This window comes from Hylobates moloch, unplaced genomic scaffold, assembly GCF_009828535.3.
Source record: "Hylobates moloch isolate HMO894 unplaced genomic scaffold, HMol_V3 SCAFFOLD_21, whole genome shotgun sequence".
Classification (NCBI taxonomy): Eukaryota; Metazoa; Chordata; class Mammalia; order Primates; family Hylobatidae; genus Hylobates; species Hylobates moloch.
The window spans coordinates 32,246,429-32,315,450 of NW_026652296.1; the positions used below are offsets into that span (position 1 = coordinate 32,246,429).

The 69,022-nt window shown below is 47.8% G+C and overlaps 5 protein-coding genes and 1 pseudogene across 13 annotated transcripts in view; 4 read left to right on the plus strand and 2 right to left on the minus strand.

Moving 5' to 3' along the window:
• Positions 1–7,013: 7,013 nt before the first annotated feature.
• On the plus strand, positions 7,014–13,264 carry LOC116460978 (large ribosomal subunit protein eL19-like; annotated as a pseudogene).
• Positions 13,265–20,483: 7,219 nt separating this feature from the next.
• CPXM1 (carboxypeptidase X, M14 family member 1) lies at positions 20,484–41,276 on the minus strand. 2 transcript variants are annotated; one of them, XM_058432950.1, is made up of 15 exons: positions 40,989–41,276; positions 40,256–40,309; positions 25,129–25,290; positions 24,831–24,940; positions 24,555–24,694; positions 24,374–24,464; positions 23,599–23,749; positions 23,413–23,501; positions 22,943–23,066; positions 22,663–22,859; positions 22,398–22,577; positions 22,008–22,305; positions 21,686–21,825; positions 20,947–21,049; positions 20,484–20,841 (listed from the first exon to the last, which is right to left on the minus strand). In XM_058432950.1, exons 3-15 carry the CDS (start codon positions 25,235–25,237, stop codon positions 20,600–20,602), a joined length of 1,974 nt encoding a protein of 657 aa, XP_058288933.1. In that variant the 5' UTR covers positions 25,238–25,290; positions 40,256–40,309; positions 40,989–41,276; the 3' UTR covers positions 20,484–20,599. The 2 variants fall into 2 exon arrangements, with proteins under 2 accessions (XP_058288933.1, XP_031998517.1); XM_032142626.2 differs by lacking the exons at positions 40,256–40,309; positions 40,989–41,276 and adding an exon at positions 26,827–26,998 and having other exon boundaries at positions 20,534–20,841.
• On the plus strand, positions 40,066–40,881 carry CUNH20orf141 (chromosome unknown C20orf141 homolog). Its single transcript, XM_032142630.1, has 2 exons — positions 40,066–40,496; positions 40,590–40,881. Exons 1-2 carry the CDS (start codon positions 40,237–40,239, stop codon positions 40,825–40,827), a joined length of 498 nt encoding a protein of 165 aa, XP_031998521.1. The 5' UTR covers positions 40,066–40,236; the 3' UTR covers positions 40,828–40,881.
• An 86-nt stretch (positions 41,277–41,362) lies between the features above and the next one.
• On the plus strand, positions 41,363–42,220 carry TMEM239 (transmembrane protein 239). 2 transcript variants are annotated; one of them, XM_032142628.2, is made up of 2 exons: positions 41,363–41,476; positions 41,564–42,220. In XM_032142628.2, exons 1-2 carry the CDS (start codon positions 41,396–41,398, stop codon positions 42,068–42,070), a joined length of 588 nt encoding a protein of 195 aa, XP_031998519.1. In that variant the 5' UTR covers positions 41,363–41,395; the 3' UTR covers positions 42,071–42,220. The 2 variants fall into 2 exon arrangements, with proteins under 2 accessions (XP_031998519.1, XP_031998520.1); XM_032142629.2 differs by having other exon boundaries at positions 41,391–41,476; positions 41,601–42,220.
• Positions 42,221–57,315: 15,095 nt separating this feature from the next.
• On the minus strand, positions 57,316–62,696 carry PCED1A (PC-esterase domain containing 1A). 2 transcript variants are annotated; one of them, XM_058433069.1, is made up of 8 exons: positions 62,249–62,696; positions 61,828–61,972; positions 61,224–61,304; positions 60,874–61,111; positions 60,626–60,776; positions 60,262–60,508; positions 58,061–58,336; positions 57,316–57,731 (listed from the first exon to the last, which is right to left on the minus strand). In XM_058433069.1, exons 2-8 carry the CDS (start codon positions 61,949–61,951, stop codon positions 57,484–57,486), a joined length of 1,365 nt encoding a protein of 454 aa, XP_058289052.1. In that variant the 5' UTR covers positions 61,952–61,972; positions 62,249–62,696; the 3' UTR covers positions 57,316–57,483. The 2 variants fall into 2 exon arrangements, with proteins under 2 accessions (XP_058289052.1, XP_031998527.1); XM_032142636.2 differs by having other exon boundaries at positions 57,317–57,731; positions 60,874–60,959; positions 61,225–61,304; positions 62,249–62,695.
• A 28-nt stretch (positions 62,697–62,724) lies between these two features.
• Positions 62,725–69,022, plus strand: part of VPS16 (VPS16 core subunit of CORVET and HOPS complexes) — a 28,835-nt gene continuing 22,537 nt past the window's right edge. For 2 of the 6 annotated variants that reach the window (XM_058433065.1, XM_058433067.1), the window contains exons 1-2: positions 62,784–62,869; positions 66,248–66,315. Coding sequence is in view for 2 of the 6 variants with exons in the window: in XM_032142631.2 (XP_031998522.1) it covers positions 62,817–62,869 (53 nt within the window). In the remaining 4 variants the exon portion in view is untranslated. Of the gene's footprint in view, positions 62,870–66,247; positions 66,316–69,022 lie in introns of all 6 variants that reach the window. The other 4 variants (XM_032142631.2, XM_032142632.2, XM_058433068.1 and 1 more) reach the window with 3 other exon arrangements.

Here is a 69,022-nt window from a genome sequence, read left to right on the forward strand (position 1 = left end):
TTGTTTTGAGTCAGAGTCTCGCTCTATCACCAGGCTGGAGTGCAATGGCATGATCTCAGCTCACCGCAACCTCTGCCTCCCGGGTTCAAGCAATTCTCCTGTCTCAGCCTCCCAGGTAGCTGGGACTACAGGCACCTGCCACCACGCCCAGCTAATTTTTGTATTTTTAGTAGAGACGGGGTTTCACCATGTTGGCCAAGATGGTCTTGATCTCTTGACCTCGTGATCTGCCCACCTCGGCCTCCCAAAGTGCTGGGATTACAGGCCTGAGCCACCCTGCCCGGCCTCTGTTTTTCTGGGTTTTTTTGTTTGTTTGTTTGTTTGTTTTTTAAGAGACATTCTCACTCTGTCTCCCAGGCTGAAGTGTAGTGGCACGACAATAACTTACTGTAACCTTGAACCCCTGGGCTCAAACAACCCTCCTGCTCAGCCTCCTGAGTAGCTGGGACTACAGGCATGTGCCATCACACCCAGCTAATTTTTTAATTTTTTGTAGAGATGCGGTCTCGCTATGCTGCCCAAGCTGATCTTGAATTCCTGGCCTCAAGCAATCCTCCTTCCTTGGCCTCCCAAAGTTTGGGATTACAGACATGAGCCACCGCACCCAGCCCTGAAACACTTTTTGAAGCTTGTATTAGTAACCTAATACAAGCAAGCCATCAGAGATATCTATATTTCATATAGCTGTGTTTCTAATAAAGCTGTAATTGAAAGAACATTTGTAACTTAAAGTTCTAAGTTGTCTCAGGGGTTGGGTCACTATATTGAGCGTACTCCCCCAATTCTTCTTCTCACATGCAGATTTTAGTAAGTGATAGTTTTACATTAAATTTTGAACCTGTGCTTTGTTTTGTTTTGCTTTTTTCTGAGACAGGGTCTCACTCTGTCTTCCAAGCTGGAGTGCAGTGGCGTGATCTCGGCTCACTGCAACCTCTGCCTCCCAGGTTCAAGCAATTCTTGCGCCTCAGCCTCCCGAGTAGCTGGGATTACAGACATGTGCCGCCACGCCTGACTAATTTTTGTACTTTTAGTAGAGAAGGGGTTTCACTATCTTGGCCAGGCTGGTTTCGAACTCCTAACCTCAGGTGATCCACCCGCCTTGGCCTCCCAAAGTGCTGAGAGTACAGGCGTGAGCCACCGCATCCGGCCAAGTCTGTGCTCTTTATTTCCTCCATATTGCTTCACAAACATGGGGGCATTGAGCTTGGGACTTATCTCGCAGAGGCTGAAACCACCTTTGTCTTCCTCTCCATGGAAATTAAATAGGTTTCATGTCAGGCATAGTATATATGATGTCTGTACAAATTAGAAAAAGGTGTCTCTTCCTCAAGCCCCCCCAAAAAAGTGTTATGTTAATATTTATTCCTTAACAACAATAATTAAGATAAACATACAGGAGCACTTGCGCCTCCCCCAAAGCTGACAGCCTTCGTGTCACCTGATGTATTAGCTGAAGCAGTATTCCTAGGTGAGAAATGTGTTGTTTCCAGAATCCAGAGGCCACCAAGTGCTGTGCTTCCTTCTTTGTGGCAGGGAATACAAAATACAGCAATTAGTCTCTAACTTTGGAGGAGATATCCTGGCATGCCCTTGGCCAACAGACCTCGTAAAACTTGACCAAAATGGCAGGTCCCTGAACCCTCCCAGGGTTTATCTCCTACCATCTGGATTGCGTGTGTCTCACCAAGGCCTCCAGTGTGCTAGCCATGTTGTGCTTATCCTGCCTGCCTGCATGACATCAGTAACATAAAGGATCACTGCAGTGTCTGCATGACATATGGATAGTACAGAGACCTTCAAACTATATTATGATACAGACCAGGAAAATTAACATAGCCCTAGGGCAAAACGCTGAGTTAATATTTATGTGAATGAGGACTGTTTCTGATTTTTTTTTCTAATAGGGATGGAACTCTAATATAAAATCCACCACCATAACAAACTAAAAGAGAAAAAATATACGGTCACCTCAACAGATGCAGGAAAAGCATTTGACAAACCTAACATCTGCTATAAAAATTCTCAGCCAGCTAGGATGAGAAAACCTCCACATGATAAAGGGCATCTATGAAAACCTAACAGCTAACCCTAAACTGAATGTTTTTGCCCTAAAATCAGGAACTAGGCAAGGATGCCCAGTCTTATCACTCTTGTTTGTGCTTCTTTGATCTGAAAATATATGGCTTTCACAAAATTTGAGCAGTTTTCAGCCATTGTTTCTTAACTTTCATTTAATATAGTACTAGAAGTCCTAGCAAGTGTGATAAGGCAAGAAAAAGAAACAAAAGTCTTAATATTGAAAGGAAAAAATAAAATTATTCCCACTCACAAATAATATAATCATCTGTGCATAAAATCCTAAGGAATATGTATATATATATATATTTGGAAAAAAACAGCTCCATGGCCAAGCATGGTGGCTCACACATGTAATCCCAGCACTTTGGGAGGCCAAGACAGGAGAATTGCTTGAGGCCAGAAGTTCGAGACCAGCCTGGGCAACACAGGAAGACTCCATCTCTACAAAAAATGTTTAAAGTGGCCAGACATAGTGGTGTGTGCTTGTGGTCCCAGCTACTTGGGAAGCTGAGGCAGGAGGATCACTTGAGCCCAGGAGTCTGAAGCTGCAGTAAGCTGGATTGCGCCACTGCAGCATAGAGCCTGGGGAACAGAGCGAGACAGCTGTCAAAAAAAAATAAAGCTTCTAACTAATACTCAAGTTTATCAAGATCACAAGATTTGAGATAAATATACAAAAATCAACTACATTTCAATATATTAGCAAGGAACAATTAAAAACGAAATTTTAAAAAATAACACCTGCATTTGTTTGCTAGGATTGACATTAAAAAGTACCACAGACCAAGTGGCTAAAATGACAGAGATTTATTTTCTCACAATTGTAGAGCGTGGAGGTCAAAGATCGAAGTATCAGCTGATTTGGTTTCTCTTAAAGCCTCTCTCCTGGCCCTACAGGTGCCTACCTTCTCCCTATGTCTTCACATGGTGGACAGAGAAAACTCTTGTGTCTCTCTCCTCTCCTTTTTTTTTTTTTTTTGAGACAGTCTTGTCGCCCAGGCTGGAATGCAGTAGTGCAATCTTGGCTCACTGAAACCTCCACCTCCCGGGTTCAAGCAATTCTCCTTCCTCAGCCTCCTGAGTAGCTGGAATTACAGACTCGCGCCACCACCCCCACCTAATTTTTGTATTTTTAGTAAAGATGGGGTTTCGCCATGTTAGCCAGGCTGGTCTCAAACTCCTGACCTCAACGACTCCGCCCACCTTGGCCTCCCAAAGTGCTGAGATTACAGGTGTGAGCCACTACGCCAGCCTCTCTCTCTTCTTAAAGGGACACTAGTCATACTGGATTAGGGCCCATGTGAACTTAATTATTTCTTTAAGGTTCTGTCTCTAAATACAGTCACAATCTGAAGTATTGGGGGTTAGGAATTCAGCATATGAATTGGGGTGACATAATTCAGCCCATAAAAATGCCATAGGTAAGAGCTCAAAAAATGAAATACTTCAATATAAATCTAACATAAGATGTGCAGGATTTGTATGCTGGAAACTACAAAACGCCAGTGAAAGAGATAGAAGAAGACCTAATAAGCTAATAAACACACAGTGTTCAAGGATTGGAAAAGATAGTATAGTTTTGTTTTGTTGTTGTTGTTTTTGTTTTTTTTTTTTTTTGAGACAGAGTCTTGCTCTGTGGCCCAAGTTAGAGTACAGTGGCACGATCTCGGCTCACCACAATCTCCACCTCCCAGGCTCAAGCGATTCTCCTGCCTCAGCCTCCCGAGTAGCTGGGATTACAGGTGCGTGCCACCACGCCCAGCTAATTTTTGTATTTTTAGTAGAGACAGGGCTTCACTGTGTTGGCCAGGCTGGTCTCGAACTCCTGACCTCCTGATGTGCCCGCCTCAGCCTCCCAAAGTGCTGGGATTACAGGTGTGAGCCACCACACCCAGCCTCACAGTATAGTTAAGATGCCAATTGTCCCCAAACTGACCCACAGATTTAATGCAATTCCAATCAAAATCCTAGCAAAATTCTTTGGAGATAGACAAGGTAAATCTAAACTGTGTATGGAAAGGTAAGAAGACAGTAATAGCCAAAACAAGTTTGAAAAGAAAAAGGCATAGGATTCACACTACCCATTTGTGTGTGTATGTGTGTGTGTTTCCCAGATTGATGTTTATTTGTTTGTTTTTGAGACGGAGTCTTGCTCTGTTGCCCCGGCTGGAGTGCAATGGCGCAATCTCGGCTCACTACAACTTCTGCCTCCCAGGTTCAAGCGATTCTCCTGCCTCAGCCTCCCAAGTAGCTAGGATTACAGGTGCATGCCACCACACTCAGCTAATTTTTGTATTTTTGGTAGAGACAGGGTTTTGCCATGTTGGCCAGGCCTGTCTCAAACTCCTGACCTCAGGTGATCAAACTGCCTCGGCCTCCCAAAGTGCCGGGATTACAGGCGTAAGGCACTGGACCCAGCCTCCCAGATTGTTTTATTGTGGTAAAATATGGATAAGATGAAATTTACCATTTAGCTTTTTTTTTTTTTTTTTTTAAGAGATGGAGTCTCACTATGTTGCCAAGGCTAGATTGGAACTCCCGGGCTAGACTGATCCTCCTAGCTCAGCCTCCTGAGTAGCCAGGAACACAGGCTTGTGCCACCACACCCAGCCCTCAGCCATTTTTAAGTGTATAATTAAAATTCAGTGGCCTTAAATACATTCACAAGGTTGTGTAGCCAGCATTACTATCTATTTCCGGAACTTGTTCATCATTCCAAACAGAAACCCTGTACCCACTGGACATTAACTCCTCACTCCCACCCCCAAGTCCCTGGTAACCTCTATTCTACTTTCTGTGTCTATGAATTTGCCTATTCCAGTTACCTCATATAAGCAGAATCATGTATTTGTCCTTTTGTATCTAGCTTATTTCTCTTAGCATAATATTTGCAAAGTTCATCCTTCCTGTAGCTGCTTGTATCAGAATTTTATTCCTTTTTAAGGCTGAGTAATATTCTATTTCATGTGTATACCACATTTTGTGTATTCATTCATCCATTTGAACACGTGGGTTGTTTTCACCTTTTGGATATTGTGAATAATGCTGCTATGAACATTTGGTGTACGAGTATCTCTTTGAGTTACTGCTTTCAATTCTTTGGAAGAATGTTGAGAAGTGAAATTACTGGGTCATATTGTAATTCTGTGTTTAACTTTTTGAGGAATCACTGAACTGTTTTCCACCGCAGATGCGATGTTTTACATTCTAGCAATGCACAAAGGTTTTGATTTCTCCACATCATCACCAACATCTTTTTGTTTGTTTGTTTTATTTTGTTTTGAGACAGTCTCGCTCTGTTACCCAGGCTGGAGTGCAGTGGTGCCATCTCAGCTCACTGCAACCTCCGCCTCCTGGGTTCAAGTAATTCTCATGCCTCAGCTTCCTGAGTAGCTGAGGCTACAGGCACGCGCCACCACGCCTGGCTAATTTTTGTAGTTTTGGTAGAGACGAGGTTTCACCATGTTGGCCAGGCTGGTCTCAAACTCCTGGCCTCAAGTAGTCCACCTGGCTGGGCCTCCCAAAGTGCTGAAATTACAGGCATGAGCCACCGTGCCCAGCCCACCAATACTTTTTATTGTTAATTTTATTGATAGTAGCTATTCTAATTTAGGGTGTAAAGTGGTATCTCGTTTCAATTTGTATTTCCCTAATGACTACTGATGTTGAGCATTTTTTTCATATGCTTACTGGCCATTCGTGTATCTTCTTTGAAGAAATGTTTATTAAAGTTCCTTGTTCAGGCCAGGCGCGGTGGCTCACACCTGTAATCCCAGCACTTTGGGAGGCCAAGGCAGGCAGATCACGAGGTCAGGAGATCGAGACCATCCTGGCTAACACGGTGAAACCCCGTCTCTACTAAAAATACAAAAAAAAATTAGCCGGGCATGGTGGCAGGTGCCTGTAGTCCCAGGGCTGAGGCAGGAGAATGGCGTGAACCCGGAAGGCAGAGCTTGCAGTGAGCCAAGATCGTGCCACCGCACTCCAGCCTGGGCGACAGAGTGAGACTCTGTCTCAAAAAAAAAAAAAAGTTCCTTGTCCATTTTTGAATTATGTTTTTTGTTTGTTTTGTTTTGTTTTGTTTTGTTTTGTTTTTGATGTTGAGTTGTAGAAGTTCTTTATATATTCTGGATGTTTAAATTTCTGCAAATATTTTCTGCCATTCTGTGGACTGTCGTTTCATTCTCTTTGATGCACAAAAGTTTTTAATGTTGATGAAGTTCACCTTATCTGTTTTTTCTCTTGTTGACTGTACTTTGGTGACATAGCCAAGAAATGATTGACAAATTCAATGTCATGAAGATTTTTCACTGTTTTTTTCTCCTAGGAATTTTATGGTGTTAGCTCTTCAGTGCAGGGTTTGATCCATTGCGAGTTAATTTTTGGATATGGTGCAACAAAAGGATCCAGCTGCATTCTTTTGCATGTGCACACTACCTGGTTCTAAGATGTATCATAAAGCTACCATAGTCAAGGCACTGTGATATTGGCAAAAAGACAAATACCAATGCAACAAACTAAAAATTCTAGAAATAGACCCACATAAATATGGTCAGCTGATTTTTGACAAAGATGTAAAGACAATTCAATGAAGAAAGAACAGCCGTTTCAACAGAAGGTGCTGGAACAACTGGACTTCCACATGCAAAAAATCACCTAGACTTACATTTCATATATGTATATATATATAAATTAACTCAAAATATATGATAAACATAAATTAATACGTAAAACTATAAAACTCTTAGACTTAGGAGAAAATATTCATGATCTTTGGTTAGTCAAAGAGCTTTCAGATAGGACACAAAAAACGCCATCTATAAGAGAAAAAAAGGATAAATTTCACTTTCTCGGAATTTAAAACTTCTGCTCTGCAAAAAACACTATTAAGAGAATAAAAAGTTATTTCCTTTTGTCACTGCAGCAACAGCTGTATGTCCAAGCTTCAGAAGAGACTTGCCTCTAAGATTCTCCACTGTGGCAAAAAGATGGTCTGGCTAGACCCTAACAAGACCAACGAAATCGCCAATGCCAACACCTGCCAGCAGATTCGAAAGCTGATCAAAGATGGGCTGATAATCCCAAGCCCCTGACTGTCCTTTCCTGGGCTTCATGCAGGAAAAACACCTTGACCTGCCAGGAGGGCAGGAATATGGGCATAAGTAAATGAAAGGATACTGTCAATGCTCAAGTGCCAAAGAGATTACCCTGGATGGGGAGGATGCGAATTCTGCATCAGCTGGTCAGAAGATACTGGGAATCTAAGAAGACTGGCGACCACATGTATCACAGCCTATACCTGAAGGTGAAAGAGAACATGTTCAAAAATACACGGATTCTTATGGAACACATCCACAAGTTGAGGTCTAAGACCAAGGAAGCATACAAATATATTCACCTGCAGTCCAAGAAGGTTCATCAAGGCTCTGTCCAAGGAAGAAGAGACAAAGAAAAAAAGCGCCCCCACCCTCCTTGTCTGTACTCAGTGGCCTCAGCAATTACATAGACCAATCACTCAAATAAAACAAGTCTCTTTTTTTCCCTTAAGAAAGTGAAAAAGAGAATGAAAATACAAGCCACAGATTGGCAGAAAATATTTACAAATCATGTATCAGACAAAGCACTTGTATCTAACTCTCAAAACTTAAAAACAAGAAAAGAAACAATGCAATTTTTTAAAACGGGCAGTTAAAAAAAACTCTGCAGTTTAAAAAAAATAAAAACAATCCAATTATAAAATGGGCAAAAGATATAAACAGATATTTTTCCAAAGAGGAGATTTAGGTGACAAATAAGCACGTGAAAAGACTTCCAACATCCTTAGCCATTGGGGAAATGCAAATTAAAGCCACACTATTTCACTATACACCTATTAGAACAGCTAAAATAGGTGCGTAATGAACAGCTAAAATAACAAGTCATGGCAACACCAAGTGGTGACAAGTATGCAGAGAAGCTGGCTCTCTCGTACATTCCTGATGAGAATGTAAATGGTACAGACACTCACATACACTTACTATACGATCCAGCAATCACACCCTTGGGCATTTATCCCAGAAAAATGAAAACTTATGTGCATACAAAAATCTGTTCTTGAATGTTCCTATTAGCTCTATTTATAATAGCAAAATACTGGAAACAACTCAAATGTCCTTTAATGAATGAATGGTTGAACAAGCTCTGGAACACTCATGTAAAGCAATTATCACTCTGCAATAAAAGGATATGAACTATCAAGGCATGCAACAACCTTGATGAATGTCAAGGGCATTATGCTTAGTGAAAAAAAAGTCCATGTCAAAAGGTTACATGCTGTATTATTCCATTCCTATAACATTCTCTAAATGACAAAACTATAGAAATGAGAGAACAAATTAGGAGTAATCAAGGGAAAGAAATGGAGATGGGGGAGGCAGGGGACACAAATACAAAAAAGTAACATAAGGGAGTTCTTTGGTGGTGAGGGAGCAGTTCTATATCTTGATTGTGGTGGTGGTTACACAAATCTATACATAGGATAAAATTGCACAAAACTAAACACAACACACACACCACACACACACACAAATGGATACAGGGTTTTGGGGGGTTTTTTAATGCCAAAAACTGAACAAGGTCTGTAATCGAGTTGACTGTAATGTACCAATGTCAGTTTTCTCATTTGGATGTTTGTATTGGTTTGCTAGGGCTGCCACACCAAGTACCATAGACTGGGTAGCTTAAACCAACAAAATTATTTTCTCTGCCAGGTGCGGTGGCTCACGCCTGTAATCCCAGCACTTTGGGAGGCCGAGGAGGGTGGATCACCTGAGGTCAGGAGTTGGAGACCAGCCTGGCCAACATGGTGAAACCCTGTCTCTACTAAAAACACAAAAATTAGCCAGGCGTGGTAGCAGGCGCCTGTAATTCCAGCTACTTGGGAGGCTGAAGCAGGAGAATTGCTTGGACCTGGGAGGCAGAGGTTTCAGTGAGCCGAAACTGCACCACTGTACTCCACTCTGGGTGACAGAGCAAGACTCTGTCTTGGGGGAAAAAAATTATTTCCTCACAGTATTGGAGTCTGGAAGTCCAAGGTCAGCAGATTTTATTCCTCCTGAAGCCTTTCTTCTTGGCTTGCAGATGGATGTCTTCTCTCTATGTCCTCACGTGGTCTTCCCTCTGTGTGTATCTGTGTCCTAATCTCTTTTTTTTTTTTTTAAACAGGGCCTCTCTTTGTCACCCAGGCTAGAGTGCAGTGGTTCAAGCAATCCTCCCACTTCAGCCTCCCAAAGTGCTGGGATTACAGGCATGAGCTAATGCACCCGAACTCCTCTTCTTATAAGGACACCAGTCATATTGGAGGGACCATCTGTTTGACCTTACTTAACCTTAATTACGTCTTGAAAGACCCTATCACCACATACATTCTGAGGAAGGTGGGGTTAGGACTACAACATATGAATTTGGGAGGAAGACGATTAGGGCCATATGATACTGTACTACAGCTATATGTTACCACTGGGGGAATAGTCAAAAGCGCATGGATCTCTTTGCACTATGTGAACAACTTCCTGTGAACCTATAATTATTTCAAAATAAAAAGTTGGCCAGGCGTGGTGGCTCACCTGTGTAATCCCAGCACTTTAGGAGGCTGAGGCGGGCCAATCACTTGAGGTCAGGAGTTCGAGACCAGCCTGGCCAACATGGTGAAATCCCGTCTCTACCAAAAAACATAAAAATTAGCCGGGTATGGTGGTGCGCACCTGTAGTCCCAGCTATTCAGGAAGCTGAGGTGGGAGGATCTCTTGAACCTGGGAGGGGGAGGTTGCAGTGAGCCGAGATCACACCACTGCACTCCAGCCTGGGCAACAGAGACTCTGTCTCAAATAAAAAAAAAAAAAAAAGTCCGGGCCCAGTGGCTCACACCTGTAATCCCAGCACTTTGGGAGGCCGAGGTGGGCAGATCACCTGAGGTTGGGAGTTCAAGACCAGCCTGACCAACATGAAGAAACCCCATCTCTACTAAAAATACAAAATTAGCCAGGCGTGGTGGTGCATGCCTGTAATCCCAGCTACTTGGGAGGCTGAGGCAGGAGAATCGCTTGAACCTGGGAAGTGGAGGTTGCCGTGAGCCAAGATTGCGCCATTGCACTCCAGCCTGGGCAACAACAGCAAAACTCCATCTCAAAAAAAAAATTTAAACAGTGGGGAAAAGATGTAAAGACATTACATCAAAGAATATATATGAATGGCAAATAAGCACATGAAAAGATGTTTAGCATAATTAGTCATTAAGGGAAATGCAAATTAAAACCAAAATGAGAAATCATTGCATGCCTATTATGATAACTAAAATTAAAAATACTATTAATACCTAATGCTGATGAGAATACAGAGCAACAAGAACTCTCATAATTGCTTGTGGGAATTCAAATTAATACAGTCACTCAGGAACAGTATCTTATAGTTACACATACACTTATCACATGACCCAGCAATCCCACCTCTAGGTATTTATCCTAAAGAAGGAAAAGTATATTCACACAAAAACCTGTACATGTTCACAGCAGCATTATTCATAATGGTCAAAACAACCTAAATGTCCTTCAATGGGTAAATAGATCCACAAGATGGGATACTGCTCAGAGATAAAAGGGACAAATGATTGATACACGCCACAACATGGAGGACTCTGAAATGCATTATGCTAAGTGAAAGAACCTAGACTCAATAGGTTACATACTTTATGATTCCACTTACATCACACTCTGGGAAGGGCAAAACTATAGCCACTTCGGCTTTCTTTTGGTTACTGTTTGCATAGTTTTTTTTCCATCCCACCTTCAACCTATTTGTGTCTTCGAATCTGAAGCATGTCTGGTGAAAACAACAAATAGGTTTTGTTTCTCTTTTTCTTTTTCTTCTTTTTTAGACAGAATCTCACTTTGTCCCCCAGGCTTGAGTGCAGTGGCACGATCTCAGCTCACTGCAGCCTCGAACTCCTGGGTTCCAGCAATCCTCCTGCCTCAGTCCCCCAAGTAGCTGGGACTACTGGCATGCGCCACCACGCCCAGTTAATTTTTGTATCTTTAGTAGAGATGGAGTTTCACCATGTTGCCCATGCTGGTCTCGAACTCCTGAGCTCAAGTGATCTGGCCGCCTTGGCCTCCCAAAGTGCTAGGATTACAGGTGTGAGCCACTGTGCCTGGCCAACAAATAGTTGAGTCATATTTTTTAGCCCATTATGTCAGTCTCTGCTGTATAATTAGAGAGTTTGTTTGTTTGTTTGTTGCTTGTTTGTTTTTGAGATGGAGTCTCGCTCTGTTGCCAGGCTGGATGGAGTACAGTGGTGCCATCTTGGCTCACTGCAACCTCCACCTCCCAGGTTCAAGCGATTCTCCTGCCTCAGACTCCCAAGTAGCTGGGACTACAGGTGCGCACCACCATGCCCAGCTAGTTTTTGTATTTTTAGTGGAGACGGGTTTTCACCATGTTGGCCAGGATAGTCTCAATCTCTTGACCTCATGATTCGCCTGCCTTGGCCTCCCAAAATGCTGGTATTATGGGCGTGATCCACCATGCCCGGCCGAGGGTTTAACCCACTTACATTTAAACTGATGAGGTAAGATGTACATCTGCCATTTTGCTATTTGTTTTCTGTCTTTCTTCTTCTTCTTCCATTGCTACCCTCTTCTGTGTTAAATAAATATTTTCCATTGCATCATTTTAATTCCCCTGTTCTTCCTTTCCTATATATATTTTTTGAGTTATTTTCTTGGTGGTTGTGCTGGGGATTACAATAACATCTTAACTTTTAACATCTAGATTGGATTAATGCCAAATTAATTTCAATTAATACTAACGTAACTTAATTTCAATTTTCTCCCATTTAGTTCCATTTCTCCCCGCCCCTTTGTGCTCTTACTGTAATACAAACTACATTTTTAAACACTGTACACTCATCAATGCAGATTTTTTTGAAAACAGTTTTGAGATAAAATTCACAACCATAGAATTCATCCATTTAATGTGTACAATTCAACTTTTTAAAATATATTCATAGGTATGTATTACCATCAGCACAGTCCATTTTAAAACATTTTTATCACCTAAAATAAAAAATTAAAAAGGCCAGGTGCAGTGGCTCACACTTGCAATCCCAACATTTTGGGAGACCAAAGCAGGACTATCACTTGAGGCCAGGAGTTTGCGAGCAGCCTGAACAACATAGCAAGACTCCACCTAGTCCAGCTACTCAGGAGGCTGAGGCAGGAGGAGCCCAGGAGTTCAAGGCCACAGTAAGCTATGATCATGCCATTGTACTCCAGCCTGGGTGACAGAGCAAGACTCTGTCTCTTAAAAAAATGAAAATAAAAATAAAAAGTGTTCTCTTTAGCTATCATCCCTCTTCCTCAATTATGCCCAGCCCTAAGCAACCACTAATCTGCTGCTTTCTGTCTCTACAGTTTTGCCTAATCTGGATATTTCATACAAATGGACTCATACACTATATGGCCTTTGTCACTGGCGTCTGGCATCTTCTACTTAACATAATGTTCTCAAGGTTTATCCATGTTGTAGTATGTATTTGTACTTCATTCCTTTTTTCTTTCTTTTTTTCTTTATATATATTTTTTCAGACAGAGTCTTACTTTGTCACCTAGGCTGGAGTGCAATGGCACCCTATCAGCTCACTGCAACCTCTGCCTCCCAGGTTCAAGTGATTCTTGTGTCTCAGCCTCCTGAGTAGCTGGGATTACAGACACGCATGACCACGCCCAGCTAATTTTTGTATTTTTAGTAGAGATGGGGTTTCACCACGTTGGCCAAGCTGGTTTTGAACTCCTGATCTCAAGTGATCCACCCCCCTCAACTTCCCAAAGTGCTGGGATTACAGGGGTGAGCCACCACGCCCAGCCTTTACTTCATTTGTGAAGGATGTTTTGCTGGATTTAGAATTCTTAGTTGACAGTCTTTTTCTTTCTTTTGGATATTTCTTCCCACTCCTTTCTCCTCCACCACCCCAGCCACCATGGTTTCCAATAAGAAGTAAGCTGTTAATATTACTGAGGATTCCTTATACATGATGAGTTGCTTCTCTCTTGCTGCTTTCAAGATTTTCTCTTTGTCTTTGGCTTTTGACAGTTTGATTATAATATTTCTAGATGTGGATATATTTGAAATTGTCCTGCTGAGAGTTCGTTGAACTAAAGCAAAAGTATAAAAACAGGAAATAGATCAGTGGTTGCCTAGGGTTGGAGTGGGAGAAGGATCTGAATACAAAGGGACAGCATAAGGGAATTCTTTGGTGTGTTTCTTTTTTTTTTTTTTTTTTTTGAGATGGAGTCTCGCTCCATCGCCCAAGCTGGAGTGCAGTGATGCGATCTCGGCTCAATGCAACTTCTGCCTCCCAGGTTCACGCCATTCTCCTGCCTCAGCTTCCCGAATAGCTGGGACTACAGGCACCCGCTACCATGCCCGGCTAATTTTTTGTATTTTTAGTAGAGACGGGGTTTCACCGTGTTAGCCAGGATGGCCTCCATCTCCTAACCTCGTGATCTGCCCACCTCGGCCTCCCAAAGTGCTGGGATTACAGGCCTGAGCCACGGCGCCCAGCCCTTTGATGTCTGTTTCTATGAGGGTGGTGATAGTCAATATAAGAATCTATGCATGTGACTCATAAAACTGTACATTGAAAAGGTGAATTTTATCATATGCAAATTTTTTAAATGCCAATAAATGAAAATCGATAATTTTTGTTTTTTTTTTAGATGGAGTCTCACTCTGTCACCCAGGCTGGAGTGCAGTGGCATGATGGCAGCTCACTACAACCTCCACCTCCTGGGTTCAAGCAATTCTTCTGCCTCAGCCTCCTGAGTAGCTGGGACTACAGGCACATGCCACCACACCTGACTAATTTTTGTATTTTTAGTAGAGATGGGGTTTCACCATCTTGGCCAGGATGGTTTCAATCTCCTAACCTTGTGATCCGCCTGCCTCGGCATCCCCAAGTGCTAGGATTACAGGTGTGAGCCACCGTGCCCGGCCAAAAATTGATAATTTTTAAAAATACATAGTATGTTCACTCAATGCTGAATATGTATTTTTATTTTATTTTTTTGAGGTGGAGTTTTGTTCTTGTTGCCCAGGCTGGAGTGCAATGGCGTGATCTTGGCTCAAGCAACCTCTGCCTCCTGGGTTCAACTTTGTACCTCAGCCTCCCAAGTAGCTGGTATTACAGGCACCCACCACCAAGCCTAGCTATTTTTTTTTTTTTGTATTTTTAGTAGAGACGGGATTTCTCCATGTTGGTTAGGTTGGTCTCAAACTCCTGACCTCAGGTGATCTGCTCACTTCGGCATCCCAAAGTGCTGGTATTACAGGCGTGAGACACCACACCTGGTGTGAACATATATTTTTAAGTGAACACCCATGTACTCTCACCCAGGTAAGGGAAAAGCATATTGTGAGCATTCCAGAAGCTTCCTATGTTCTTCTCCCTGAATGTTGCTGCATTGCTCCCCCATAGAATCAATCACAATTCTAAATTTTATCATAATCATGTCCTTGTTATTTTTTATCTTTTTTTGTTTGTTTCTTTGTTTTTGAGACAGGATCTCACTTTGTTGGCCAGGCTGGGATGCAGTGGTGCAATTCCTGCTCACTACAGCTTCAACCTCCTGGGTACAAGCGATCCTCCTGCCTCAGCCCCTCAAGTAGCTTGAACCACAGGCACACACCACCACCACCAGCTAATTTTTGAATTTTGTTTTTTAGAGACCAGGTCTCGCTGTGTTGCGCAGGCTGGTCTTGAACTCTTGCGCTCACACAATCTTCTCGCCTTGGCTTCCCTCACTGCTGGGATTACAGATGTGAGCCACTGTGCCCAGCTGTTCTTTATCTTTTTATCATTCATGCATCACTAAAAAATGTAATTCTTTTCCTTTTGCATTTTGCTTATTTACTCAGAATTGTTTTGCAAGAATCATCTATGTTGTGTGTACTAGTTTACTTATTTTCATTCTTGTATAATTCGATTGCACAAATATACCATATTTTATTCTTCATTCTTTTCTCCTTTTTTTTTTTTTTTTTTTTTTTGAGACGGGGCCTCACTCTGTTGCCCAGGCTGGAGTGCAGTGACGTGATCACTGCTCACTGCAGCCTCAACCTCCTGCTGGGCTTATGATCCTCCCAGCTCCTCCTCCCACATAGCTAGGACCACAAGTAGGTGCCTTCATGCCTGGCTAATATTTGTATTTTTTGTAGAGATAGCATTTTTCCATGTTCCCACACTGGTCTTGAACTCCTGAGCTCAAGCAATCCACCCACCTCAGCCTCCTGAAGTGCTGGGATTAAAGGTGTGAGCCACCATACCTGGCCTCTTCATTCTATTTTTAGTGGGCATTTGGATTTGTTCCAATTTGGATCTATTTCAAACAAAACTGCTATGAGCATTCATGTACATGTATCTTTTGTATATTTGCAAGAGTTTCTCTATGGTATATATTATATATCTAGGAATTGGGCATGTGTGCCTTTAATGCTACTAGGTTATGCTGAGGTGTTCTCCATCTTCTCATACCACACATGTCAAATGGAATCCAAGAGCAAATATCTCTAATGACATGTGGTACTGACACAGGTAAGGGTTTACTAGAGGAAACTTCCAGGCAAAGAGTTGAAAAAAATGTATATGATGCCTCAAATTCCCTTTACCCAAAAGGAAGCTTGCTTAGGTCAGGCAGGGCTAAACTCACTGTTGAAAGAGTTCCAGGAGAGTGGACCCCTTTTCATGACACTACATATTTATGAAGGCTAGCGAGGGCTGGGGGCACCTGGAAAACTAGCAACAACAGATGAAGATCTCTGGCCATGGAAATGTCTTAGCTGTAAATCAGGAGAATCCAGAGCTTGGACATCACCTGGGGAGCTCACATGCCAGTTCAGTCTTGTGAAACGCATGTTCACATCTTTTGCCCATTATTATATTGGGTTATTTATTCTTCTTGGGGTTTGTCAGGATTCGTGTACCTGTGAATTAGTGTCTTTCATCAGTTCTGAAAAATTCTGTTAGCATCTCTTCAAAAGTTGCTCTTGGACTGGGCACGGTGGCTCACGCCTGTAATCCCAGCACTTTGGGAGGCCGAGGTGGGAGGATCCCTTGAACTCAGGATTTCAAGACTAGCCTGGGAAACATGGCAAAACCCTGTCTCTACAAAAAATGCAAAAATTACCTGGGCATGGTGGTACATGCCTGCAGTCCCAACTACTTGGGAGGGTGAGGTGGAAGGATTGCTTGAGTCCAGGAGGTTGAGGCTGCATGCAATGGGCAGTGATCACGCCACTGCACTCCACCCTATGTGACAGAGTGAGACCCTGTCTCAAAAATAAAAAATAAAAAATTGCTCTTGACTTTGGTGGTGGCTAATGCCCATAATCTCAACACTTTGAGAGGCTGAGGCAGGAGGACCACTTGAACCCAGGAGTTTGAGACCAGCCTGTGCAACACAGGGAGACCCCGTCTCTATAAAAAATACAAAACTTAGCTGGGCATGGTGGTGCATGCCTGCAGACCCAGCTACTCAGGAGGGTGAGGTGGGAGGATCACTTGAGTCCAGGAGGTCGAGGCTGCAGTGAGCTCGGATGACTGCACTCTGGGTGAGAGTGAGGCCCTGTTTAAAAAAAAAAAAAAAAAAAAAAAAAAAAAAAAAAAGCTGTCTCTCACCATTCTTCTCTCTTCACTTGTCAGTTTTTCTTCCATGTCTTTTAACATCTCTTCAATATTTTCTATCTCTTTCCACATTTTCCTCTATCTCTCTCTGTCCTTTCCCCAGAAAGGATATTCTCTTCTGACCTAACTTCTAGTTCATTAATTCTCTCTTTAACTGTCTAACCCACTATTATACACACCCATTCAGTTTTTAGTTTAGGTTATTGTATTTTTATTTGTAGAAATTGTTAGGTTATATAGATATAGATATATAGATATAAATATATATTTTTTGAGACGGGAGTCTCACTCTGTCGCCCAGGCTGACTGCAAACTCCACCTCCAGGGTTCAAGCAATTCTCCTGCCTCAGCCTCCTGAGTAGCTTAGATTACAGGCACCTGCCACCATACCTGGCTAATTTTTGTATTTTTAGTAGAAACAGTGTTTCACCATGTTAGCCAGGCTGGTCTCAAACTCCTGACCTCAGTTGATCTGCCTGCCTCAACCTCCCAAAGTGCTGAGATTACAGGCGCAAGCCACAGTGCCTGACCCAAATAGCTCATTTTAAAGTTTTTTTTTTCTCTAATCTGAGGAGGCATCTTGTATGACTTTTATTTTACACAATGTGAACATAGTTATTTTATAATCTGTAACTGGTGATTCAAATTTATTAAATCTTTGTAGGTCTAGATCTCCTATTTGTTACTGCTGCCTCATTTCCTTGATTTTTGATGTGATGCTTATTGTACTTAAAAAATTATTTGTATGACAATTGAGTAACAAGTTCACTGATGTAAAATTCTCGGTTCATTTTAAAAATTATGTGTCACATGTAACAGACTGACCGATATAAAATTCTCTGTTCATTTTACAAACAGTATTCCCTAAAATTGTACAACACTGTGATCCTACTCATGGATATTCTACAATATTTCAGATAATATAGGCTGACCAGCCAGGCACGGTGGCTTACGCCTGTAATCCCAGCACTTTGGGGAGCCGATCACCTGAGGTCAGGAGTTTAGCCTGGCCAACATGGTGAAACCCTGTATCCACTAAAAATACAAAAACTAGCTGGGCGTGGTGGCACACGCCTGTAATCCCAGCTACTCTGGAGGCTGAGACAGGAGAATTACTTGAACCTGGGAGGCAGAGGTGGCAGTGAGCTGAGATTGCGCCAGTGCGCTCCAGCCTGGATGACAGAGCTAGACTCTCTTGGAAAAAGAAAAAGAGAAGGAAGGAAGGAAGAAGGAAGGAAGGAAGGAAGGAAAGAAGGAAGGAAGGAAGGAAGGAAAGAAGGAAGGAATATAGAGAGAGACTGGCCCATTTAACTTCATTTTAACCTCTCTTTGGCTTGACTTCCTATAATGTAAAGGCTGGAAAGCTAAAAGCTAAATATCCCAGCTTCTTTTCTATCTGGCATTCCTCGTGTAATCTAGGTCCTGTCAAACAGATGCACTGGCCCTAAACTTGGAGCTAAGAATGGGCAAAAGGAGGTGGCAACCACATTCAGGGAGATCAGATTTTCTGGCAGTCATGGTAGTGGAGCTGTATGGTTTCTTTGGTACAAATATGAAATGTTCTGGCATCTAGTCCCCAGTATCTTAGTTGCCAAATATAAAGCAATGGTGAAAGTGATTATTTCTCTAGGAATATTCCCATGACATACATGGTTGGGGATTCCCTCTTGCCGTTGTTGACACTGACTGTAACGTTTCTGGTTATGAAGCATCCAAGTCCGGTTTCCATCCCTCCTGGAGAGTGTGTGAGCTTCCTAAGACCCTTTAATCAATCCCTTTCTGCTTATTTAGAGTGCTATTTAGAGTGGATTCTATCATCTACACCTAAGAACTCTTATGTCCAGTGAAACCAAAATAGAATCCAAGAAACTGTAGAACAAACTCAAGAATACAATAAGAAATCTTAGACAAAAAAGCAGGCAAAGTTAAACTATGATGTTAGATATGAGGATAGTGGTTACTCTTGACAGACAGGGGTATTGACTGGAAGGATAAACAAAGGGAGAATTTTGGAGTGCTGGTAGTATTGGGGTTTTTTAAACCTGGGTTATGGGTGCCTGAGTGTGCTCTGTCTGTGTACATTTATATGGCTGTGAACTTATATGCACTTTTCATTATATACGATAAACTTCAATGAATTAAAAATCTGTTTTTGAAAAATGACACTATATAAGTGGGAGTGAGGGAAAAAGGTGCAGGGAAATTTGGCATCCTTCATGGTGATTAATGGATATTGACGATGTGTGGGAGAGACAGAGACATCTCAAGAAACAGTGCAAGAGCCAAGTAGTAGGCAGAACTTACATGGCAAAAGGCTGCATGATGTCTTTATGCCTGATTTTACCTATTAGTATTTGCCCCATTCCTGACCTTGGAAGCTCTACTCTGAATGACAAGGGGGTTGGGAGACTACATTTTGTAGGCTTCCTTGCCAGCTGAGTTACCGTTAGATTTTGCCAGTGGACTTCATAGGTCAGGGACTAGAAAGTGGGAGGAAATGAGAAACGATCCTGTTTCTGGCTCTAGCCATGGCAGGTGATTGCTTGTGGTTGCAAGTAGTCACAAGTGATTACAAGCCTCCAGCACCATCAGCAAATACAGGTTATAAGCACCAGACCAAGGGTGCTGTCCTGATTTCGGGGTAAAATTCTCTTCCTTTTTCTCATCCAGCTCTTTTTTGTTTATTTTGTTATGGCCATCCAGGTTGGAGTACAGTGACGCCATCATGGCTCACTGCTGCCTCTGCAGCCTCCACCTCCCAGGCTCCAGTGATCCTCCCACCTCTGCCTCCCTCAGCCATGCGCCACTGCACCTATGTTTCTTATTTCTTATTTTTGTAGAGGCGGGGTCTTGCTGTGTTATCCAGGCTGGTCTCAAACTCCTGGGCTCAAGCAATCCTCCCGCCTCAGCCTCCCAAAGTGCTGGGATTACAGGCATGAGCCACCACACCCGGCCTCGTCCAGCTCTTCCAACACCTTCCTATCCAATTTCCAGCATTAAATTTCCCTCCACTTTAAATGCCTAGAATGGGTTGTTTACCTGGCAAGACACAGACTGATACACAACTTCTCCTTCAGTCTGATAGAAACTCAGCAAAGCCTATCAGTTATCAATACTCTGAGAATGGCTGAAGCAAATTCAAACGTTCTCAGCTGACCCACCTTTGGCTGACCCTCCTCCTTGGAGCCATCCCTGTCCATACTCCACACCCTGCCCACCTCCCGCCTGAACTTCTAGAGCCACTACCTCTATTGCATCCTTGACTGCCCCAGTCCTGTTGATCTGCAGTGCTGTATTTCACGTGTGCAGCTCCTCTGCACTCTCACGGCACCTGGCTTCCACCCTAGCATGCCTCACAATGTACTGAACTGTCCTTTCCCTTGACTAGAAGCCCCAGGAGTTTGAGTGCAGGCACTGCTGATCCTGATTCCTTGCACACCTGGCAATGAGCAGGTGCTTACAGAATGCCTGGCAGCAGTGTAACGGTACCTGTAGCAGAAGCTGATGAGCAGAAATGAGTTGCTCTGCCAGGCCCTTGGTTCAAGAAGAGCCCAGGTGGGATCCTCTTTTCACACAATGTGTCCAGAAGCCAACTGATGAGTGTGCAAGTGTGCAAAATAGGAACTGAGGGGTGGGCTGAGGCCCACCTCAGGGAGAGGACCTGGGGCATAGAGACAACACGAAGATGAGCTAAGGTGCCTGGTAGCTTTAATGAGCACCTTTTCCTCACTTTGTCCCTCCCTCTCTACTCTTCCCCTTCCCATCTTGACAGGTCCAGCCTGCCCTAAGGCTCTTAAACCGCAGGTATCAATCCTTCTGTCCCCTTAGCCGCTCCAGGCGCCTGCGAAGGTCCGGGGGCACCTTGGCCCCAGCTGCCAGCAGCTCGCGCAGTCTCTGTTTGGGAGTCTTGGTGAGCACGAAATTGCAGGGGAAGGGGCCCTCTTCAAAGGTGACCCGACAGTTCCGTGTCACTGAATGGTAGCCCTCGGCACTGGCAGTCACCATGTAGTCCCCTGGGGTCAGCAGACGCCAATAATCCCCGCCCCACGCTGAGGAGAGTGAAGGGCACGATCAGGACCCAATCAATGATCCTCTGCTTCTTCCCAAGCCTCCAGGCCTCCAGCCCCTTCCCTTGCCCTCCCGGTCAAACACACCCGTGGTCACGTCATGGTTAATCCCGTCCACGGCAATGACAGCATCAGCAATCCCAAGCTCCGTGTCCTTGTCCCGCACCACTCCTGCAATGCCCATGCGCACCTGTGTGGGAAGAGGTTATCAGAGCCCTTCCCCTTCTGCAGGATAACATGCCGTTTAGTTAACTTGCTGGCTCTGTTGCCCTGCAAACCTGATCAAAGTGGTAGGTCTACTATGTTCCTAGGTGACACTACTTCTGGAAAAAAAAAAAAAAGAAATCTTGATTGATAAATCACATCTGGACTAAGAAAACGATAAATGCCTGTTAGGAAGGCTTATCTATCCTTGGGCTTTCCCAGGTTATTGGGCTTATCTTTGGTAGACCCTTTGGAAGCTCTGCTTATGGAGCCATTACAAGGGTTATGAGCTCCATGGAACATGAAGTTTCTATGCCAGGACAGCTCCTGCACCTGCCTCACATGAGTCTCTCCTGAGGATAGCTCTGGGGCAGCGCCATGGACCACCACCTAGACTGCAGTGGAGGCTCCTTCCACCGGCTCTAACACGATGCCACGCTGCCAGCAAACTGCACTTCCTGTCCTGTGTGCTTCCAAGACAATCTGATACCAAGCATGGCCCATGGCATCTTGTGAGTCTGAATGCTCAGCTGGACCTTAGAAGAACCCCTGGTAGGAGCTGTAGCCTAAATGGACAGCAGGAGTGATTCAGGCAGGCTCGGGGCTGGGATGCAGATCCGACCTGCTCCAGGTAGGTGAGGAGGGCGTCTTTGTTGTTCTCCCACTCCTGGGGCAATTCATTCTCATGAGGGAACTTGTCACAGGACAACTCTACAGTGACCTCAAAGCAGTTGGTGTGTAGGTAGCTGAAGTCATTCATGCCTAAGGGTACCACAGACACTGGTGCCTAAACAGGCAAGATGCAGTCCCATCCTCCCGCTACCCTCCCTTCTCTGAGGGACACTTCAGGGTGGGAACAGACGCCAGTACTGTACGCAACCGCAGAATGTCTTATCAGGGCAGGGGTTACGGGGCCAGGGCTAACTCCACCCTCAGGCACATACTCCCGGGGACTGTGTGCCAGTCAGCCCCGTTGATGATGTTGCCGTGCACGGAGAAGTCCTGGCTGTGGCAGGGTCGTCGGCTGGTGTCCTGCATGGCCAGATTACTGCCAGCATAGACAGTGCTGAGCCAGCGAAACACAGCATCATCTGGTGTGGGCGTGAGCTCGCGGGCAGCCCACGGGGTGCGAGTCATGTCGAATGGGTAGGACACCACGAGCTCACCCCCGTGGAGGTTGGCACTTAGCACAAAGGGGATCCGCTTCATCCACTTGATTACTGCTCGAGTTTCAGGAGCCACCTGGATGGAGCAGGTCAGGAGGGGCAGGAGACAGAGACAAGGTGCCCCCCCCCCCCGCCACAGCCCTCCACTGCCACCTTCAGAATACTCACGGTGGCATTGGGCAGGGTGTAGTAAGTGGGCAATGGCAGGTGATGATTGGGGACGATGTGGGGCACCTTCCCATCGTCCTGCGCTTCCCACAGTGGTGTGTTGAGGTCAGCAAAATTATGGTTAAGGTCGATGCTCTGGTTGTTCCAGCGGCCCTCGGCCCAGCCCACCAGCTCTGAACCCTGCCAGGTAAGCAGCTTGTTCAAGTCGAGCAGGTCCAGCCACCAGGACAGAAGGACAGAGTGGCCCTCATGTTGGGTGGCCTACCCGGTGGTAGGCGATCTCATAGCCATCAGGGTTCATGGAGGGCAGCAGGTGAATGCGCATCTCAGTGAGCAGCCGGGTCACCCGTGGGTTCCCTCGCAGGAACTCATGGCACAGGAACTGCATCAGGAGCAGAAGCAACTCCCGCCCTAGGGCCTCATTCCCATGCATGCCAGCCACGTAGCGCACCTCAGGCTCCCCTGGGGACACATGGGGGCTTGCAGCGGGCTCATGCCTGGGGCCCTGCCCTGTGCCTACCTCTCCCCACTCCCCTTGCCAGTACCCAGCTCATGCTCCCCAGGCTGGTCCGACATTTCCATCACATACAGCTTCAGGCCCCGGTAGCTCTTCCCGATGCTGTAGATGCGGGTGATGTTGGGGCATTGCTCGTGTACCTGCTTCATCAGCTGGCAGGAAGAGTGTAGCATGGCATGAGGCATGGGAGGGGTACACCCAGGGGCAGATCACATGTGCCATGGAAAGACTTAAAAAGTCAGCGATGGCCCACACAGAGGCGGCATCCCATCATGGTACAAGAGGGCAGAGGCAGCAGAGCTGGGAGGAAGGGGCAAGACGGGGGGGCGCCATAATAAGGGAAAGTGGGATGGAGCTTAGGGGTCCACAGGAGAGAAGGCTGAGACATCAGGAGGCAGCAGGGGCATACAAGCGCAGTCACAGCAGGTTGTGCCCCGGTGGGAAGGGGACCTGAGATGGGTGAGCCCTCCTTCCCAGGTCATAGTGGTTATATCTGACCTTCCTCATGGCTTTGTAATTGTGATGCCGAAAGTCTAGAGGGTCAGAGGATCCCGACGCAGAGGCCTCAAGGAATAGGTCATTGGGGTCTGGTGGAGATTGAGTTTATGGTAAAGGGTATGTCCACAGTGAAGGATGCACCCTGCATCCAGGCCCTGCCCAACCAGCCCTGGCCTGACTGCCCACCTGAGACTGGGCAGGCCAGGATCTCTGCCCGGAGGCAAGGCGCGCCTCCCTGGAGCCAGGTCTGGGGCAGCAGGCGAATGAAGCGGGCCACCTGGGGCTCTGGCAGGAGGTTCAGCACTGGAGTTTCTGGGTCTGAATTGGCAGGAAATACCTGGGGAAAGCAAATTCTCTGTTGTGGCTGCTCAAACCCCAGAAGCCTGGCCCAGGACCCAGGGAAGGAGCTCAGGCCTCGAAGCTCACTGTCTCCTCACCCCAGTGGGCTCAGCTAGAGACTTGTACTGTGCATCAAACACAGACCCCAGCCCACAGCCCCTCCCAATGGACAGCCCTAGGCAGCCTTGCTCTCTGGGTTGGACACAGTTCATTAGACCAGTCTGGCCACATGACTCAGGGGAAGCCAATCCTAGAGCTGGTCAGGACTCCACATTGTAGCCTGGTGTAAAAGAGGTCCATGAGACACGGAAGTCAGAACCACGAGGAGGCAAGAAGTGATGTGGACCAGAGGCCCCAGGCCAGAAGGGGCATGCCAGGAGCAAGCTGTACCGTGAAGCAGCACCCACCCTGTGGTGGCATTATCTGGGGAGGATGTGGGCATGTCCCAAAGCAGCTGGCTCCCAATGGTGCCTGCCGCGTGCCAACCTCCCGACAACAAGCCCCACCCCCCTGAGAAGCCTAAGCTGGCATCTATTCCTTGTCCTCAGAGGAGCCTCAGCCTAGCCTGGACTGGGTGCCCAACTCCCAGCATGGAGGGCCCAGCCACAGTGGGACCACTCACTGCGTCCATCCCACTGCTGTGGTTCCTACTTCCCCACCAGGTCCGACTGTCATTGCTGAACTGGACCTTGTATGATGTGACCCAGTCATACCTGGCAGAGGTGGAGAGAGATCGTCACTGCCCCCAGGACTCCCACCCCAGTCCTTCTGTGACCTCTTGACCTAGGGTTAGTCTGCCTCACCTCCAGACAGAGTTCCTGCCCTGTGTGATAACACCCGAGAAGCGGGTGGGGTGCCCAGCATCCACCTGAAACCATGGATCAGTGTCCTGCTCCTCAGCACACCAGGCTCCATCATATAGATCGCCGTCCTCCAGGCCTGACTGCAGACACAGGACATGGTGGTCAGGCCCAGGTGGACAGAGTGGGGCAGGCCAGGACAGAGAGGAGGCAGCAGAGAAGCTCCCAGGGGCTGCCTTCCCTACCCTGAGACCATAGCTCTGAGCCAGGATTACTGACCTGAATGTTGAGCCGTCCTCGGTGTGGTCCAAGACCAAAGGACTGGCTGCTGGATGCCTCAAGCCGGCTATCTGAAACTCGCAGGGACTCCAGACCCAAAGGAGGACAGCCTGGGGTGGGGATAGAGCAGTGAGACAGGACCAGAGGGAGGGTAGCCAGGGCAGGTGGGAAGCTGAGACTAAGCTTGCTCCTGTGCTAGGCAAGCAAGGGGCATGCTGGTGCCCATGAGGCCAAGAGCTGTGTTGGTAAAGTGCCCCAGGGGCTGCAAGTCTGGGCTCGGCCCCTGGAGAGGAAGTACCTGTTTCTTGTTTCTCAGCAGGGTTGAGGGTCCCTGCCGGAGTGGGGGTCACAAGGGGCCTGGCAGTCACCAGAGGGGTGGGACGAGTTAGCTTCTTCCGCTTCTTCATAATGACCTTTTTCTTCTTGATGACTCGAATCCGGACATGCTGTTCTGAGGTCCCTTGGGGTCCGAGAGGCACAGCATGGGGGAAAGGAAGAATGGTGAAACCCCGGATGGAAAGGTCTGCCAATCCAAGAAGACATGCGAGCCCACAGCAGGCCACACCGCCAGGATCTAACAGCCTTCGCATGACATCAAAGGCCTGCAATCTGACCCCAACCTGCCTCTCCAGCCACTTCCTTGGCTCCTCCTTCTCCTCCCTGATGTGACTACATGCTTGGCCAGCCTCCCCTCTGAACCTCTAATCCAATGGAGAGCTGCACCCAGCCTCTAGAAACTGTTTGGTTGCTCCAAAGAGCTGAGTCTGGCACTTTACCTCCAGGCCTCTGCACTAGCTATCCCCTCCCCTGTAATGCTACCCCTCGCCTCTGATTTTTTCACCTAATTCCCATTCTTCCTTTGCACCTCAGCCCAGATGCCTTTCCAAGGAGGCTTTCTTAGCTCCAGACTCAGCATCATGCCCCAAAACCCCTGTGCCGCTTCCATTGTTGTATCTGCCCTCTGGGCTCAGATGGCCTGTCCTGGAATCCATGTCTGCCTGGGTGTCGAGGCTTTCAGGGCTGGGCCTGCCCGCCTGCCCACCCGCCCACCCTTCAGCACAAGGCTCTGCACAGGGCAGGTGCTGGGGATACCCATCAAAGCTCCACAGCTGCCTCCAGAACAGGCTGCCCATTTCCACATCTGGTGCCCCTGTGCCTTTGCCCGCCGCTTCCTTCTTGGCAGCCCTCTCTCTCTCTCTCTCCAGACTCTCCTGACTCGGGAACATCACCCTTCAAGACCGTCTTCCACTTGCCTCCTCTAGAAGCCCCTGAGTGCCATCCGCTTGCGCTCCTCCTCTCCTATTCCACATCTGGAAAGCTGGGAGGTCGGGCTGCCTTCCTCTCCCGCTCTGCCCCATCCTCCCGGCAGCCTCAGCGAGGGGCTCTCCCTTCTTTCCTTTTGTTCTTTCTCTCCAGCCCTCGCCTTCAAACTCTCTCCTACGCAGTCTTGCTCTGCACCTTGAGAGCTTTTGCCCCTCTGTCTCCCCTCCTGCCAGTTCTGGCCTGTTTCGTCTTTGGTGAAAAGGAAAGGTTTGGGGCTTGGAAGAGGCAGCATCCCACTGGCGCCTGTCCTGGGACTGCTGACTAGGTCTGGCAGGGAACCGGGGCTGCCGAGTCAGCAGCCATTGCTCCCAGCAGGGAGTTGAGGGAGTGTGAGTGTGTATATGTGTGTGTGCACTGTGAGTGTATGTGTGTGTGCACTGTGAGTGTGTGCGCGCGCGTGCGCGTGTGAGTGTGCGCGTGTGAATGTGCATGAGTGTGAATGCGCGCGCGTGTGCGTGCAAGTGTGCGTGAGTGTGAGTGTGTGAATGTGAGTGCGCGCGCGTGTGTGCGCGTGTAAGTGCGAGCGTGCGTGTGGGGTGAGTGTGCGTGAGTGTGAGTGTGCGTGGGTGTGAGTGTGCGTGTGCCCGCGTGTGTTAGGGAGGGGTCGCCCCACGGGGCAGGGGAGCCGAGCAGTCGGCTTGCGGGGGAGCGGACCGTCGGTCGGGGAACTCACCGTTAGCTGTCTCCGCCGGCGGCTGTGCCGGGCTGCTATGCGGGGCCGGGATCGAGCCTGGGACCTTGGTGGTCCCGGGCTGCGCGAGGCCCAGCACCGAGTTCCTAGGCGCCCCCAGAGCCGGGCCGACGGCCGGCGCAAAGGCGGCCAGGGCCAGCAGGAGCCCCCACATGGCGGGGATTCAGTGCCAGGGGCGCGCGGGCCGCGGCGGGTGGTGGGTCGGTCTCTTCCTGCCGAGTGCGCCGAGCCCCCCGCCCCTTCCTGCCCCCCGCCCCTCCGCAGCCTCCTGCCCGCCCACAGCCCGCTGCCCGCCTCGGACCTCGGAGAGGAGGAGAGGGCCGGGAGGAGCGAGCGGGGCTGACCTCCAAGGGGCCGCCCCAGGTCTCGGGACCGCCGACTCTGCCCTTCCTCTCCGCCGTCTGGGGCTAACCCGCCTCATTGGCGCGCTGCGCCTTTATAGTCTGCAAAGCCACACTGAAGAGACCAAAGATCACCTGGTGGCCATCAAGTCGACCAACAGGAGGCAAAGCCCCTTATCTGAGGAATTCAGAATAACACTTCCCTATTGTCTAAAGCCACATCTGGTACCAAGCTTCCTTCCCAATAATTTATAAGTAACTAGAATTTCTGTACATTTCCGGAATGCGTGCACGTTAAGACCCATTGTGCAAACTTTGCTGACATCAAGGCACCAAAATATCGACAAATGTAACCATTTACCATGACCTAAGTGACTAATGTGGTCCAAATTACCCTGCAGTTCCCCGCAGGGAGCTCAGTGCTCTCTTGCTGAAGCGCCTACTGCGCTCTGCTGCAGCGTCCTTTCCATCTAATAAAACTTTCCTTTTCAAACCTATACTGTTGTTAATAAGTTATTTCACCACCCGGGAGCCAACCACTTCCCAGTTCCGGAGCTCTGACACTTCGCCTGGCATCTTGGTGGCCCATACGGGGACTTCACTGGGATTTCCCTCTTCCTTTTTCTCTCTGCTTCCTTCCACGGTCTGGTTCTTTACTCTTTGGGGAACTGACGGTCCTGGTGGAGGCAGCTCTTCTGTGGGATCCTGAAGCCCTAAAGAAGGGATACCTGGCTGTCCTTGCCCTTAGGGGTGAGGTACTGGCCAGGGCTCTTTTATGTTTTCGGACTGCCAGTGAACCGGCTTGAGTTCTCGTTGGCAACTGACAGTTTCTGGCCAAGCGCCATCCCCCAGTGTTACCCCAAGGCCAAGACAAAAGAGCTATAGCCCGTCAGAGTGGCAGGGCACTTTCATTTTAACACTCCGTAAGCCTTGTCTGGAAACGGTGGATCTCAATTCTACACAGGGATGCCTCAGGGATCTTGTAGTTCCTTGTCTAAACCCAACTTCGGTTCAATTAATTCAGTTCCATCCAACTCGCCCTTGGATTGCCTCCTTAAAAATGGTCCCATTGGTCTCATTTTGACCCACAAACTCTTAAAAATAAACATATAAGGCTGAGCACAATGGCTTATGCCTGTAACCCCAGCACTTTGGGAGGCCAAGGCAGGCAGATCACCTGAGGTCCGGAGTTAAAGACCCCGACTCTACTAAAAATACAAAAATTGGCCGGGCACAGTGACTCACACCTGTAATCCTAGCACGTTGGGAGGCCAAGGCGGGTGGGTCACCTGAGGTCAGGAGTTTGAGATCAGCCTGGTCAACATGGCGAAACGCTGTCTCAACTAAAAGTACAAAAAAAAAAATTAGCCAGCGGGCTAATTATATGTGGCGGGCACATATAATCCCAGCTACTAGGGAGGCTGAGGCAGGAGAATCGCTTGAACCCAGGGGCGGAGGTTGCTGTGGGCCAAGATGGCGCCACTTCACTCCAGTCTGGGCAAAAGGGTGAAACAACGTCTCAAAAAAAAAAAAAAAAACAAAAAAACAAAAGTTAGCTGGGCGTGGTGATGCGCGCCTGTAATTCCAGCTACTCCAGAGGCCGAAGCAAGAGAATCACTTGAACCTAGGAGGCGGGGGTTGCAGTGAGCCAAGATGGCGCCACAGCACTCCAGCCTGGGCAACAAAGCAAGACTCTGTCTCAAAAAATAAAAATAAAAAATAAGTAAGATTTTAAAAAGCATATACTTTTTTTGTAATATTGCTTGGGTTCAATACAAGCTCCCTAATCAATCAATTTGGCCACTTAATGAAACTTGGGATTGCAATGTTATTTTACAACTTAAGTGATTTTTTGCCGGAACCTTGGAAAGGATTCAGAAGTCCCATATGTTCAGGTCTTTGTTGCTTTATCCCCAAACCCAAACCCAAAATTACATACAAATTGTCATGTATGCTTCCAAGGAACTTCCTCCCTCCCCGATTCTGATGTCTTAGATGATCCTTCGTTTTGCCTATTACATCCTCCTCAACCTGCTCACTCTTCACCTACACCCTCTCCATCTGCTCCATTCCCTAGTCAATCTCCCACCCACATACCCAAATACTTTCTCCCCTTCACATACTCTCAGGGGAGTCACATATGCTACTAGTACAGAGTCCTCAGAAAAATCCCCAAAATATTTTGCCTCTCCTTAAGGTGGCTAATGAAGATTTGGGAACAAGCCGAGTTCATGTCTCTTTTCTGCTCATGTCTGATCTTTTGCAAATTCAATCCAAGTTGGGTTCATTTAGTCAGGATCCCTCTAAATTCATTCAAGAATTTCGGACTTTAACTGTCACCTTTGATTTAACCTGGCAAGATGTATTTGTGGTGTTAACTACCTGCTGTACCCACACAAAAAAAGTCACACGTGGTCTTTAGTATGGGCAGATGAAGCTCATGCTCCCAATCCTAATAACAGAGCTGGGCAGAAGCTGTCCCCAACATAGAACCTATTGGCAATACCAGGCCACCAATTCTGGCCCAAACAGAGGTAGGGGCAGACAGAATCATATGGTAATTTCTCCGTTGGAAGGATTGAAAAATATATAATAAAACCTGTTAATTTTTCTAAATTATAAGAAATAATAGCTGGGCCCAGTGGCTCACACCTGTAATCCCAGCACTTCGGGAGGCTGAGGCGAGTGGGTCACCTGAGGTCAGGAGTTTGAGACCAGCCTAGCCAACACGGAGAAAACCCGTCTCTACTAAAAATACAAAATTAGCTGGGCGTGGTGGTGCATGCCTGTAATCCCAGTTACTCCGGAGGTTGAGGCAGGAGAATCGTTTGAACCTGGGAGGTGGAAGTTTCGGTGAGTTGAGATGGTGCCATTGCACTCCAGCCTGGGCAACAACAGCGAAATTCCATCTCAAATAAAATAAAAAAGAAATAATAATTTTGTATGTGTGAAACTATCTGAAAGCCCTGCCCTTTTTCAAGCTAGACTGGTGGAGGCCATGCATAAATACACAAATTGAAACCCCAGGGGCCAGGCGTGGTGGCTCACGCCTGTAATCCTAGTACTTTGGGAGACCAAGGCGAGGCGGGCGGATCACCTGAGGTCAGGAGTTGGAGACCAGCCTGGCCAACATGGTGAGACCCTGTCTCTACTAAAAACACAAAAATCTGTGGGCATGGAGGTGCATACCTGTAATTCCTGCCTTTTAATGCTTATATCTTCCAGCTTACAATGATTCCACCTACAGATGACTATGCAATCCCAATACCAGCCTGCAACAGCAACTTCTATTTTCTTGGGGCCTCTTGATGAAATCTGGTCTTCCCTCCATGAACAAGTTTTTCATGACCCTTCATCCCCTTCATGACGGAAAGCAAGAAAGGGAAAAATGCAACTAATCCTTTCAACGCCCCTTTTCAGCAGGAAGTAGCCAGACAGACTGGACACCCCTCTTCACTGTGCCGTTTTCCATTTCTTGGGATCCTAATAGACAAGTAGACATGAGCATGGAGAAATACAAAGGGTCAAAGATTTGCCCAAAATACTTATCAGGGGGAAAATGAGGAGAGCAAGGATCACCTGGTGGCCATCAAGCCGACCATCAGGAGGCAAAGCCCCCTATCTAAGGAACTCAGAATGATATTTTCCTATTATCTAAAGCCACTTCTGGTACCAGGCTTCTTTCCCTAGAATTTCTATACATCTTCGGAATGCACACATGTTGGAACCCATTGTGCAACCTTTGCTATCATCTAGGTACCAAAATGTCTACAGATTGAATCATTTACTATGACCTACATAACTAATGTGGTCAAAATTATCCTTCGGTTCCCTGCAAGTGAGCTCAGGCCTCTCTTGCTGAAGCGCCCCGCTGTGCTCTGCTGTGGAGTTCTTTCCATCTAATAAAACTTTTCAAACCTATACTGCTATTGATAAATTCTTTTACCACCCGGGAGCCAACCATTTGTGGCTGCGGCTCCCGGGGCTCTGACACCCCGCCTGGCACACAACATTTCACTTAGCCCCTCGAGGCCCTTAGCCCGCAGCAGACATCTACTTTGTACTACGCACTATGCCAGGAGTTTCACACGTGGCCGCTCGATCAAACTTCATTTTACAAACTGGTAAACTGAGGCTCAGAGTGGCTAATGACTTGGGCGAGGTAGCAAAGCTGAGAACTTTGGGAAGGAAACTACAATCCGAGAGGAAAAGCTATCCAGAGCCAGAGGCCCCCTGTCAGGGCGGGTGGGACAGAAGGGGGAAAAGAGTGAAGGGAAAATGAGGCGGCAGGGGGCTAGGGTGCGACCCAGAGCCTGGAGAGAGGGCTGGTCCCGGAATCCTCCAGAAAGACAACCCAAGGGGACCAAGAAGAGGCTGCACGGTGGCGCTTCCCACCACCACCATCACCAACCCCGGCCCCGCCCCTCCTCTCCTTTCCCTTCCCTCCCCTACTCCTTCGCTCACTCACCCGGCTGCCACGTCCCGTCCCGGGGTTACATAACCCGGAGAGAGAAGCCTGAGCGATAGCCCGCGGGCTGGGGCTGGAGTGGAGGAGCCAAGGCTTGACGCGCGCCCTGACCTCCCCTCCAGCTCCCCGCCCCCAACCCGTGTTCTCCTCGGGCAGCCGACAGCCCTGGGTCTGCCCAGATCCGGAGATGCCCTTCCCGTCCTCCCTCCAAGACCCCCTTTGGATCCTGCATTCCTGGTCATCTCTCCAGAAGGAAGGAAACGCGTCCAGCGGTGTGCCTTTGGCCAGCGCTTGGCCTTGGCAAAGGGCTCTCCAGGGAGATGCTCCCATCCCCACGAGAAGCGATGCCCAGAAGTGGCCCGCAATCCTCTGGCGTAAGCGGGGCCCTGCGCAAATTTTTTTTGCGGGGCCACTATCTATATAAATGATGAAATCACTCAAAATCAGCTTGTCGGCACCATTCTGGCGGCCCACGTTCACACGAACCCCAGAAATAGCGCGCCGCAGTCTGGGACTGGGGTCCACCACCGGCAGGGACTGCCTCATAGGCACCGGTCCTGGAGCTCCTCGAGGCATCTGGTCTGCCCCACGCGCGCAGAGTAAAGAGCTAGAGGACCCCCGAAAGGGAGTGACCCCACAGGGCACGTGCAACTGCGTCCCGCCTCGGAGCGCCCTGCCTCGACGGCGCTGCCGGGTCCCAGGCACTGGATGGGAGGACAGAGAGGCATTCAAGGGAAGCGCTGCATAGCCGGGACTCCCTGGACGCCAGGCCGGGGCAGATGGGCAGCGCCGATGCTTCCTGAAGGTGGGAGGCCGCAGTCTGAACAGGTCCCGAGGGCTGCTAAGCCTCCCGCCAAAGCCCAATCTGGCCACCTCCAGGTCTCTGGTCCCCACACCCATCCATGTTTCTCAGGGGTTGGGAAGGAAGGAGGGGGCACAAGAAACAGGACATCTCAGCCTCCTGAAGCCCACACCCCCTCCAAGCCGTTCCCCACACAGTAGGCAAATTTTGTCAAGTTCCTCCAGGCTTAAGCCCCCAGTGGGTTCACCTGCAAGGTCTTCAAGACCAAGTTCTTCCTGCCCACGCCTTTCCCATTCCATCTGCCTCCCTATCCCCTGGCTCCCATCCCCCCAGTCACTCTGGCATTCTAGCTGCTCCTCCCAGGCAACAGCCCAACTAGCCTCCCGGCCTTTTAATTTGTGCATGGAATTTGCCTTCTCAGTCAGATTTCCTTTCAATATCACCTGCTCCCAAAGGCTTTCCCTGACTACCCTGACTAAAGCAAACTTTTTCACTTTACACACTCTATCCTCCCCCCCGTTTAAATTATTGCCTTCAAGGCACTCAACACTGAGATGATCTTGCTTTACTTATGTGTTGGCTGTTCAGGTTCCCCCGCCCCAAGCAGGAGGTAAGTACCCTGCCAGAAGAACTTTGTACCCAAATGTCCACAGCTGCACCTCAGAGCCTAGAACAGCACCTGGTCCCTAGTCATCTCTCATAAAGTGTGTGTATAATATATTCAAGGTTAGAGGGGACAAAGCAGGGCTGAAAGGATCTCCCCAACAGTGCCAGGTTTTGCAGGAGAGGACATGGCAGGCCATTAACTGAAAGACCAGTTCCCAAAGTGACTAGGATGGAGCAGCTGGCACTCTCCCACCAATCTTTTAGGGGCCAGGTCTGCAGGATGCTCCACCTCTTTTTTTTTTTTTTTTTTTTTGAGGCAGAGTCTCGCTCTGTCTCCCAGGCTGGAGTGCAGTGGCCCGATCTCGGCTCACTAAACTGCCACCTCCCGGGTTCAAGCAATTCTTCTGCCTCAGTCTCCTGAGTAGCTGGGACTACAGGCGTCTGCCACCACACCCGGCTAATTTTTGTGTTTTTAGTAGAGATGGGGTTTCACTGTGTTAGCCAGGATGGTCTCAATCTCCTGACCTCGTGATCCCCCCGCTTTGGCCTCAGAATCTGCATTTTAACAAGACCTCCAGAGGATTCAACCCCAGGAGATACATATGCGTGTTAAAGACTGAGTTTTATCCCTGGTGTTTGATGCTGTCACTGGTAATTTTATCTTATGCGTATATCCACATAACTTCAGGGAATTGGTCTTTCATTTACCCTGGGAAGGAATATTCCTGATCTCCACAGCATAACTATCTGTTGATTTGTTCTTTGTATCTAAGGCATTTTTATTAAAATAGTACAAAATATAGTTTTGGGTTTTTTTTTTAGAGACACTGTCCTGCTCTGTTGCCTATGTTGGGGAACACAGCCCCATACCACCTAGCGGTTACCCCGAGTCCCTCGGAGACAAAGGACTTAGAAAGAGACAGAATAAGCGTTTAAAAGGCGGGTCCAGGGGACCGGAGCGTCGGAGGCTTGCTCACGGCCCAGAGCTCTCAGGCTCCGCCCAATTTGTTGGTTTACAAGCTCTTTGTTCGTAGCGCAGATGGGAGGAGGAGGAAAGGATGAGGAAAAGGATTAATCAGTGAAGGAGAACTCGAGAGTCATTCGATAAGATGTATAGCAGTGGCGGTTTCTGTGAATTTCCTTGAGCAAAGGCGAGTGTCTAAACTACTTAAGATCTTTAACTGGCCGGGCACGGTGGCTCACGCCTGTAATCCCAGCACTTTGGGAGGCCGAGGCGGGCGGATCACGAAGTTAGGAGATCGAGACACTTCTGGCTAACACGTTGAAACCCCGTCTCTACTAAAAATACAAAAAATTAGCCGGGCATGGTGGCGGGCGCCTGTAGTCCCAGCTACTCGGGAGGCTGAGGCAGGAGAATGGCGTGAACCCGGGAGGCGGAGCTTGCAGTGAGCCGAGATCACACCACTGCACTCACTCCAGCCTGGGTGACAGAGCAAGACTCCGTCTCAAACAAAAACAAAACAAAACAAAATTTTAACTTATCGGGACTGAAACGGGTGGCAGTGGGTTTCAGGAGGAGGAGCCAAGATGTTTGATTATACTCCACTGCTTCAAGGGAGTGTTATCTGCCTGAGCAACCTGTGGAATGCCGCTGAGGGGTTATGCTCTCCGGCATAAAGACATGAAGGCAATAAGGAGACTTTTCTCCTCAGAGGCCGCCCATGGCTTCCCATGGGTGTCTCACACAGGGAAGACCAACTCAACTGGCACCCCAGAAACTCTCTTTCCCACAGCCTAGGCTGGAGTGCAGTAGTGTGATCACAGCTCACTGCAGTCTCAAACTCCTGGGTTCAAGCGATCCTCCCACCTTGCCTCCCAAGTATCTGGGACGCGTCACCACGCTCAGCTAATTTCTACTTTTTTTTTTTTTTTGAAACGAAGTCTCACTCTGTCACCAGGCTGCAGTGCTGTGGCACAATCTCGGATCACTGCAACCTCCACCTCCGGGTTCAAGCGATTCTCCTGCCTCAGCCTCCCAAGTAGCTGGGATTACAGGCATGTGCCACCACACCCGGCTAATTTTTTGTATTTTTAGTAGAGATGGGGTTTCACTGTGTTAGCCAGGATGGTCTCAATCTCCTGACCTTGTGATCCACCCGCCTTGGGCCTCCCAAAGTGCTGGGATTACAGGTGTGAGCCACTGTGCCCGGCCACATTTTTTTTTTTAAGAGACAAGTTTTCGCTATGTCATCCAGGCTACAACATAGTTTTTATTTTTATTTCAATTGCTTTAGGGGTACAAGCGGTTTTTGGTTACAGGGGAGAATTGTATAGTGGCGAAGTTTGAAATTTTAGAGCACCCATCACCCAAGTAGTGTACATTGTATGCAACATGTCGTTTTTTATCTGTCACCCCCCACTTACCTTCCTCCTTCTGAGTCTTCAGTGTCCATTATACCATTCTGTATGCCTTTGCATATCCACAGCTTAGCTTCCATTTATTTATTTATTTATTTATTTATTTATTTTTTGAGACGGAGTCTCACTCTGTTGCCCAGGCTGGAGTGCAGTGGCACAATCTCGGCTCACTGCAAGCTCTGCCTCCCGGGTTCATGCCATTCTCCTGCCTCAGCCTCCCGAGTAGCTGGGACTACAGGCGCCCGCCACCATGCCCGGCTAATTTTTTGTATTTTTAGTAGAGACAGGTTTCACCGTGTTAGCCAGGATGGTCTCGATCTCCTGACCTCGTGATCCACCCTCCTCAGCCTCCCAAAGTGCTGGGATTACAGGCATGAGCCACCGTGCCTGGCCAGCTTCCATTTATAAGTGAGAACATATGGTATTTGGCTTTCCATTCCTTAGTTACTTCACTTAGAATAATGACCTCCAGTTCCATCCAAAAGACATTATTTCACTCTTTTTTATGGCTGAGTAGTATTCCATGGTGTGTGTGTGTGTGTGTGTGTGTGTACACACACACACACACACACATCACATTCCCTCTATTCACTCATCAGTTGATAGGCACTTAGATTGGTTCCATATCTTTGCAATTGTGAACTGTGCTGCAATAAACTATGTAGGCAGGTGTCTTTTTGATATAATAACTTATTTTCCTTTGGGTGGATATCCAGTAGTGAGATCGCTGAATTGAATGTAGATCTATGTTTAGTTATCTGATAAATCTCCATACAGTTTTCCATAGAGGTCCAGGCTACAATATAGTTTTAAAGGTAAATCACATTTAGGCTTGTAATGGAAGACTCTGCTCTATGCCTTTCCCAAGCCAAGCACTTTTAGTTCTTTTTGTTATTTCTCCTGTATTTATCTCTATGCTTAGATTTCTTGCTATTTCCTTTTTTTCTTTTTTCTTTTCTTTTCTTCTTCTTTTTTTTTTTTAAAGACAATTCCTTGCTCTGTTGTCCAGGCTGGAGTGCAGTGGTAAGATCTCAGCTCACTGCAACCTCCGCCTCCCAGGCTCAAGCGATCCATGTGCCTCAGCCACTCAAGTAGCTGGGATTACAGGTACCTGCCACCATGCTCAGTTAATTTTTGTATTTTTAGTAGAGATGGGGTTTTACCATGTTGGCCAGGCTGGTCTTGAACTCCTGGCCTCAAGTGATCTGCCCACCTCAGCCTCCCAAAGTTCTGGGATTACAGCGTGAGTCACTGTGCATTTCTTGATTTTTCTATATGTAGTTGTTATCTGTGGATTTCTGCTATGAAATGGAGGAATTAGTTTTTCTACCACCCTCCCCTCAATACACACATCCAGATACACAAACTTACACTCCCTCCTTCCATTTTCAGTAAAGCTAAATTGCCATTTGGAATCAATATTCAGTGCTTTTGTTACGACTATGTAAATATTATGTTTAACTTTTTGTGCTACCTGGAGTTAGTAATTACTTTGTTTTTATCATTTGCTTAGTTTTCTAGGCATCAATCATTAATTCAATCCCAAAGCTTCCAATACAACTGAACATTTACCCAATATAGCCAAACATAGCTAACAATCAGTTGATTTCATTTTCCTCTGGAGACATCACTCCTGGAGCACATCTTCTGGTTTCAGGCTGGGTTGGTTACTTTCCATACCCGGGGGTATAGTTGACATCCCAGGCCTTTCTCATCGTCCCTTTTCTGTGTTTAATCTCATTTATTGAATGCCATATTTCTCTCTTTCTTAGTTTAATTCCTTGTTTTGCTGAAGCACATCCTCCAGTAGCTTTCTAAGAAAGGGTATATGCAAGGTCAAATTTTTGAGACCTTGTATGATTGAAACATCATTATTCTACCCTCCCAATTAATAATCATTTAGACATATACATTTCTATATTGGAAATAATTTTGAGGGCATTTATTGTCTTCCAGCTACCAGTACTGGTGTTTAGAAGTATGATACCATTCTTGCTTCAGATCCGATGTATGTGATGTTTTTATTTGGTGGAAGCTCTTAGGAGTGTCTTTTTATCCCTGCTAATGTGAATTTCATTATATGCCTTGATGTTAGTTAGCCCTTTTTCATGTATCGGGCTGTGAATTGGTGGAAACTTATGGTCTAGAGAATCATGTCCTTCAATTCTGAAGAGTCTCTTGATTTTTAAAAATCTTCCCCTTCTGGTTGGACAGGGTGGCTCACGCCTATAATCCCAGCACTTTGGGAGCCTGAGGCAGGCAGATCACCTGAGGTCAGGAGTTTGAGACCAGCCTGGCCGACATGGTGAAACCCTGTCTCTACTAAAAATACAAAAATTAGCCAGGTGTGGTGGTGGGCGCCTATAATCCCAGTTACTTGGGAGGCTGAAGCAGGAGAATCGCTTAAACCTGGGAGGCAGAGGTTGCAGTGAGCCGAGATGGCACCATTGCACTCCAGCCTGGGCAACAAGAGCGAAACTCTGTCTCAAAAAAAAAAAAAAAAAGTTTTCCTCCTCAGAACACTCCCTCAATAAACCACGTGTACAAGTATCCCCATCTCAGGCTCTACTTTTAGAAATTATGACCCATTGATATAGTCTGAATATTTGTCCAAATCTCATGTTGAAATCTCAAATCCCAATGTTGGAGGTAGGTCCTGATGGGAGGTGTTTGGGTCATGGGGGTGGATACTTCATGGCTTGGTGCTGTCCTTGAAATAGTGAGTGAGTTCTCTCAAGATCTGGTTGTTTAAGTGTGTGGCAACTCCCCCAACCACCATTTTCTGCCTTGCTCCTCACCCTTTGCCTTCTGCCATGATTGGAAGTTTCCTGAGGCCTCCCCAAAAGCAGATGCTGGTACCCTACTTCCTGTACAGCCTGCAAAACTGCAAGCCAACTAAGCCTCTTTTCTTATAAATTACCCAGTCTCAGGTATTTCTTCATAGCAACGCAAGAATGGCCTAATACACTCACCATCTGGTGCAGTGCCTGGCACATAGGAAGCACTTAAATAAATGATTGTTGAATAAAAAATAAACTCTGAGAAAATCACAGACAGAACTCTCCTATACATGCGTACAGAGCACCTGGTGTATAGTAAATCTTTAAGGAGCTTTAGTCTCTCCGATCCCCCCATGCCCTGCAATATGGAGTAGCCTCATCTTGGTGGACTCATCAGGACATGCTCCCCAGGTCTGTATGTCCAGGAATGCAATTGTGTGGATGCATCAGGGTTGAGTCCAGGAATGCAATTGTGTGGATGCATCCAGGGTTGATCAGGCTCAGGGAATTGGCAATCTTAAACCTTAATGCTCCTTGGCCGGGCGCGGTGGCTCACGCTTGTAATCCCAGCACTTTGGGAGGCCGAGGTGGGCGGATCACGAGGTCAGGAGATCGAGACCACAGTGAAACTCCGTCTTTAGCCCGGGCTGGTGGGGGGCCTGTAGTCCCAGTACTAGGAGAGGCTGAGGAGAGAGAATGGGTGAACCGGAGGTGAGCTTCAGTGACCGAACCTTAATGCTCCTTTACAAACACAATCGGAACTTAATGCCAAAAAAGAAATTCTGGGATCTTCTGTTATACCCTATCCCATTATGGACAAATCTACTCCTAAAACCCAGCTGCTGGATAAGCAAGAACAGCCAGAGCAAGGGCGATCAGTGCATGGTTGTTAGGGCTGGTGACCCTGGTCTCTGGGCAAGGCTTGCTGGAGGTGGATATGCAGCCTGATTCTTGTTCTGTCTCCTCCTCTCCTAGGGGCTGTATGGCCACTGTCTCCCCTTTTGCCACCCCTACCAGTTTTCCTTCAAAGTATGATATGTTGGCAAAGATTAAGTTCTCTTAATTATGACACATTTCCGCTCTTGCCTCTCAAGTCACTAAACTGAGATGTGCTGGACCCCTATGGCCACCACCCATTTACAGATTATCAGTATAATCTGATATACTGATAGTCCAAGTGACTAACCCCTTCATTATATGTTCATTTTCCTTAACTCCATTCTCAGACTGTAAACTTAACCTCTAATATGGGGGTTACTAGGTCATAGTCCTCTTAAGTTCATGTCCTCTACCTCAGTATGCATAATACCCCCTATAAACTGTAGTGCTTAGAATACCTGAACAGCCCCCTCCTCTCTCACCCCCATTTAGCAGGTTATGCGGAAGCCCAGCCCCAGAAGCCTCAGGCAGTCTCCTGGCAGAGCCCATCTCTGCAATCTGGAACTTCAGGCCTGAAAAATCCCCCAGAAGGACCCACAGGGAAGACAGCTGGGGACAGAGATATTGAATGACTTGGCACTGGACCTGCAGCTCTGCAAACTCACAGGAAGAAGAAAGCAGACCTCGCTCCCTTGGACAGATGCCCAAGCAGTAATGGGGTTAGAATGCCTTCCTGACAACTCAGATCCCCAAGGGAGGGCCCTAGGGCAGAGAATCAGCAAAGGCAAGAGGACGAGTCTTAGTTCTCAGAAATCCCTGACTTCCCAGCTAAGCTGCACCTAGACCACCAGCTGCTTATGAGACCAGGGCAGCAGCAGCAGCAGCCTCCTCCCTACCCCACGGCCCCACCTGGCAACAGGTCACAATGCCCCAGGTGCCCATTCCCCGAATGCTGACCAAAGTGGAAGGAGGTTAGGAGGGTTTGGTGGGTGGGTATGGGGGAGGGGGAGACTCTGCAGGAGCCTAATTCCCCACTCTGAGATCACCCTTGTGTCTGCCAGGGCCCTACCCTTTCCCCCACTCTCACCCTTATAATCCTTTTCAGCACTAGGTCTTCTGTCACCTCTACCTCCCTCCATGACCCGGCTCTGCTTACCCAGACCCGAAGCACGTGAGGATCCGATCCCAGTTCCTCCAAGGGGCCTGGGTGCTGGGGAGGGATCAGATAGACCAGTGTGTCCACGTGTATCCCCCTGGGGCCCTAGCTGGGCCCAGCTCCTGGACATTGTCCTAGGGCTGGGGACACTAGGACTGACAATCCGGGCAGTCTTTTCCACGACTGGCCCAGCCCTGCTGCTGTTTCTGGTCAGCTTCCTCGCCTTTGACCTGCTCCATAGGTAAGTAGGCAGCAGCCTGGCAGGTGGGCATAGTAGGCGGGCAGGCCAGTGGACAACTTCCCTAAGCCCAGTCGACACCCTCTCTCTCCACAGGCCCGCAGGTGGCACTCTGCCACAGCGCAAACTTCTCACCAGGGGCCAGAGTCAGGGGGCTGGTGAGGGTCCAGGACAGCATGAGGCTCTACTCCTGCAAATGGGTACAGTCTCAGGACAACTTAGCCTCCAGGACGCACTGCTGCTGCTGCTCATGGGGCTGGGCCCGCTCCTGAGAGCCTGTGGCATGCCCTTGACCCTGCTTGGCCTGGCTTTCTGCCTCCATCCTTGGGCCTGAGAGCCCCTCTCCACAACTCAGTGTCCTTCAAATATACAATGGCCACCCTGCTTCCTCAGGCCCCCTTTTCTCTTTCCTGGCTGGGCAGGTGGGATGATACCCCTTTCTTCCCAGCCTGAACCTCACAGGACCTCCAGTCCCATATTATAGGTATCAGATACCTGAGTCTGAGTCTTGGGGCAGCAAGAGAAGGCAGGATACTAGCCAGGGAGCCCGAGGAAGAATGTGGCAGCCTTCTCAGAGCCTGTGGGTTGGGGGCAGCCACTCTGGCCTCCTCTGTGGCTCTAGAGAATGAAGGTCCAGACAGAAAGACTTGCGAGAGAACAGGTTGGAAAGGGGTGGATATCAGCCAGCAGGGAAAGCAGGAAAGGGACAGGGACCCAGGGAGGGCTTCCCATGAGAACACATGAGAAACTACATCTGCAGGGCTCTGAGGCTCCCCTGCCAGCCTGGAGGTTCTGTGCAGAGGGACTTGGGTGGGCCTCACACCCTACAGTGACTCCTCTCTTGGATAGACCCCACCCTAGTCCGGGTCACAAAGGGGCTCCTCTGGGGTGGGTGGGGGTAGATGAGAGTGGGGACTTGGATCTGCCTGCCAGGCCATCCTGGGCGCTGCAGGAAGCAACATGACTTAGGTAACTGCCCAGAGGTAAGTCCCAGGCCCTAATTCTGTTGCCCTACCCCACCCACACTGGTGCCCTCCTGACCCCTGCACCCCCTCTCTGCCCCACGTGAGGTCCCAGGCATCTCCAAGGCCCTGGCCCTCTCCCCAGGTGCACCAGCCATGATGCAGCAGCTGCGAGTGGAGACAGATACCGTCGGGGCTGGCGAGGGGCCACAGCAGGCAGTGCCCTGGTCAGCCTGGGTCACAAGGCACGGCTGGGTGCGCTGGTGGGTGAGCCACATGCCCCCGAGCTGGATCCAGTGGTGGAGCACCTCGAACTGGCGGCAACCGCTGCAGCGCCTGCTGTGGGGTCTGGAGGGGATACTCTACCTGCTGCTGGCACTGATGTTGTGCCATGCACTCTTCACCACTGGCTCCTACCTGCTGAGCTCCTTGTGGCCCGTCGTGGCCGCGGTGTGGCGCCACCTGCTACCGGCTCTCCTGCTGCTGGTGCTCAGTGCCCTGCCTGCCCTCCTCTTCACGGCCTCCTTCCTGCTGCTCTTCTCCACACTGCTGAGCCTCGTGGGCCTCCTCACCTCCATGACTCACCCAGGCTACACTCAGGATTTGGATCAATAGAAGGGCAACCCCATCCCACTGCCTGTGTCTGTTGAGCCCTGGCCTAGGGCCTGAGACCCCATGGGGAGAGGGAGGGCAATGGGATCAGGGTCTCCTGCCTTGGCAGGCCCCAGACCCCCAATCCCTAACAAGTAGACTGGCCTGACCCCAGACTCCTTCCTCAAGTCAATGCTGCAGGTTCCTGGTGTGAGGGGCTGGGGGCTTTCAGAAGAGGGGGCAAGAAAGATGGCTTAGCCATTGGTGGAAATTGCTTAGCCAGGGGCAGAGCTTGACCAAGCCACTGATAGCACCCATATGGATGTGATGATACCCATGGGGCCCCCTTGGCAACTGACAGCATCTTTTTCTCACGCCACTCAGCTGTCTCAGCTTCAGACTCACTGAGAACTTCTACCTGGGTACCCCTGGCCTTGCCATTCCTCCCACCAATCCCCTCTTTCCACTTCCAGGAGAAACACAGACTCTAGAGAGGGTCCCAGTGACAAAAATCTATCAGGGAGAAGGCTGGCCAGAAGCCCCAGAAGACCTCAACTCACTTGCTCTCCAAACCTTGCAGCCCACGCATCCTCCTCCCTACATTTCCTACTTCCTGCCTCACTCCACAACCCCGAGTCTGAGAAATGGGCCAACTGGGGTCAGACAGCACCTACTCACTCGCTAAGAATCCCAAGGTCTGTTATGGAAAAATGATCAAGAAGTCCCATTTCACCCACTTACACAATGTGTGGCCTTGGCCAATTAATTCATTTGAGCCTCAATGTTACGTGGGCCACTTCTGTCATGGGGTTGTTGTAAGTCAAAGACAATATCTATTTGTGAAGCATTTTGTAAAAGCCAAAAACCTGTAAGATGTTGTTTTGAGCTCTAAGAACATTCTGCAGGCGCATAAGATCTTTTGACCCCAAAGACTGTTGAAGGAACAGGAAGCTTCTCTGGGCTTTCAGATCAACTCTCTGTCCTGGATAGAATTTTGGCCCTAAAATGGTAAACAAGAGGTTGGTTAAGTGTGGACAAGATGTAAAAGGTCATGTGCCATGAAATCTCAAAATGTGCAGATGTTGAACTATTTTGATTATGAAATGCTTGGGCCTGGGGCTGGGTGCCAGGAGATGCTTGCACAGCTGTGTGAGTGGGGAAAGCACAGCCCCAGGGTTTCCAAAACTGACCCAGCAAGCCGCTCAGGCACCAGAAGGGCTTTGGAAAGGGCAATCCTTTGATGCCCTGAATGCTGGCCATTCATTCACTTGCTGGCCCCTCAAACAAAACATTGAGTGATCGGTTATTACCAAGTAAGGTACATGATAGATAACTTTATCCACACCTGATCCCCACCCAATCCCTGGCCATCCCCAACTCCTGCCCAGTTCTGATCCCTGCTTTATATATAACCCTAAAATCCTTGCTCTTGAAGCCCTAGACCCAAGTTCCCCCTCTTTTGCCCCATAAATACTCAGGGCCTTGGGGCTAGCCCCTAGAACCCTGGTTCATTTTTGCCTTAGAGTTTTGCAACCCTCCATGCCACTGATTAGATGCCTTCAGCATCAGTGCCAAAACCCAAGGTCCAGTCCTTCCTTTCTATTTCTTTGTATTTCTCCCTGCATTATGGCCTGGTAGTGAGAGCGAGGTAGGACATGGGACTGACATGGTCTCATGGTTAGATGGGTTTTGGTGTATGAGCTGAGGCTGGGCTTGAATCCCAGCACTCTCACTTACTAGCTCTATGCCCTTAGTGGAAATTGCTAAACCTTCCTCAACTTCACTTTCCTCATGGGTAAAACTAAGGCAAGAATCCCTGTCTTAGGGCTCTGGCATGTGAGTGAAGGACCTGGGACTGCTCCTAGCACCACAAATTATAGCTATGCTGTGACCATCCCATTTTAGAGATGAGAAGTCAGGCCCAGGATAGCCATTTGCCAGTGGGAAGGCCAGGCGATCTGAGTCCTACCAGGCTACTCAAGGGAAGGTGAAGGGGGCAAAGGAAACACAAACAACCTAACTAACTGAAGACCCCATGGCTTCTCAAGAGCTCCTATCAGAGCTAAAGCCCAGGCCTAGGGAGGTCATGAGTCAAACCAATCTAGATGTCTGGCAGGCTGAGGATTCAGGATCCCATGTGGTGAGGGCAGAGACCAGGCTGCCTGGCCTAGATCCATCATTGACTTGGCCATGCATTGCTAGCCAGGGACGTTGCTCTGGAGCCTTGGGTCCATTCCAATGAAGGGAGAGAGGAGTTTTGGGCCCTGACCAGTTGCACTGGTGGATGGGATGTGGGCAGCAGCAAGGAGAAGACCTTCTTCCTTTCCCCACAGACTATATACCTTTTACCCTCCTGCTCAGCTGGTATGGGGTAAGGAGGTGCAGCCAGACTAGAGAGCAGATGGGCAATACTCATCAAATCAGATCTACATATACCCTAGGACTCAAAACCCAAAATTTTCACAGAGGTGCATAAGGGCCTTGCTCCTCAAAATGTAGTCCCAGAATCAGCAACATAGGCATCACCTGGAAGCTGGTTGGAACTACAGTTTCAGGCCCTGCTCCAGACCAGCTGAATCAGAGCCTGCATTTTTTTTTTTTTTTTGAGACAGAGTCTTGCTCTGTTGTCCAGGCTGGAGTGCAGTGGTACAATCTTGGCTCACTGCGCTCCACCTCCCAGGTTCAAGCAATTCTGCCTCAGCCTCCTGAGTAGCTGGGATTATAGGCACCTGCCACCGAGTCCGACTAATTTTTGTGTTTTTAGTAGAGACGGGGTTTCACCATGTTGGCCAGGCTGGTCTTGAATCCCTGACCTCAGGTGATCTGCCCACCACAGCCTCCCAAAGTGCTGGGATTACAGGCGTGAGCCACCATGCCTGGCCAAGAGCCTGCATTTTAACAAGATTCCCAGGTGATACATTGCACCCTGTTTGAGAAGCGAAGCATAAAGTGGTATTATGAGAATGCCTATTGCACTGTTACTAGTGGGAGCAGGATAGGTAAAGGGAAGGGTAAAACAAGGCAGATGGGCCCAAGGGTAGTAATTAGAAGGGGCAGAAGGTACATGAACCAATCTTAAAATCTAAGCATTGAAAAAGAAATGGAATGAGAATACAATTCCTCTTACACAAATTTAAAAGCATGTCAGCAAAACAAGACACTTTTTGGCAAGAACACATAAAAACGAAAGATAAACAGAATGGAATGGACAACTCTAGGGGCAGGCAAGTGGGAGTAGGGTATAGAGATAACAGGCAATAAAGCTAGAGAGCTTACAGAGGCGAAACGTGATACCATCAACGTAATTCCTGAAATTCCTTTAAAAGTAGAAAAAGTCGTCCATTTAGAGTTAAAAGGCTTAAAAATGCAAGTCTGGGGAGAATGGGCATGGTGAAATGATAGAGTTCTAAGCCATTCGGTTTGGGCCAAGAAGGGCGAGCCTTCCTATCGGCCTGTGTGTGACCCGGGCTGCTGGGTGGATGTCTTTGCCGGCCCTCCCCCACCGCACCCCGCAGACTGCTCTCATGGGATTGGACTGTGGGCCGGGGATCCAGCAACAACTTCGGCCTGGCCGGAAAAATAAAGTCAAGGAGAGCATAAGGAACCGGAGCGGAGGCGGTGTCAGCGAAAGGGGCCTTGCGTCTAAAGAGAGAGGTCATCTACAGCGGTGCACACATGTGCTGGGGGATACTTGGGGTAGGGCTTCCCTACGCCCCTAGGAACAGGGAAGGCGGCGTCAGGGGGCGCAAGCTGCTGAGGGGTACCCCTTAAGAGATGGAGCGTCAGTGGCCACTCAGGAAAGGACAGGGGTCCCCGAAAGGAGGAAGCCGTGCGACACCCAGGAACCTCCAAGGGCCAGCTGCGGGAAACCGCGAGGGGGCGCTGTCCTTTAGACTCGTGGGTGCAGAGAAAGGGGGAGGCTAGGAGAGGCTGAGTGAGGCTGGGGGTAGGGTAGGGGAGGGGCAGCCGGCCTCAAGGAATGAGGGAGGAGACAGGGTCGTCAGGGAGCGGGAGAACGCCTGTGCAGCGCGCGCTAGACCAAGGCCCGGGGGCAGGGACAAGGTCACTGAAGCCGTGATCACAGACCCGTCGGGAGGGAAGGGGCCACGTCGGGCGGGATGAATTGAGGCGACAGGAGCGCCTGGTCAGACAGCAGCTACTCTGAGGCGGGGGAAGGCGTGGTGGGGGATCCTCTGCTGTGGGAACCCGGCGAGGACACCGGAGGCCGGCCGCCGGGTGCAGAGCGCCGAGGGCACTGCTCTCCCCCAGCCCCAGGCGCGCGGAGCCGGGCGAGGGCGACAGCTGGAGGGCGTCGAGGCCGGAGCGATGACCCTCGGGCGGAGGGGGACAGGCCAGGGTCTGAGGCTGGGAGGGAAATCCCAAGCCCGGCCCGGCTGGGAGGCCGTGGGCATCCACACGGGGAATGTGCTGGCAGCCCTGAAGCGTCGATGTCCCCGGACTCGCCGCACGCGGACTGGGGACCAACGGCACGCAAGGAGAGCCCTCTGGCTCTGGCAACGAAGGGGCGGGCTTGGCGGGGGTGGTAGGAGGGAGCGGGGGGAGGGGTGTCCCACAGGCTAAGACACCAGCACTCGGGGAGGGGCGGGAGGGTAAGGAGACGGATCTCAGGGCCACTGTCATCACAGTGGCAGCTTCGTTGACTCTCACTCCTTGCCCCAAATCGCCGGCCTGCCGCCACTCCCCCTCACTAGAGACCCCGAGGCATCGGGGAGAACCCTGAGAGTTCCTGAGAACGCTGGAGAAGGAACAGCCCGATACAGCCAACTGAGCTGGGACTCCCACTCCTGGAACAGCCTGAGCCTGATATTATCCAATGCCCCTGAGGTAAAGAGCTGTCATTTGTGAGGATCTGACAGGGTCTGGATGCAGCCACCTTTGGACAAGTTTTTTGGCTTGTTTGTTTTTGTATTTTTCTGCTGAGCATTTTCATCTATGTTCTGGAGCTCATACTTGCATCCTTTGTACTGATTCTGTTACTGACCCTCAAGGGGGTCTTTGATCCCATGGGATTTTTTCCCTGCTTGGTGCCGTTCATGCCAATAGATTGAGACCAGGTTCGGTTAAGCAGAGCAGAAACTTTGTCATTGATCAAGGAATGGAGAAGGGGAGCCTGTGCTCAAAGCACCTTCTTGGGGTGGGGGGTGGGAGTAGGGCAAAGGGGGATTTGTAAGATGTCTTAGGGCAGTAGGCAGAGACTAGGGGTGGGGATTCCTGGAAAGATGGGGCTTTCCAGGGAGAACTGGAGTGTGTGCAGTCTCTCCTTCACTCCAGCACTGTATGTGCCCCGGCAAAGTACACCTCCACCCCCAATCCCCCAACCCCCTGGGCGGAGATTTCAATGTGATAATGAGGTGAGGATTCAGGTCAGGGTAGCACTGCTGAGCTCCTTTCTCATCTTGTGGCTTGTTTGTGGTTACTGGCTTCCAGCCTCCGTTTTTTAAAGCAAGCACAGCTGTGAACACCGGTTAATTTCACAGGTTTTGGGGCTTGCTGAAAGACTTGGGGTTACTCTGCGGTGACAATTCCCTACCTTGAAAATATTTTCCATCTTAAAAGAACTTGATTTAACATCTGTTGGTTCTATCATATTTTCCAGGTTGCATCTTCAAATGTCTTACTCCCAAAATACCAGTTTTTAAACTTAATATGTGATATTGTATCCTTGCAAAATATTTGTAACGTATGAAAATTATGAACCTCTTTAAACCGAGAGACCACATCAATCTAAAAGACAGATGTTATCAGGTTAGGGCCTCTTCCTGTGTGCTCATCTTACTGTGCAAGCTGGGATTCCCGGACAATGGCAAATTGAACTGGTTCACAGATCTCTTTGACTTGATATTGATTTAAAATGAACTACTTGCTTCTAAGTTTCCACCATTAAGAATTATGTACATTGTTGTAGGTTTCTGGTAGTTAACTTTTATTCAGTTAAAGAAATTCCTTTCAAGACCTAGTTTACTAACAATTTTGGTCAAGAATGGATGTTGAATTATAAAATTGCTTTTTCTATCTCTATTATGAGAACTATTCTGCTGTATTCTGTTTATTCAGTGAATTACATTTTTGTTTCTTTTATTAAACTGGTTTTATGGTTGTTTTGTTTTGTTTGAGATGGAGTCTCTCTCTGTTGCCCAGGCTGGAGTGCAGTGGCACGATCTCAGGTCACTGCAACCTCTGCCTCCCGAATTCAAGCGATTCTCCAGCCTCAGTGTCCCAAGTAGCTGGGACTACAGGCACCCATCACCATGCCCAGCTAACTTTTTGTTATTTTTTTCTTGTTGTTATTGTAGAGACAGGGTTTTGCCATGTTGCCCAGGCTGGTCTCAAACCCCTGGACTCAAGCAATCCACCTGCCTCGGCTTCCCAAAGTGCTTGGGTTACAGGTGTGAGCCATGGTGGCTGGCCAGTTTGTTCTTTTTTTTTATTATTATTATTAGTGTGTACTATTCCATTGGATGAGAATACAATAATTTATCCGTTCTCTTGTTGACAAACATTTGGGTTGTTTCCAGGTTTTGGCTATCAATAAAACATCTACGAATATTTTTAAGTCTTTCAGTGGACAGAGTCACTCATTTTTTTTGCACCAGAATTGTTGGGTCATAAAGTATGCAAATGTTCAACTTTAGTAAATGTTGCCCAATCATCTCCAAAGCTATTATATCAATTTCCACTGCTTTTTTGCAACATGTCCACCTAATTTGTTTGGAGTTTCTGCTCTCCAAGGTCTCATCAGACATGATATTTGCATTTCTGTTTCTCATTTTCACTTGCTTGGGTGATTTCTTACAGGAAGAGGAAATACTGTATCATCTTCAAACTGCACAACCTCTTTCCTTTTAAAAACCAGGAATGCAAGTTTGGTTTAACATCCAAAAAACAACTAATGTAATCCACCAAATTATAAAAAAAAAAAAAACCTATATGATTATTTCAATAAATGCAGAAAAGGCATTTGACAATATACAACATCTATTCTTGATAAAAGCTCTCAGCAAACTAGGAATAAAAGGAAATATTCTCAACTTGACAGAAGGCATCCATGAAAAACTTGCAGCTAGTATCATGGTAGTAGCATCAGCTACTTCATGGTGGAAAAACTGAATACTTTCCACTTAAGATCAGAAACAAGGAATGTCCACTCTCACTACTTCTATTCAATGTTGTATTAAGTGTCCTAGCCACTGCAATAACACAAGAATATAAATAAAAGGCATACAGATTGGAAAGCAGTAAGTAAAACTATCTTTATTGGTAGACAAAGGAATCATCTATGTAGAAAATCCAAAGAAATCTATAAAAAAGTTACTAGGACGAAGTGAATTTAACAAGGTAGTTAACACGTGTACACAGTCATGACTGTGATATAAGGTCAATACACAAAAATCAATTGTATTTCTCTGTACTTGCAATGAACAATCAGAATAGAAAAAATTTTAAAACGACTACTTCCAAGAATAGAAAAATATGAAGCACTTAGGGGTAAATCTGACAAAGTATGTGAAAGACCTGTACACTGAAAACTACAAAATACTGCTGAGAAAAATTACAGACCTAAATAAGTGGAGAGATATACTTTGTGCATGGGGTCAGATATGGATCAGACATATTGTTAAGATGTCGATTTCCCCCAATTTATCTATATATTCAATACAATCACAATCAAAATCACAGCAGCATTTTTATAGGAATTAACAAGCTGATTTTAAAACTCATATGGAAATGTAAAGGACCTAGAATAGCCAAAATAACTTTGATAAAGAACAAAGTTGAGGCCGGGCACGGTGGCTCACGCCTATAATCCTAGCACTTTGGGAGGCTGAGGCAGGCACATCACCTTGGAGGAGGTCAGGAGTCCAAGATCAGCCTGGCCAACATGGTGAAACCCTGTCTCTACTAAAGATACAAAAATTAGCCAGGTGTAGTGGCGTGTGCCTGTAATCCCAGCTACTCGGGAGGCTGAGGCAGGAGAATCGCTTGAACCCGGGAGGCGGAGGTTGCAGTGAGCTGAGATCACACCATTGCACTCCAGCCTGGGAGACAAGAGCGAAACTCTGTCTCAAAAAAAGAAAAAAAAAAGAACCAAGTTGAAGGACTAACACTTCCCAATGTCAAGATTTCATAAAGGTACAGTTAAAAGAGTGTGGTATTGGTATAAAGACAGACAAATAGACCAGTGGAACACAGTAGAGTCCAGAATTAGATCCACACATATATGAACAAGTGAGTCTCAATGCAAGTGCAAAGGTAATTTAGCGGAGAAAGTATAGTCTTCAACCAATGGTGCTGAACCATTGTATATTCATATAAAAATGAATTTCAATTTATACTTCACACCGTAAACAAAAATTAACTCAAATTTGATCATAGATCTACATGTAAAACCAAAAACTATAACCCTTCTAAGAGAAAACATAGAAAACAAATAGTTGTAACCTTGGATTAGGAAAAGATTTCTTAGATATGACACCAAAAGCACAATCCATAAAAGAAAAACTTGATTAACTGTACTTTATCAAAATTAAAAACTTCTGTTCCTGAAAAGACACTGTTAAGAAAAAAAGAAGACAAGCCACAGACTGGAAGAAAGTATCTTCAGATCATATCTGATAAAATATTTGTATCCAGAATAAAGAACTCTCAAAGTCCAATATGTAAAAAGGGGGATAGAGGGAAAGAGAGAAAAATGTGAAAACATACTTAACAGAAGAGGATATATAGATGAAAAATAAGCACATGAAAAGATGTTCAACATATTTGGTCATTAGAAAAATGTGAACTAAAACCATAATGGAGATACCACTACTCATCTATTGGAATGGCTAATATTAAAAAGACTGATCATACCAAGTGCTGGCAAGGATGTGGAGGAATTGCAACTCTCATTGTTGGTGGGAATGTAAAATTGTACAACCACTTTGAAAAATTCTTTGGCAATTTCTTAAAATGTGAAACATACACCTACCATATAATCTAGCCATTTCATTCTTAGGTAAAAATGAAAACATATGTCCATCCAAAGACTTGCATATAAATGTTCATAACAGCTTTACTTATAATAGTCAAAAGCTGAAAATAACTCAAATGTCCATCAATAGGTGAATGGATAAATGTTGATATATCATTACAGCTGAATACTACTCAGCTATAAAAAGGAATAAATTGTTGATACAACATGGATGAATTTCCAGTTGTTCCATTAATCCCATTCATTAGGATGAGTGAAAGACGCCAGATGAAAAAAAGAGTATGCATAAGTAAGAGTTGAACAATGAGGACACAGGCTTGTCACATAGGACACAACACACAGCAGGGCCAGTCAGGGGGTGGGTGGCGAGGGGAAGGAGAGCATTAGGACAACTAGCTAATGCGCGCAGGGCTCAAAACTTAGATGACCAGTTGATAGATATAGCAAACCATCATGGTGCACGTATACCTATGTAACAAGCCTGTATATTCTGCACTTGTATCCTGGAACTTAAAGTAAATAATAATAATAATAATAATAATAATAATAATAATAAAGAAAGAAAGAAAAAAAGTACCTATTGAAAGATTCCATCCATATAAAATTCTAGAAAATACAAACTGATCTATAGTAACAGAAAGCAATAAGTACCCATGATTGCTTGGGGACAGCAGCAGGGGGACGTGAGGAAGCTATGGGGAGGAATGAGAGGGAGGAATTATAAAGAGGTAGAAGAATAAATTTCATTATCTTAATTGTGATGATTTCATAGATGTGTATATATATATATACTTGTATGTGAAGTCTATTACATGTCAATCCCACTTCAGTAAAAAAGGTTTTTGTTTCGTTTTTTAGAGACAGGGTCTCATTTTGTCACTCAGGCTGGAGTGCAGTGGTGGAATCATGGGTCACCATAGCCTCAAACTTCTGGGCTCAAGCGATCCTCCTAAGTGATCCTCCTGTCTCAGCCTCCCATGTAGCTGGGACTATAGGCATCCACCACTACGTCTAGAGAATTTTTTATTTTTTGTAGAGTTGAAGGTGGGGAGAGGGTGTCACTTTGTTGCCCAGACTGGTCTCAAACTTCTGCCTTCAAGTGATCCGCCCACCTCAGCCTTCCAAAGCGCTGAGTTTACAGGTGTCAGCCACCACATCTGGCTGAGCAGGTTTTGCTTTGCTTTGTTTTGTTTTTTGAGAGAGGTCTCGCTCTGTCACCCAGGCTGGAGTGCAGTGGTGCGATCTCGGCTCACTGCAAGCTCCACCTCCTGGGTTCACCCCATTCTCCTGCCTCAGCCTCCCGAGTAGCTGGGACTATTACAGGTGCCCACCACCACGCCCAGCTAATTTTTTTGTATTTTTTACTAGAGACGGGGTTTCACTGCGTTAGCCAGGATGGCCTCGATCTCCTGACCCCATGATCCGCCCGCCTCAGCCTCCCAAAGTGCTGGGATTACAGGCGTGAGCCACTGCGCCTGGCCCAAGCAGGTTTTTTTTTTTTGAAAAGAATAGGCTCATTTCCTTGCAATCAGAGTTTATCTTTCACTGATGTACCTGTTTAGATGTACTTCAATACTGTACTGAACACACAACCTAGGCAGGGAACTGGGTAATGCAATAGACGGCAAGTTATCTGCTTTTGCTGGGAAACTTCCGATTTTATTTATTATTATTATTATTATTATTATTATTATTATTATTATTATTATTTTGAGATGGAGTTTCACTCTTGTCACCCAGACCGGAGTGCAGGGGCGTGATCTTGGCTCACTGCAGCCTCCGTCATCTGGGCTCAAGTGATTCTCCTGCCTCAGCCTCCCAAGTAGCTGGGATTACAGGTGTGTGCCACCACACCCGGCTAATTTTTGTATTTTTAGTAGAGACAGGGTTTCATCATGTTGGCCAGGCTGGTCTCAAACTCCTGACCTCAAGTGATCCATCTGCCTCAGGCTCCCAAAGTGCTGGGATTACAGGTGTGAGCCACTGCGCCTGGCCAAGTTTTACTTTTCTTTTTTTTTTTTTTGAGATGGAGTCTTGCTCTGTTGCCCAGGCTGGGGTGCAGTGGTGTGATCTTGGCTCACTGCAACCTCCATCTCCCAGATTCGAGCAATTTTCCTGCCTCAGCCTCCCAAGTAGCTAGGATTACAGACACGCGCCACCACGCCTGGCTAATTTTTTTTGTTGTTCTTGTTTTTTTTTTTTTCTTTTGAGACGGAGTTTCGCTCTTGTTGTCCAGGCTGGAGTGCAGTGCAGTGGCGTGGTCTCAGCTCACTGCAACCTCTGCCTCCCGGACTCATGTGATTCTCCTATCTCAGCCTTCCAAGTAGCTGGGATTACTGGCATATACCACCACTCCTGGCTTTTTTTTTTTTCTGAGACAGAGTTTCGCTCTTGTTGCCCAGGCTGGAGTGTAGCGCCATGATATTGGCTTACTGCAACCTCTGCCTCCCGGCTCAAGTGATTCTTCTACCTCAGCCTCCCAAGTATCTTGGGATTACAGGTATGCGCCATCACACCCGACTAATTTTTGTATCTTTAGTAGAGACGGGGTTTCACCATGTTGGTCGGGGTGGTCACGAACTCCTGACCTCAGGTGATCCGCCTGCCTCGGCCTCCCAAAGTGCTGAGATTACAGGTGTGAGCCACTGCGCCTGGCTGAAATTTTACTTTTCTTAAAGAGAATTTTTTTTTTTCCTGGAAAATAAGTGCTGACATCACAACTGAAGTGCTCATGCATCTTTTACTCCTTTCAGGAATATCTTGGTATGGCAAATGAATGGATACGGAGTTCATTCTTTAAAACCAATTCCATGAATGAGCGGAAGTCAATGTAAGATTGTCTTCTTAAATGATCTGTCAATGGTCAAATATGAATGGTTTTTGAGAATGAAGTTTGAGTTCTCTCTTGCTTAACTAGCAAATAGTGGGCCTACATACCAGGGCAACTTAAGATTTCCATTATCTTCACATCTCAAAAAAAAAAAAGGAAAAAAAGGGAAACAATTTAAATGTAAGCGATGACTCATATAAGTGATGACTCATATAAGGCTATTTGTAAGTTTCTTGCTTCCCAGTCGGGGCTGAATAAAATCTACAATACAGGAGTCAAAATTTTAAGCATTTTGTACCATATGCTTATGTGACAACAAACTGAGAAACATTTACCTCCTTTATTCTATTCTTTTTTTTCTTCTGAGACGGAGTCTCACTCTGTTGCCCAGGCTGGAGGGCAGTAGCGAGATCTCGGCTCACTGCAAGCTCCGCCTCCCAGGTTCACGCCATTCTCCTGCCTTAGCCTCCTGAATAGCTGGGACTACAGGCGCCCGCCACCACACCCGGCTAATTTTTTGTATTTTTAGTAGAGACGGGGTTTCATATGTTAGCCAGGATGGTCTCGAACTCCTGACCTCATGATCTGCCCGCCTCAGCCTCCCAAAGTGCTGGGATTACAGGCATGAGCCACCACGCCCGGCTTTATTCTATTCTTATGATAAATTTCAAGTTTAAAGAGATTAGGCTATTTCCATAAATTTTAAAGGAATGTAAGAAAGTTTTAAGGACAAAAGTGTTGGCACATTGCAGTAAAGGTTATGAAACCTCACCGTGGGCCATGCCAGCCACATAGTAAAATGGGTTGGAAATTAAAAATATGGAGTCAGGGCCAAGCATGGTGGCTCACACCTATAATCCTAGCACTTTGGGAGGCTGAGGCAGGCAGATCACTTAAGCCCAGGAGTTCGTGACCAGCCTGGGCAACATGGTGAAACCCCATCTCTACCAATCAATATTCAATCAAAAAGCTGGGCATGGTGGTGTGTGCCTGTAGTCCGAACTATTTGGGAGGCTGAGGTGGGAGGATCACTTGAGCCTGGGAGGCGGAAGTTGCAGTGAGCTGTGATGGCACCACTGCATTCCAGCCTGGACAATAGATACTTTGTCTCTCTCTCTATGCGTGTGTGGTGTGTGTGTGTGTGTGTGTGTGTGTGTGTGTGTGTATGTGTATGTGTGTGTATATATATTTATACATTATATTTCTATAAATATAATGTATATAATTCTATAATATATATTTATACATTATATTTCTATAAATATAATGTATATATTTCTATTATATATTTATACATTATATTTCTATAAATATAATGTATATATTTCTATAATATATACTTATAAATTATATTTATATGTTTTGTATATACATGTACATAATATATATATTTATATGTATATATATAAATATGTATGTATGGCAATAGAATGAAGGGGGTATTGAGCACATTTGAGGAGTCTCCAGGTTTCTTAGCGTGAAAGCTCCAGAACTGGGATGGGGTTTGAAGCAGGTGAAAAAGCCTTGGGTAGGGAAGGTGACAGGATTCCCGGAGAACAGGATGGCAAACAATAGAGATCTCACTGAGGCTGCGTCACTCAAATTACTTTTTCCTGCAAATCAATCCAGGTGTGCAGTTTTCTCCAGCAATACCAAGCAGCCCCAGAATCAGAGGTACAAAGGTGTCTGAAGAGAGAAAAGCGTTTTGAGAAGGAAAGGCAGAGTGACAAGGGATTGGCCAAACTGGATACAGCTGAAGACAGCTGCTCCAAGGATGGGTTCTTGTTAAACAAAAGAAAAAAATCAATTTGGGGGCTGAGCACAGTGGCTCACATCTGTTGTCCCAGCACTTTGGGAAGTCAAGGTGGGAGGACTGCTTGAGGTTAGGAGTTCAAGGCCAGTCTGGGAAACATATAAAGACCTTGTTTTTACATTTTAAAAAAAGTGAAAGAATAAATGTTAAAAATCAAATGTTGCAAATAATGATTAAAAATCTTATCTAACAAGAAGCTTTCTTTCATTTTTGTATGTCCCTTCTCCTTTTTGTTTATACCAGAGAAAGCTGAACTTAAAAGTTTCAGGAACTGTGCTGATGCTTTTATACACTGTCTCATTTGGTTCCTCTAAAGGGTTTTATTAAGTCACATTGTCTGCGTCAGTTTCCAGCACCAGTGTGTTGATTCATTAGCTTCCCTTCATTTGCATTTAGTCTAGTAGATGGCTAGCAAGGATCAACACTTTTCTGGTTGCTATTTCCATTTCCTTTTGTGTGAGATGTTATGTCCTTTAACAAGGTAGAATTTCATTAATAAGTATGGAAAGTTAATACAAGAATTCTGCATCCTTCTCTTCTATCCATTCTACTTCAAAATTATTTACGGGGTCTTCATGTTACCTTGTATTTCTGCCCTCACATCACTTACCAGTCCACTGCCATGCTCCATCCCTCACACCACCCCACATTTTAGCTCACACTCCACTACTGACGTTCTTTGTAGGGTCATGAACCTGGGATCAAGACTACCTGTTAAAGCTGAAATCCTGTACCTCCCTGCTTTTAACTTCCGCATGGAGCTTAAAACAGTGTCTCTACCACCAACCCTATCCTGGCACCCACCTTGGATTTTGTCTCCCTCAGCTCCTTTTTTGCCTCACCACCAGTACCAAAGAGGGTGGTCTGTGTTCTCTTTCCTTCCATTGCACATCTCATCAATCAAGTTAGAAGTTTCGGATAGAGGCCGGGCATGGTGGCTCACACCTGTAATCCCAGCGCTTTGGGAGGCCGAGGTGGGCGGATCACGAGGTCAAGAGATCGAGCTCATCCTGGCCAACATGGTGAAATCTCGTGTCTACTAAAAATACAAAAACTAGCTAGGCATGGTGGTGTGCGCCTGTAGTCACAGCTACCTGGGAGGCTGAGGCAGGAGAATTGCTTGAACCCGGGAGACAGAGGTTGCAGTGAGTGAACTCCAGCCTGAGTGAAACTCCATCTCAAAAAAAAAAAAAAAAAGAAGTTTCGAATACGTCTCCCACTTGGGTTTGGGAGCTTCCAGTTTCATTCTAACCACTTACTGTGTGTCCACTATGTGCCAAAAATTATGCAAGATAAGGTTATGCGTCTTCGTATCTGTAGAGGTAGATGAATAACGAATATACACATGAATGCATGAGACCGGGAGGTATAGGTAAGAACTAGCCAGATCCAAACTTCCATACAAAATATTAACAATTTCCACTTAGCCCTTGATTTTTCCCCAATCCCAAAGAGATGCTGACAATAGGGGACCCCTCCAGGATCTCTGTTAAATACACATGTTCTGGTGAGGGTAGAAATAAGTATGAGACAGGAGGGCACATTCAATGATTTCTAAATAGTGTGGTGTCAAAGGCCCCATGTTGGACAAAGTCCAGAGGCAACCTCCCCCACTCTTAAGATCATGGTTTGGGACACCCACTTCACACAGGAATTTGTCACTCTGTTCTTCCATGCCTTTATTGGTGACAGCAATGGACAAGAACAATACCAGGCATAGCAGACACCCTAGCCCAGTACCTGACGTGCCAGGCAGGCCCTGCAGGGCCATTGGCACATCCAGTCCCAGTCCAAGATCCAGTCTACCCAGGCCATGTCCCCGAATGGGCAGGAGGCCGTCTGTCCAGTTTGTATGTGTGGATCAGTCTCTCTGAGTGTCTGAGCCGCTGCCTGCAGGGCCCCCCCATTCTCCGCACATGGTAGGGGCTGTTAGGAACATAGCGTGGCATCCCCCGGTGGACCACTGGGCCCCAGTGCTGACCATGGGGATTAGGGCCAGGGATTGGAGGTGGCAGAGGGCCAGGCACAAAGTTCACTCCAGGGCCACATCCTACAAAAGAACCAGTCATTTTAAGAGCAGGCTTCTGGCCAGAGTGAGTACAGCTCTGCCTTCAAGCAACTCTTGTCCTCCAGGTGAGCTTCTCTGCTTCCCTATCTACAAAAAAGGGATAGCCCTTCCCCTACCTTCAGACGGTGAAACAGTGACAACCAGTGAGCTGATTAGTGAACCTACAGATGATGTTTCAGACTCAGGGACTGCCATGACCAAACCCAGTGCTAGGGGCACAAGGAACTACCCAACTCCTCTCAGCTCACCTAGGCATAGGAGGCTGGGTAAGGGGAGGTACAAGAGGGTAGGGGAGCTGCAGAAGCACCTACCTAAGTGGGGTGGCATCGAGAAGTCCTCCACTGGATTATAGTTGAAGAATTCATGGGGTGGGAAGGGCTGGCCTGGGAAAAAAGGGGTATCCTGGGGCAGGGGTGGGAAGAGGGGAGGTGGCGAGGGCTGAGGAAGTGGGTAGGGAAAAGGCATGGGAGGAGGCAAAGGAGAAGGTGGAGGTGGGAGCAAGGCCAGGTGCTCCCCGAAGTCTGGGGTCTGCCTATGGCTTCCCTGGAATGGATGATTCATCTCTGCCCAGTCCTCAATCCACGGGTCTAGGAATGGGATGGTTGTTTTAGGTAGGCTTGGGAGCCAGGCTGCCCTGAACTCTGGCCATCCACACTTCTAAAGCTCTATTCCTTCCTCTTGGAGAGCAGAGCCACCAGGCTGGAGCACCCTTGCCCTCTACCCAGTTTTCCTCATTCCCTCTCATTTCAGGTCAAGCCCAAGGTGTGTTCCTTCTCTCTTACCTCTCAGACCTACCTTTACTCTAACCTCACATTTCCCTCCAGTGCCTTCTTTGTTTGCCCAGGTCTTGTATCTAGCTTTTTCCTCTCCCACCTCCTCCCCACAGACCTCCTCCCCACCTCCTCCCCTACAGACCAGTAAACAAGCCAAACATAAAGATCCTGTTATTCCCTTCCCCAACAACTTCCTTTCACCATCCAAACTTCCAAAAGGAATGTTTTGCCCAATTTCCATTTCCTCCTCAATTGTTCACTCCCTCCATGCCCTCAACACTTTTCCTACTAAATGCAACCACTTGCTAACAAATTCCCTTCTTCTCAACAGTCATGTGACATGGCAGTAGCCTCAGTCCTTCCTAAAAGTGCCCCGCCCTCATCTCCTTTTGTTTCTGCCATAGCCCCTCTTTCCTGCCAATCTAAAGCGTGAGCATCGTTCTGTCTCCCTCACAGTTCCCACATGCCCTCAGTTTTAATCTCTCTGCTGGGTACCAATGACCGCAATCTACTCTGTATTTCCAAAGTACCTCAAATAAATCTGCTGTGACCAAACTCACCAACTCATCCTTCCACCCCAAATCAACTTTCCCTTTTCATGGCCCTAACTTCTGTAGCTCCAAATTGGATTTCAAAGGCCTAAGCCATCAAAACTAGCCTTACAACCTTCAGAGCATCCCATCATTTACTGGGGATCAATTACTACATCTAAACAAGAAAATTGGGATGTTTAACCAAAATCTGAATTCACCTCCCTGATGCTCCAACTCCTGGCTACCAAGTGTTACAGGTCTGTCTCTATGATATTCCTGGACTCTATGTGCCCCCACATCCTCTTTTGCTGCCTTAATCGGCCTTCTAACATGACTCGTGCCTCCCATTCAACAAATACAATTCTGTTGATACTGTGTACAGGGAAATTGTGCTAGACACTGGGGCTGAAAGGGGTGAGTCGTCAACAACTGCAGCAGGAAACTTGCCCTTTAAGGACATGATGCAGGGGAGAAGCAGCCATGGAGACAATCAGCCACGGTGCCCTCTTTCTGTGCATGCAGCGACTAGGGCGTTGACATGGAAACAGAGATTCTGCAGCAGAGTGTTACAGTTGAGATGTGATGGGGTGGTGCCTCAAAACAAGGGGGAGTAGGGCTCTCAGAAGCCTCCACCAATGGCCCAGAGATGGGGCCAGAGGAGAGCTACACCAAGCTGCACCAGTCACAGTGGGACTCTGAGGCTGAATGAAGAAGTCTATGGAACACTGTCCATTGAGCCTAAGTCCATAACGCTGGCCTTCCCAATGCAACATCCCTATTCCACACCCTGCCAGCTGACTGCACCCCTGCCCCCCAGCTGTGGGCTTCTTTGCTTCTGCCACACTGCCTAGATGGCCCTTCCTCCCTGTCTTTCCACTCCTCACACCTATGCCCCATTTCTTTCCTGTTAATCTGTTGGGTAGGACTCTTGCAACATGCTGCCTTATGTGGTCAATACTTGTACAAGCTCCTTCAAGCACACAGAAATGACTACACAGCCAGACTGTAGAAAACTGGAACTTGGACAAGAATATTGCTCCGATGATCTAACCCTCCTCAGGGGTTGAGGAAGGTGCATGCAGAAGCCACAGGAGTCCTTCAAGGAACCTCTACTTCCCTTGAGTGGCTGTGTCCCATTCTGTTTCTGAGCTCTGTCCTCCGAGGGCCCCAGTGCATCACTACCTCCCCACTTATGGTAGGGCTCACCAGGGGGATAGTCATGCTTGGGCAGCTCCACACCCCAGGCGTCAGCCACGTGGGTCAGAAGAAGGTGTGAGAGGTGGCGGTGCGCATGCTGGTCCCAGTGGACACCATCCCGATGACGGTGCTGTACTGCATGCCGGAAGTGAAAGTGGAGGTCTAGGACATCGAAGCAGTGGTCCCCGGCCAGCGTAGCACTGTAGAAGTTCCCTTCAACCACATCCCGCCGCAGGGAGCCTGCCAGGGGCTGGAGCTGAGTGAGAAAGTGCAGCCTCTAAGAGCCACAGAATGAAGCAGGGTCGGAAAGCAGGGTGTCCTATCTACCAGCCTGCTGTCCCATCTCTTGTCCTGATGGGCCTCAGTCACTTGCCTCTGGCAGGAGGAAACCCCCAGTGATACGCTCCCCGAGAGGCATCGCCATGTTCCACACCAGCAGGCAGGAGTCTGGCAATACTTGGTCCATGCGCACAAACACCCGCTCCAGGTTCTCCCGGTAGCTCTCCATTGAGCAGCGACCATATCTGTTGGGTAACACACAGGGTGGGCAAGAGCACAGGGGTGGACTGCCTCAGCCATACTTCCAGCCCCAACCAGTATTTCCCTTTCCCTCGCCCCAACCTGGAGAGATCCCAGAGGCAGGAGTTGATGATCACCAGGTCCGGGGCAGGTCCATAGGTCAGCTCTTCCAGAACATCCTCAAGGTACTCGGAGTAAACACGAGTGAGGAAGTAGAAGCGCACAAGGTGGTGGCCAGAGCCCGAGCAGAACTGGCGGACCTCACGGTACTGTGTCCCGTTGTGCAGCTCACCCAGCTGGCCCCCAGCCACTAGCTGGTCCTGTTCAAAGCTCAGCTCCCCCCCCCCCCCCCCCCCCCCACCCTACTGGTCAGACCCATGCCAGGGAGGAGAACCCTGCCAGGCCAGGGTCTGTGCCCACCCACCACTGACAAGGCCACCAAGCTTCCCTCACCTTGGCTTTCAGCTGGGCAGCTGTGAGCAGTGAGTCTTTCTGGAGCAAGAGCACCAGGTCCTTGTACACAGCCCGCTGAACTGGGAGGAGACAGAGATCCCAAGGCTGAGGTAGACCTCAGCCTGCCCCAGCTCCTTCCAAGTCCAGGACCCCATTTTCCCAGGGCTGAGGTGCCCGACACCAGCTCTGTGGTTGACTTAGACGCAGGAGAAAAGATGAGGTTAAAAAGTCCTGGCATTGCCTCTGTTCTGTATGCCTCCCGGCCAGCAGTATACAGTGACCCAAGATCACCTGGCAGAAATTAAGTCGGCCAAGTCACCCAGGAGACACACTACACAATGCAACGTTTTCGTGATGGAAATTACGGGGAGCTGTCAGGGCGAGAAATGCTCAAGTGAGCAAGGATGGGCTAAAAAGTGCACAGGTTATTACACCTGTCAGGACACCTGTGGAAGATGTGTGGGACATAAAAAGAGAAAACCTACTGGATGAGAACAGACCAGAGGACAGACAAGAGATGTGAGATGGAAATAAATGGTCAAGACACACTGAACGGGCTGCAAGGTGTGGGACTGGAAGCGTCACCCTAGAAGAGGCACTCACTGGAGTCCCCCAAGATGACCACGAACTTGTTGTGTAGCAGCTGCTGGACTTCCGAGGCCTGGAAGTGGACCATGTCGCTTCGCAGCGGGCGGTGCGGCTCCTCGCTCGACAGACAGAAGACCATGCCGCCACCAGCAACGACAGGCTGCAGAGAGAGGCCACTAAGCAGCGCGAAGGTGGGGACTCAGGGCAGGTCAGCCTCAGGGCTAGCCCCTCCGGGGCTGCTCAATGCTAAAGGTAGGAGGTGACGGCGGCAAAGCCATGGTGGCGCCAGCCTTGGTCACACTTGGTACCAGAGGCAGGAGGTCGTCCAGCCAGCAGGCCTCCAGTACACTGGGAGCTTCCCGCGCGGCGCCGCCCTGCGCCTCGCCACGTGCCCGCCGCCGTCCCGCGCATGCGCGCGCCCGCTCGCGGCAATTACCAAGTCCCGGGGCTCCGCGGTGTTCACCCGCGACCCGGGTATGCCTGTGCACCGCGCGCCTGGCCCGCAGCGGGCTCTTGGCCAAGCCTCATGTTCCCGCGCCCCGGTCGGCCAGTCGGTTCTGCAAAGCTCTCGCCCCGCAGAGACCGTGGGTCCCGGTTAGCTGTCGGTGCACAGCCCAGCGCCCAGCGCTCTCCATGCGAGCGTCGCGGTGGCCCCGACGGCGCCTCAGGCCTCGGCGCCTCGGGCTGCGACGCTCACAGCTTTCACTTCCGTTCACCCATATCCCGCCCTTAGCGACCCCCAGTGCCCGAAGGGAAAGCAAGGCGATGGAGGTGGCCGCCACAGGGCGCAGGAGCCAGGGCTGGGCCCACTTGGCGGGCGCGAAGCCCAGGTACGGGCCGGGGTCGCGGCGGCGGCGGCGGCCAAGTGAGGCTGCCCACAGTGGTGATGGCCGCGGCGGCGGCCTCGCCACGTGACCCGGACGGGCGGAAGCGGAAGTGCCGGCCTGGAGCCCGCTCTAGGTGGGTGTCCCCTCGGTGCTTCCCAGCTGCGGTCTGCACCAGCCATGGACTGCTACACGGCGAACTGGAACCCACTTGGGGACTCCGCCTTTTACCGGTGAGCTGCCCCGCCCTCCCGCCCACGGCCTGGCTTACCCTGCTCGCCCGCCGGCTGGAGTCTCCCGGCGGCGCTCGCCCCCGTCACTACTGGCGCTGGGGTCCGCCCCGCGCCGGCTCTCCCCGAGCGTCTGCCACTTAGCGCACAGCCGCCTTTGGGCAGGGAGTCGGGCCTTCCCCTGCTCCAGAAAAGGAAACTGAGGCAAGCACAGTGGTAACCCCGAAGCCCAGGTCTATTAGCCTCCGGAAAGATGCTCAGATCTCGCTGAGGCAGGCAGCTCGCGGGTGACGGCGAGTGCCCAGTCTCCTGCCGGAAAGTGCTGCTGAAGTCAGACCACAGGGGCGCTCCGAGGGGGGCGGGATCGCACGGCGGGCGGGGTAACAGTGCTGACCAAGGCTGGGAAAAGGGGGCGAGTCGTCCGTGAATCCCGGAACAGCGGAAGTGGGAACCCCCGGGTTAGGGCAGCCCTCCCATGGGAGTTGTAGAGTCCTAAACCACGGATCTTTCTGAAGTGTAAACCCATTACATCGTTACCCAGATTAGGATTTTCCCATAGCTTCCCTAATTAGGAAAAACTACGAACTTCTCGTGGAACATCTGTCTATAAGGCAGCCCGTTTGTCTCTCCAACCTCATCTACCGCTCTCCTACCCAAATCTTGCGTTCCAGCTGCGCAGAATTACAAGGCCCTAACCAGTCTGCAGTTTTTGTGGATACTGCCATTTCTCTCTTTATCTCACTGAAGAATTTTGCGCATCCTTCAGGACTTAGTTCAAGGGTTCTTTCTGAAACTGTGCCTGATTCTCCCCCAATAGAATCCTGTGGGCCTCACTGGGCCCAGTGCTAGGGTCTGTTAGATATGGCCTATTTGTATATTTAGGCGACATTTGTATAGGTTTCTTCTGCTAAACCAGGCTCCTTCAGGGCTGAAAGCATTTTTTTTTTTTTTTACAGTCTTCCTCTGTCGCCCAGGCTGGAGTGCAAGGGCACTCGGCTCACTGCAACCTCCGCCTCCCGGGTTCAAGGGATTCTCCTGCCTCAGCCTCCCGAGTGGCTGAGACTGCAGGCCCCCGTCACCACGCCCGGCTAATTTTTGTATTTTTTGGTAGAGGTGGGGTTTCACCATGGTGGCCAGGCTGGTCTTGAACTTCTGACCTTAAGCAATCTATCCACCTTGGCCTCCCAAAGTACTGGGATTGCAGGCATGAGCCACGGATCCCGGCCAAAAGCATGTTTCTTGCTTCTCTTTATCACCAGTGCATATTTAGAATAGTGCTTGCTATGTAATAATTGCCTGTTAAAGTTTTTTAAAAATATTTTACTGGGCCAAGCTTTGTGGCATGTGCCTATAGTCCCAGCTACTGGAGAGACTGAGGCAGGAGGATCACTGGAGCCTAAAAGTTTGAGGGTGTAGAGACCGGTGATAGAACCTGTGAATAGCCACTGCACTCCAGCCTGGGCAACATAGCATACTCCCTCTGAAAAATTAAAAATATTACTTTAGGCCGGGCACAGTGGCTCATGCCTGTAATCCCAGCACTTTGGGAGGCTGAGGTGGGCAAATCACCTGAGGCCAGGAGTTTGAGACCAGCCTAACCAACATGGTCAAACCCTGTCTCTACAAAAATTAGCCAGGCATGATGGCAGGTGCTTGTAATCCCAGCTACTTGGGAGGCTGAGGCAGGAGAATCGCTTGAACCCGGGAGGTGGAGGTTGCAGTGAGCTGAGATAGCGACATTGCATTCTAGTCCAGGCAACAGAGTGAGACTCCGTCTCAACAAACATATATATATATATATGTTATTGCAAGTAAAGATCACAAAGATATTGCATGGGGGTCTTACTTAAATAGAAGATGTTTGTGCTAACGAAACTATACCATTCTCATTGACATATTAAAACTTTCAGATGTAATTTTTGGTACCTAATGTGATATACTTCCTAGATGGACAAGTGCCCTGTGGCAGTTTTTAGAGACCTGTTGCATTTGTTGTTTATTTATAATTCTCTCTTAGAAATATGCCTGTGCAATTGGCCTAGCACGGTGGCTCACGCCTGTAATCCCAGCACTTTGGGAGGCTGAGGCAGGCAGATCACGAGGTCAAGAGTTCGAGATCAGCCTGGCCAACATGATGAAACCCCGTCCCTACTAGAAATACAAAAATTTGCTGGGCGTGGTGGCACGCACCTGTAACTCCAGCTACTCGGGAAGCTGAGGCAGGAGAATTGCTTGAACCTGGGAGTCGGAGGTTGCAGTGAGCCAAGATCGCACCACTGTACTCCAGCCTGGGCAACAGAGCAAGACTCCGTCTCTGGGGAAAAAAAAAAAGAAAAGAAATATGCCTGTGCAATATGAAAAAATTGCAAAAACTTCGTTAAAAATCCATAAAATCAGTAGGAAATGATTTCAACTTGTTTCTGCGGAGAAGGGATATCAGCTGACAAAGGTAGCCATGTCATTTAGTATTTACACACCAGCTAGTTGATATGACATTCACTCTTAAAATATCAACTTTACTTGTATTATTTTGAAGATACCTGTTGCTTACCCAGGCTTATTAAATCAAAGAGTACTGCAGACATTGACCTCATTACCACAGAGCTCTTATTTATCAGATGTAGTCTTTGCTTTGTTGACATGTTAATAAGGTTTTAAAGGAATGTATGTGTTGGGTGCATGCCACAGACACAACCTGAATGATTAACCTACTCTTAGTACTGCCAGAAAGGATTAGGGGTCTAAGGCTTGCTGGGGAGGATATTTATGTTTTAAGTTGCTAACAGCTATTAAGCTTTTCTTATGTACTACACATGCTAAGTACTTTATGTGTTTTAACTTGCTTAAGCCTTACAATCCTAGGAGGTAGGTACCATCTTACTGATGAGGAAGCCGAGGCACAGAGAGGCCAGGTTATAGAACTAGTGACCAGGTTATACAGCTATTGAGTAGTGGAGTCAGGCTTTGAACCCAAACGGGTTCTAGACCTCTGTTAAAAAATAGGGTTTTGGGGGTGGGCAGGTTAACAGGAAAATATAAGAGCATGTTTCACCTTTTCCACCAGAATAGAAATGCTTTAAGCAAGTACTTAGTTTTGTTCATACGTGTGCCTAGCTTTATGCATAGGCAGGACTTGATACATGTCTAAGTCAGTGAATGAGTGATAAAACAGGTGGCAGACATTGCATTTCAAGTCCTATCTGCCTGACAGGATTCTTTTGCATTGGGAGTAGTATTCTGGAGAACCCACTCAATTTGGGAAGGCAAGGAGGAGAAACGGTGACCAGTTCTTATGGGACGCCAGAAGTTAAGCCATTTTTTAATCCTAAAAATGCAACTTGGGCTAATCTAATTAATTAATTTGTCCCATCCCTTTGGCAGGCTGAGCCAGTATGATAAAACAGATGCGGAAGGGTTCTGCCTGCCGTCATAGAGCTTACAGCCAGCAGGTGAGACAGTTGATAATCACTCAGTATTTGTTTGATCATAATCACTATAAAGAGGTATAGGAGCAAATAACCTAAGAGAACATGTTACAGACTCCGGGAGTCAAAGGTAGAGAAGACACTCTGAAAGAAGTAATAATACCCTATCCAGGGGATGAGTAGTTTTAGGTGCAGGAAGTGGGATGGAGGTGGAGAAGAGCATATACACAAAAGTCTTGAGGCAGGAAGGACTGAGGCATGCACAGTGACCTAAAGAGAACCAGTGTGGTGGATGAAGTTGATGCCCTTTGTGTAGGGGTCACACCCTGCAGAGACGTGTAGACCACCGTTATCTGAAGAATGATGGGAAGCCTCAATTAAAGGATCTTAACAAAAGGGTGATGTAATTGGATTTGCAAGGGGGGTGTGTGTGTGTGTGTGTGTGTGTGTGTTTTAAGTTCCTTTTGTAGGCAATGCTGGGGAAAAGTTGGAAGGAACAAGCAAAATAGAAGCAAGGGAGATGGTTAGGAGCCTGATGGAACAGACCAGGAAAAAGTTGAGGATGGCCAGTACTAGGGGTGGTGATGGTGGAGGTGGAGAGAAGGGGCCAGTCTCAGAGATTTAGAGGTAAAGTGGAAGAAATTCGTAATGGTTGCACTTGGTGGGGAGGAAGGAGAGCAAGGAATCAAGCATGACTTGGATTTGGGGCTTAAATAAAATCATGAGAAAGGACGAGTGAGTTTGGCAGGGAAGGAGGTGAGCTTGGTTCTAAACACATTGAGTTTCAGGTACTAAGAAGCATCTTATGGTAAAAGAAAGGAGAGTTAAGATACATTATATACTCCTGAAATTATTTTTGGAAGGGAGGGCAACTATTTAAGTAGTTATATTTTTGTTTCATTTTGTTTTTTTATATATAAACATGAACTTTTTTTAAAAAAAAAATCAGCTGTGTGTAGTGGCATGCGCATGTAATCCCAGCTACTTGGGAGGCTGAAAAAAAAATGAACATTTTAAAACATTGTGGTTAAATATACATGATATAAAATTTACTCTTAACCATTTTTGAGTGTACCCTTTAGTAGTGTTAAATATATTCACGTTGTTGTGCAACCAGTCTCCAGAACTTTTTCATCTTGCGAAACTGAAATTCTATACCTTCAAACAACTCCTCATTTCTTCCTTCCTCCAGCCTATGGCAACCACCATTCTATTTTCTGTCTCAGAATTTGACTACTCTAGACTCCTTATGTAAGTGGAGTCATACAGCACTTATCTTCCTGTGACTGGCTTATTTCACTTAGCATAATATCTTCAAGGTTTATCCATGTTATAGCATGTGTCAGAATTTTCTTCCTTTTCGAGGCTGAATAATATTCCATTGTATGCATATACCACATTTTGCTTATCCATTTCATCTTTCCATGGACACTTGGGTTGCCGGTAGCCCTTGGCTATTGTGAATAATCTGCTATGAATGTGGGTCTACAAATATCTCTTCAATATTTTCTGTACTCCGCTTTTTTTTTTTTTTTTTTTTTTGAGATGGAGTCTCGCTCTGTTGCCCAGGCTGGAGTGCAATGGCGCGATCTCAGCTCACTGCAACGTCTGCCTCCTGGGTTCAAGTGATTCTCCTGCCTCAGCCTCCTGAGTAGCTGGGATTACAGGCGCCCACCACTGCGCCTGGCTAATTTTTGTATTTTTAGTAGAAATGGGGTTTCACCATGTTGGCCAGGCTGGTTTTGAACTCCTGACCTCAGGTGATCTGCCTGCGTTGGCCTCCCAAAGTGCTGGGATTACAGGCATAAGCCACTGCACCTATTCCACTTTTAATTATTTTGGGTATATATCCAGAAGTGGAATTGCTGGATCATATGGTAATTCTATGTTTACTTTTTTCCATAGCAGCTGATGTACCATTTTACATTCCCAGCAACAATGCCCAGGAGTTCTTTAGTAATATATGTTTTTGAGACAGGCTGGAAACAAGGGATTGCAGGAGTGACAGTGAACTCTCTTTAGGGCCTGGGATTTGGGAATTACTGGATTATACCCCAAGGCAACCAGATTATACCTAACATGCATCTTCCTCCCTAATGGTCTGATATCTTAGCTTGGACAGGCTGGAGATCATCTATTTTCACTCAAGGGTCTTCTCACACCCCAGTAGACCATGCTTCTCCAGCAGTTCAGCTGCCCTGCCACAGGAATTTCCTCACTATTTCCAGCAGGGGACTGGAATTGAGGCTACCAGTACCTAACTACATCCTTAGGTTTAACGATTTCCTGGTATTCGATTCCAAGGTCCATTTACTGCTGCTGAGATACCCACTTCTGGGACCTAGGAGTGGAGCAGAAAGATGGGGCTGGCCTTCCTCACTAAGAGTGTGGCCTCTCTTCACAGAGTCCTCACCCTTAGGCTTTTCTGAGAAGCTGCCCTTCACTCTGCCCATCCATACCCTGTGCTACCCTCCAGGCACAGTTTGAGTCACCTCACTGTCCTCTAGAAGCCCACTTTACCTCTAAGGCTTCAGGATGTGGTTTATACATTATTGCTCTTCACTCCCTGACCTTTACTTTTGTACCCCTTTAGGGGGTCCATTGTGTCTCCTTCCCACCTGGTCTGTGTCGCTGCCGACATCCTTGACCAACTGCATTGCTCTCTGATTGTTTTAGCCCACAGCCTCCTAGGCATCCCAGCTCTTGCCACCTTCCAGGGAGACTTAAGTGG

Coding starts and splice junctions, on each gene's coding strand:
- CPXM1 (XM_032142626.2), bottom strand. CDS start 26,998: ATGTGGGGGCTCCTGCTGGCCCTGGCCGCCTTTGCGCCGGCCGTCGGC. Junction 24,695..24,830: donor GAGGACGGCTCAACATTCAG/GTCAGTAATCCT, acceptor CTGTGTCTGCAG/TCAGGCCTGGAGGACGGCGA. Junction 22,860..22,942: donor GCCTGGGGAGCATGAGCTGG/GTACTGGCAAGG, acceptor ATGTGTCCCCAG/GGGAGCCTGAGGTGCGCTAC.
- CUNH20orf141 (XM_032142630.1), top strand. CDS start 40,237: ATGACCCGGCTCTGCTTACCCAGACCCGAAGCACGTGAGGATCCGATC. Junction 40,497..40,589: donor GCCTTTGACCTGCTCCATAG/GTAAGTAGGCAG, acceptor CTCTCTCCACAG/GCCCGCAGGTGGCACTCTGC.
- TMEM239 (XM_032142628.2), top strand. CDS start 41,396: ATGAGAGTGGGGACTTGGATCTGCCTGCCAGGCCATCCTGGGCGCTGC. Junction 41,477..41,563: donor ACTTAGGTAACTGCCCAGAG/GTAAGTCCCAGG, acceptor GCCCCACGTGAG/GTCCCAGGCATCTCCAAGGC.
- PCED1A (XM_058433069.1), bottom strand. CDS start 61,951: ATGGTCTTCTGTCTGTCGAGCGAGGAGCCGCACCGCCCGCTGCGAAGC. Junction 61,305..61,827: donor GGTCATCTTGGGGGACTCCA/GTGAGTGCCTCT, acceptor GTCTCCTCCCAG/TTCAGCGGGCTGTGTACAAG. Junction 60,509..60,625: donor GGGGTTTCCTCCTGCCAGAG/GCAAGTGACTGA, acceptor TTTCTCACTCAG/CTCCAGCCCCTGGCAGGCTC.